General features: G+C 43.6%; 1 protein-coding gene across 5 annotated transcripts; it reads right to left on the reverse strand.

Moving 5' to 3' along the window:
• Positions 1-9,132: 9,132 nt before the first annotated feature.
• Positions 9,133-54,932, reverse strand: LOC147619438 (uncharacterized). 5 transcript variants are annotated; one of them, XM_086773104.1, is made up of 6 exons: positions 54,866-54,932; positions 10,504-10,586; positions 10,246-10,422; positions 10,028-10,126; positions 9,689-9,934; positions 9,133-9,567 (listed from the first exon to the last, which is right to left on the reverse strand). In XM_086773104.1, the coding sequence occupies exons 2-6, from the start codon at positions 10,573-10,575 to the stop codon at positions 9,271-9,273; spliced, it is 891 nt and encodes a 296-aa protein (XP_086629230.1). In that variant the 5' UTR covers positions 10,576-10,586; positions 54,866-54,932; the 3' UTR covers positions 9,133-9,270. The 5 variants fall into 5 exon arrangements, with proteins under 5 accessions (XP_086629230.1, XP_086629226.1, XP_086629229.1 ...); XM_086773100.1 differs by having other exon boundaries at positions 54,753-54,909; XM_086773103.1 differs by lacking the exon at positions 54,866-54,932 and adding an exon at positions 54,753-54,857 and having other exon boundaries at positions 10,246-10,427.
• Positions 54,933-72,089: the final 17,157 nt, after the last annotated feature.

Raw genomic sequence — 72,089 nt, forward strand, 5'->3', positions numbered from 1 at the left:
AAATGTAACCATGCCTTTGTGTTGTTTTAGTCTTCATTTGTACCTATCTTGACATTCCTTTTGTTTGTCTTTTTTATATCCATGATCTTCTTCCATTGGGTTAGGGTACTTGCCTACTCACCTAGGCCTCTAGGTGTGTAGAACCCCCTTCTTGTGGTGATGCACCAAAGATGATAGGGTCGTTATCTTGAGCTTCACTTTGGGAGGTTTTAGATGTAGCAGTAGTGGCTATATCTATCCCATACCCACTTTGGATTGCTATCCTTTCTTAGGTGTCAAGAGAAAATTTTCATTCTTGCCACTTTGGTTAGTGTTTTTTCTTGTTTGCACTTGATTTCCCTTTGCTTGCTTTGAAATTGATGCACTCCTTACTTTTTAGCCTTAGCCTCCCTCGTTGAAGCTTCTTTAGTTACTGCTCTTTTCTTGAATTGCAATTGTGTGACCACATTCAAAGGAGTTTTTGTGATTAAACTTTATTTATGTGGGCCTAACTTGGGTCGTTATCTATACTCTTATTCACATTAAATTGCAATTGTGACCACATTCAAAGGAGTTTTTGTGATTAAACTTTATTTATGTGGGCCTAACTTGGGTCGTTATCTATACTCTTATTCACATTAAATCTATCCACACTGTCAAATACCAAGAGAGAGCTCGGCCATGTGGGAGCTCCTCGAGTTCCCCCGGCCATATGGCAACTCCCTTTACACCTATTCCTATTAGTTCTCCCCATGGCCATGTTGTACACCCCACACATGTAGCCCAACCTGAGTTCTTCAAAGATAACACCCCACAATCTACCAAGAAAAGGAAAAGTAGTGAGTTGTGGTCCAAATCCCAGGTGTTGATTTTTTTGTACCTTTTCACGGATAAGTGGATCTCAATCAATAGGGGTAACTTTAAGGCCAAATATTGGGTCACTCTTGCAAACAATTTGAATACTTTATGTGGCACCAAGTTCACCCAAGAATAAGTGGGACAGTATGAAGAAAATGTACTTGAAGGAGAAAGGGTGTGAGTCAACTACCGGTGAGAGCAACCATCAAAGTGGGAGTTCTATGAGCTAACACACCCAAAGTGAGATTTTGTGTAACACACCCAAAGTGAAGGGCTTGTCTAGGGGGTTTGATGGAGAGGAGTACATTGGTCTAGATGAGGCATCAGGCTCAGGTTAAGGAGTCCCTAGGCGATGAGAAATCAGTTGAGGAGGTAGGCACGGACATGGAGACTACCTCTATTAACACCTAAACAAAAAGAGCCTGATGTGGAAGGTGTGCATGTTGCGGACTGCAAGGTGGAAAGTGCGCAATAAAGCAAAGAAGATGTCATTGGAATTTGTGGGAGAGAAGTTGGGGAGCGTGGCCTCACAAAATTTGTGAACGTGATGCACACTCACCTGTTGGCGCCGAGTGGGCTACCGAACCCTTGATGTTTTCACATGCTAGGACCATGATGGACATTTTGTTCTTTTATTTCCTTCATTTCTTTTTTCATGCATGGCTTACACCTTAGTTCATATGTATGCCAAATGTAGCTTCCTTGCAAAAGCATAGGAAATGTTTGACATCCTTCTAGTTCAAAATATGGTCTCACAAGAGGATGGTACCAATGGCAAGATATGCTAAACATAATCATGGAGAGGAAGTGCTCAATTCCTTTAACACATGCAACATGAGGATGTCTCTTTAAATGTTGTCCTGTTTTTTTTTAGCTTGAAACTTTGTGGCAGCTTATGAGCCACGTAAGTTTCCTCCTTCTGTCCACTTGTACATGCCCAAAATAATAATATGTCCAACCCAACTTTAATGTTGTGTGAACATACTAACTTATAAACCTTATAAGTCACTTTAATGATTAAATTCCCATGATGCTCATGCTGTGTAACCATCTTTCAGGTCAATCCTTGTCTGTGAATGCTTCAGACTGGTGAAGGGACCAAATGGTGACATCCCCTCCTCCTTTATAAAACAGTTGTCCGTAATTATATAAGCCTGATACCACTGGAATACTCTTCAAATGTAGCAGATGCATTGCAAATATGTAGTATTTCATAGTGTGGTCATTAAAGCCATTAGTCTAGATTGACAATCCAAAGTCAAATACGGGTAGAAGAGCCAACCGTATCGAGAAACAAACTTTAGCCATATCCCGAGTCAACAACTCCGGTAATAACCAAACATAGGCATAAGAGCCAATTGTGTCCCAAATATTCATAAATCCATAAGTAGCTTTAAGTACCTGCAAAATGAAAAATAAGCAGAATACATAGCCATAAAAGATCTTGCCATGCCATTGGACTACATAAGGGAACCACTCCTATGATCCATACGCATACCCAAGCTTAACATGCTTCACATGTCCATCTCTTCAGAGGTACTTGCGCTTTGCAGTGTGCCCTGTACATGAGTACAAGTGCTTCACTAGGGAAACCACCCTTCCATAAAGCCAAATATGCTCGCCAGAGATTCCCCTTCCACAAGACTATATTTATCAGGGCAACGACCCTTCCATGAATTCATGAAATACTCATTATGGTCACCAACCCTTCCATGAGTTCGCATACTCACTAGGGTCACCAACCTTTTCATGAGTTTAGATACTCACTCACTAGAGTCTCCAACTCTTCCATGAGTTCAGTTGCTCACTAGAATCACCAACTCTTCTATGTTGTGAGGCTTCGGCTCAAATATCATAATACAATTCAAGAAATATAGAACTTACACAAATAGAGAGAATAGAGTCTTTAATTCTATCTATTTTTCATACAATAGGTAACAAGAGGAGAGTGTAGAGTTTGAACCACCCGACCACCCCTGAGCAATCTCACTCGCACTCGCACTGGCACTCACACACGTACTCTCACTCGCACTGTCAATCTTCTTCTTCTTCAGTTTTCTTTAATTCTATCTATTTTTCATACAATAGGTAACAAGAGGAGAACTCTTGTGTAGAGTTTGAACCACCCGACCACCCCTGAGCTATCTCACTCGCACTGGCACTCACACACGTACTCTCACTCGCACTGTCAATCTTCTTCTTCTTCAGTTTTCTGTGAATTCCTCCTCTTCACGCCAAAAGCCAAAAGTAGCCCTTTCTTGAGCTTTCTTGAACCGCATGCCATATTTTGGCGATATAGCACTTTTTTTTTTAAAATGCGTGTTTGGGAAGTCTTCTTCACACGCGATCATCGTTTCGAGATAACATTTTTTTTACATTGGGAAAACAACCCTTTCTCATGGCACGCCACTCACGTCTCAGTGACCCGATGAGGATGCTCAATATCTCATCTCGAACATTCCATCCTCTTCTTTGACTTTGTATTTGTTCGTCCAAGGCTAAATCTTTGTCCTTGACCTCCGTTTCGGACCTGCAATGTCTCGACACGAAAACCTAGACACATTTTTAGCACAAAACCACTCAAAGACCACTTTGGAGTCACCAAACGGATGTGAAATAATGTGAATCACAAAATTTTTACTCGAGCAAAGTTGTTCTATGGACAAAATGAAAAAACTCTCTCATACAAAACTTCTTCTAATTCTACCTCTAACCTAATCAAAACTCACCCACGAAAATGGTAACTACCTGAAAATGACCAAAACCAAAACAATTCCTTTTAACACAAAATTTTGTCAAAGCACATTAGATGTCCTAACAAAGCATTCTACACATTTCCTACAACATGAATTTCTATTAAAAAAATATTTATACGAAATTATGAAGCATCACAATCGTCCCTTCTTTGAGAACTATGTCCTCATAGTTTAAAGGAAGGAAATTCTACATGCAAAGAATCTAAGTCTACCCACGAAGCATCTTCTTGAATCTTAAATTTGTCCTACAAAACATGAGAAGGATTAGCAACATAACTTTTCAATAAACTCACATGGAAAACATGATGCACTTTTATATTACTAGGCAATTCTAGTTCATAAGCTAATTTTCCCACCCTCTTTAAGATTTTAAAAGAACCAGCAAAATGGGGTGAGAGTCTCCTATCCTTTCCAAGAATTAAGTTACTCTTCTTATTAAGAAAGACTTTCAAAAATACCATATCACCGACTTTGAACTCACAAGGTGCATGCTTCTTGTCATAATAGAGTTTTTGTCTATGTTGAACCTTCTTAATACACTCCCTACTAATAGTCTCGACTTCCTCATCCATCCTCTCAAACATCTCTTTAGAAACCTCAACTCGGTTCTCTGGGTATGAAAAGTTCACCGATGTATAGCAGTTTTGTCCATAAACGGCATCGAAAGGTGTCATTTGGATGGACCTATGCCATGAACTATTGTAAGCAAAGTCGGCTAAAGGTAAAAATTCAATCCAATTGGTTTGCTTTTCATCGGCATACATTCTAAGAATATCCTCTAACACTGCGTTTCCTCTCTCAGTTTTCCCATTTATTTGAGGATGAAATGCAGTGCTTATCCTGAATGGCTCTAAATGTAGCTTGCCAAAAAATTATGAATCCCTATCAGACACTATACTTTGAGACATACCATGTAAATGAAAATTTTCTTTCACAAACAACTTGGCTACCTCAAGAACATCATATGTCTTCTTCATAAGACAGAAATGAGTCATCTTCGTCAAACGATCGACAACTACAAAGATAGTGTCATACCCTCCTCTTGCAGTGGACAATTTAGTATAAAATCCATTGAAATCAATTCCCACTTCCTAAAAGGAATGTCTAAAGGTTGCATTTGACCTGGCATTCTATGTTGTTCAATCTTCATTTGTTGACAATGTAAACACTCTAATATAGCGTTGGACACACCACTCTTCAAACCAAGCCAAAAGAAAGCTTTTCGGACCTTACTATACGTTTTGTTATATCCAACGTGTCTGACAATCATGAAGAATTTTGACCTTAAAAGATAATTCACTAGGCACACAAAGTCTCTCATTATAGTACAAGTTTCCCTTGACCAAATGATATTTTTCCTCAACCCTCTCACATGGAGTCTTAGCAATTCTCTCTAGGAAGCCTTCTTCACACGTGATCATCGTTCCCATGAGATTAACGTTTTTTTAACACTGAAAAAACAACCCTTTCTCATGGCACGCCAGTCGCGCCTCGTTGACCCGATGAGGATGCTTAATAGCTCATCTCAAACATTCCATCCTCCTCTTCGACTTTGTATTTGTTTGTCCGAGGCTAAATCTTTATCCTTGACCTCCGTTTAAGACCTACAATGTCTCGACATGAAAACCTCGACACATTTTTAACACAAAACCACTCAAAGATCACTTTGGAGTCACCAAACAGATGTCAAATAATACAAATCACAAAATTTTCACTCGAGCAAAGTTGCTCTATGTACAAAATGGAAAAACTCTCTCATACAAAACTTCTCCTAATTCTACCTCTAACCTAATCAAATCACACCCACGAAAATGGTAACTACTTCAAAATGACCAAAACCAAAACAATTCCTACAACAAATTTTTTTATCAGAACACGTTAGATGTCCTAACAAAGCATTCTACACATTTCCTACAACATGAATTTCTTAAAAAATAGTTTATACGAAATTATGAAACGTCACATAAGTCCTCTGCCAACGAGGCGTCATGTCCAGTCTATCACATGTGTCAGTATTCAAAGCATACAGCTTGGAGGATGACTTTAACAGATAGTTTTACAGGCATTTCGCTTGCTAATAGAAATCCATAAAAAAATCCTCGATCTATGAGATATTCATAAATTGCAAAAATCCAATGCATCCCAGATATAAAGAGCGACAAACATACTCCATCCCAGTAAAGGGAGCCATAGAGCTGTATCCCAAGAATTACTTAGCCAATATCAAATGATAACCATATAGATGCGCCAAACCATCATATATATATAAATCCTCGAGCAAAGATATAGCAAAAACTTAGTCCATAGTCGTTGAACATATCCATATGAAAAGCATATAAACCAAGCTTTCAACCATTAACATTGTTCACCTAAAATAGTTCAAGGCAAACAACACACAATTTTCCTTGGGGTATACAAGTATTAAGTGTCCAAAAATACTTGCAATAAATTGCAAAAAGCACAACTTTGCAAAACTCAAAGTATACTTAGCTTTTCTTTGTCACGTTCAAAATATCTCCTCACCATATCCATAAGATATCCTAAGATATATCTCCATATAGCTTGCCTCCTGCAAGCTTGATTTATAATCTACAATATCCATATGGAAAGAGTGCTAAACACGGGCACATAAAACCAACTCCATACTTCAAGGATAAAATCTGTGAATCCATAAATCCTTAGACCAACTGTCTACTCTACTCATGCTCTTGACACATGACTGCTTCCATAAGCTCAATAGCAAAACTATTGGTCAGTGTGGTCCCCACTTCTTATCTTTTCTCTTTCTCGTTTATGAAAGAAAACCTTCGCTTCCAAGAAAGCCTATGCCGATACCCCTGTAACCGATTGAGGACCCGAAACAGAAAAACACATCAAGTACCAAACAGAGTATGAACACAACAAGAAACCACAAAAATATAAAGACACCGCGCTGAGCCAGAACGGATGACCCCCTGTAGGAACTCTTTATTCAGTAGAAGTTTTACAAGAACTCAAGGTGAGGGTGCATATAGCACAAGATTTTCCATAAAGCATCAACAGGGCTCATGCCCAGATCTCTATCTAGAGCCAAGATAAAAACAGTACCAAAATAGCTGTCCAAAACAGTAGTCCCGAATTTGCCCGTTGCACGGCTAGGTCTGTGAAAAAGAAGAACACCAGCTGAAGTCACACGTGTGGAAGTACGGCTGCTGTACCGTGTACGGCTATTGTACGGACAACAGGCAGCCAGATGTGGAGGCAAAAGACACTGTCGACCAGCCTTGGAAGTTGGGAGAGTGGCGGAACAACTGTACGACCAGTTGCATGTGGCCTCTTCAGTGTACGACCAGCCTTGCAAGCGGAAGCTGTTGTTCGGCCAGCAGACAGCAAAACGAGAGAAAGGGAGAGTCAGCTGCCAGTTGAGCGCCTTCATAAAAGACAACCCCTCCCTTCTTTTAATAGAGTGGATCAGCCAATATTAACCCCCCTGCTTTTCCTTTTTGCCCAGCCCTCCCTCCTTTTTTAATAGAGTCGACCAACCAATACTAACGTTACCCCATGCTTTTCCTTTTTGGCCAAAAGTGGTTGAATCTGCTCAAAATGTCCCTTTTATCCCCAACTTGTTGCCCAAGCAAGCGCCCCCTTCTATCCACTTTGTACATGCCCAAAATAATAATATGTCCAGCCCAACTTTAATGTTGTGTGAACATACTTACAAACCTTATAAGTCAATTTAATGATTAAATTCCCATGATGTTCATATTGTGTAGCCATCTTTCAAGCCAATCCTTGTCTGTGAATGCTTCAGCTTCCTTCTGTGGCAAATCCTCGTTCTCACCTTGGTCATGTCCTATGCGTAGGCTTGCCCCAAAACACTGATCAAGACTGGTGAAGGGGCCAAATGGTGACAATTTATCTCCGATTGCGGTCACCTTTTTTTGGCAGAAAATCTTGTGGTTGCATAGGAGCCACATATAAGAGTGGATAAATACATTCTGAGAGTCAAGACAGAGTTTTTAGAAGAGACTTTGTTGTTAGCAACACTTTGGTTGAAATGTATGCTAAATTTGGCTCGCTTACAAAAGAATGGAAAGTGCTTGACAAACTTCTTGTTCAAGATGTCTCATGGAGAGACTAGTGGCAAGATATATTGACCACATGTATTATGAAGAAGCACAACTATTTTAAACGGATGGAACTTGAGGGTGTCACTTTGAATGCTATCACCCATGTTTGTAGCTTGATATCATGTAGCAACATAGGATCCAGGGACACAAGGGTGGAGAAATACATGTTGAGTTTACTAGAACAAGGTTGCTCTAAAGTAGGATGGCCAACGCATTGGTCGATATGTATGCTAAACTTGTGTTGCCTTTTGTAAAAAAACAAGAGGTGTTTGACAAGCTTCTAGTTGAAGGCATAGTTTTGTGCATGCCACATGTCTAGGGCTTTGGTGTTGAGATGGCCTAGTCACTAGGCCTCCAATTGAATGAATTCATGCACATGAATACGCACACACATGCTTGGGTTGCCAAGCTATCTACACTCAAAACTTGCAAACATGAGGACCTTCATGTTGGTAGCACCGTAGTTTATATGACAAACACTACCCGTGTCAAATCTAGTTACATTTTAATTAAAATTCACAAATTACTTTAACTAGGCTATAACTTATTAAAATGATTTCAAAAACAAAGACTCAAGCTTTAAAACTTCCTAGACTTGCTTCATTTTATGATTTGCTTCTTATTTACACTCAGCAAAGTAAGAGGAAACCCTACCCAAAGAGGGAGAGCTGTTTTCCTCATGTTTTTAGGTTGTATATACCTTTCACGAGGGTTTCTTTGTATTGTATCAGCCTCTACAGAGGGTTGTAGTCTGCATCATGCGAACACTTTCTTTTGACTAATGAAGGATCTTTTATGAGGGGAAGGAAACCCCTCCTATATTGAAACTCCTTTTCCATCTAGCAATAAGCCTCTACTGCTTGGTGATAGCAGTTAGTAGAAGACCCCTTCTAAGTAAAACATATGGCTAGTTAATGAATTAGGCTCAATAAAGGAGCAACAAATCAATGCCTGCTGTTAGTTAGCAACTGCCTCTATCTAGTTAAGAGAAGACCCCTTTTGCCTAAGATGTGTATATAGAACAAATGAGTGCTAACAGACTGGCTATCTAAATAAAGGAGCAGAAAATCCTTCCCACATAGGAGCACCCTGAGTAGACAGTTGCTACAAGGTAATAATGCACTTCTCATGATTGCAGATGGAGATACATTTGTGCCTCAAGCCAACATACCCAGAAGCTAACATACACCAATGATCATTTCAGTACTTGAGACCCTTTTCTTATGTGTATATCAAGGACAAATCCAAATCTTGCCACATTCAACAAGAAAAAAAAAATGTCATTCCAAAGATTCAATGAGGCATGCAAGCTTCACTAGACCTTTCTTGGGAAGACTTGGCATTACAGCCCCAATGTGGATTTTCCCCTCCACCTCCACAAATGTAGCCTCTCCCCCCAAGAGGGGCAATGGAGGAAGCATGGAATATAATTCTTGTATAAAGAGTTATTTCCAAAATATTAAAGGTTACTGTATAATTTTTAAGTTTAAGAGGGATCCAACAATAATGAAGATATAGCAACTTAATGTAGACAATCATATTGATTGAAAATGCTATGAAAATGTGGCCTATTCTTTTTGCAAAATTTCTATCTCAGAGTCGTGGCCAGTTCCACAAGATGCTTCTCCGGTGTCATCTAAGCTCTCATCATTCAATTGCCAGTATGCTGCCCGCTTCAAATCATCCTCCTGCATTTGTCTGCTGTTCGCTTCATGATCATACAGCACCGTTCTTTTGCCTCCAAATGCCGTGTTCAGTTGATCTATGTCGAAGAGCTCTTCCATTAACTTGAGACTTTCAGGGTTTTTCGAGTAAACAAACTTCACTTTTTGATAGGTTTTCAGGTCAAGGAAATGCCTCACAACCTGTCAAAAAAGGTTGCCATCCAAACTTCCACTAAAGTTAACATAAATACAAATTAATTCGTACTAATATTGATCTAAACTTAATCTAAGCACCCTCCATCCACAGGCACTGAATTGATACCTTCCAAAATGCTTCAAAGATTCTAGGTGGGTTGTACAGAATTGCATACGCAAGCCTCTCTGGATAGTGGTTTTGTAGAATACTGGTGGTTGCATGGGTAGTTTTGATGGGTACTGCAGTGGAAAAGGACCATCCCTTGAAATCTATTAGCCAGACCATTTGCTCTTGATCAGGCGGCAAGTTTAGAAGGGCATTCTCCATTAAGTATACCAAGTGCCGCATCTGACCCTCGTGAGATGAAGTATTCTGGGGCACAGATGATCAAATACATATTACACAGCCATCCAAAACATGCAAGCACAGACAAAATAGAACCATTCGGTATGTCTGTTTGATCACCTGATTTGCTGGCACCAGCACCAAAACAGTTCTCCCTTTTTTATCAAAGAAATCGGCTCTATACACCTTCCCCGTTTCGCCTTCTTCTGCTACATCTGTCTGAGAGAGGCACACCCCCACGCACCCATGCACACACACACACGTATATACAGATATAATATTCATGCAATGCAGAGATGCATGAGAATTGCATAAGTTTTACTTCTTTCTGAACTCACCCATCGAAGCTCTTCTGGTTTGAAAGCTGCCCTCCAACTGAGAGTCTCTTCCAGCATTTTCTGAGAATTCTGTAAATCCCAATTCCTAGCCCGGAGGTACCGCCTCAAACATGCCTCAGAACAAAACTTTTCAAAACGTCCCGGCAAGGGACCAAGGGATGCATTCAGCTCATGGACCTGTACTGTGAGAGGGGTTTGAGTCGCACATGAACATGTATTTTTTAATCCAAAATCCATATTCTAGCTGCCTAACATTACCTTTGATTGGTCTTCTTCCAAACTAAGGGTTTTTTCCACGCCATTGACTTCATGGCTTTTACGTCTCAGCATCCTGATGTCCACTGAATGCCAAGTTGAAGCCAATAATCAGAGAGTATGTGAATAGTTTCTTGACACATTCACAAACTACAAACGATGCCATAATCTCTCAAGATTTTTTTTCTTGGGCAGTGGGCTATACGTTATTTTATAGATGCCAGTATTCGAACTCACACTCTTCTGGGCAGCATAGTATGATAGCCACTTGGACAAAGGCCCAGCAAAACAACTACTAATGAGGATGGGACCATGACAAATTGTCATCATACTGTGCACTACAAAACAAAGAGACTAGAAAAAAATAAGCCTCTATAAGTTTCTCATAGTGTAATCGCATCAAGACTCATAACTCAAGGTCCCAAACCTAATCAATCTTACAAATGGGTTTGTAAAAGCACTCACCACTCCTCTCACCTTCAAGGATGAATGGTATGCATGCCTCCCATACCTAGTAAAAGGGCATGGGAAAGCAGGATAATAGCTTCGCTTGAAAAAAAAAAGGTCAAATGTATTTTCTGATACAAGATGGATATTATGCCAGACTTGTCCGACCAGAGCACTACTATAGCAACCATATCCTTATTTTTATATCCAGACTAATGACTATTTACCTCTAGGAAACTAGCACGAAATGCAAGAAACCTGAGACCTGGCAGAGGCACCTTGATGTGTACTCAATATTGCGATCAGAGTCAGGCTTGTCCACCAGCACAGAAGCCCTTTTTTATCACATTGAGTCTGTAGAGGAGATTGCCAGAGAGCTATGTAATCCTGCCTGTTTTTGATAGAACCACTCATCTCAAGGAAGACTATAGTGATTATAGTGTTTCATTATCTTCTTCATGTTTTCCAATAGGATTTTGAACATGCTTTATGCATGTCCTAAGAACACTACTACCATCATGTACAATCCTACTTAAGAGTACCGTCTATGTCCAAAGAGGACTCAAGATAGTTTCTTGGTCATCGTCTTATACGTTGATGACATGATGCTCACAAACCCTGATGAGGAACAGATTTCAGCTTTCACAGCTGAATTATATTCATCATTTGAGATATCAGATCTGAGCCAGTTGCATTTTTACTTGGGCATTCAGTTCTTACAGCGTGATGATGGCATAGTCATGATGCAATCAAAGTACATACAAAGACTGCTTAAGAGGTTTACTCTTGAGGAGTAAGCCTGTGTCTACACCAGTTGAGACAGGTGCCAAGCTTAGCATTCAGGATTCTAGAGAGCCTTTTGATCATACATTATATCAGCAGGCTGTTGGTTGCTTGATTTGTTTATGCCATACGAGGCCAGACATTCAGTTTGGGGTCTCTCACTTGAGCGGTTTTTGCATAGCCCAGGCTCCAGGCATTAACCAGTTGTCAAGCGGGTTTTCCGATACTTACACAAGGAACTGAACACTTCGGATTGTTCTATCCGGGGGGGGGGGGTTTGATTCACAACTGCATGACTTTACAGATTCGAATTGGGCTAGATGTTACGACACGAGAGTGTCCACTAGGGGCTTTTGCTTTCGTCTTGGTGATTCATGTATATCATGGCTCAGTAAGAAACAGTCAACACTAGCCACTTCCAACTATGAAGCGGAGTACAAGGTAGCTTTTACAGCTATATTTGAGAGTGTATAGCTTAGACGCCTTATGGTTGATTTGGGACAATCGTCCTCCACTACCATTTTCACTAACAGTCAGAGGCTAGCACAAAGCATTAATTAATTAAATCAACACTCCAAGTAGGAGTCCACTTACATGTATGCCCGCCCAAGACCGATACTCATAGTTGAATGCCTAAGAAGCACATCCAAGCCATTGCAAGCACGCACATCCGCTCAACACACGAACACGCGAACAAGGGAACAAAAAGGGGTTCACACCACCCGAACCCAAAAGATACACCATTGTATTCACAGCTTTTCCCCAATAAGCATTAGGTAATGTCATTTCACTTAGCATGCTCCACAATCACCCTCTTTTTCCTCTCGGCAATGCTATTTTGCTGAGGTGTATACCTGCATGTATAATGCCTTACAATACCATGATAAGAGAAAAAATCATAAAATTCATTTGACAAGAACTCACCTCCTCTATCTGTCTTGAGTGTCTTGATTTTGCATCCAGTTTGATTTTCAGCAAAAGCTTTGAATTTCTTGAACCATTGAAGGGCTTCAGATTTGTGCTTCAAGAAGAAGAAGACCCAATCTTCTTTGTATAATCATCAATGAAAGAAAGAAAATATCCAGCTCCTCCCAAAGTTTTGTTTTGGGAAGGTGGGGCCCCACACATCTAAATGCACAAGTGCAAAGGATACTTTGTTTTGCTAAAGCTTCTTGGAAATAGTTTCTTTTGTTGCTTACCAAAACATGCTTCACATAGCTTAAACTGATTAGCTTGTATGTAAGGCAAACTTGTATCCATACCATGTTCACTAAGGCTTGCATATGCAGAGCCTTTTATGCCACAAGTCAACATAACTAACAGTGAAGCTTTCCATAGCACATGCAGATTGGTTAAAGTGAGTAACCAATTTAAACATTCTACCCACCTTGTTTCCACTACCATTAAGATTTCCATTCATGTCTTTCACAAAGCATCCTTGGGGATCAAAAACCACTTGCATATTTTCCTCAACAATTTGCCCAACACATTAAATTCTTTGTGATGTAAAACATTACCTATGTGTTGTTGTGGAAGACCTTGTTGCACATTGATTGGAACTTGCCCAATCCCTTCAATTGGATGTGAAGAGTCATCATCTTGAAATTTCTGGAAGTTTCTCCATGTTAGAGAACCATTCACCATGGCAAGTCATGTGGTTGTTACATTCACCATGGCAAGTCAACTATGGCACCCAATGGCTCATTAACCTCATGTATTCTCGAGAAAGCTTGCTGTTTGGGTCATGATTTTTCCTTTCATCTACAGATTGCATGAAGTTGGAGCTTATGCTTTTGTTGTTGTTTGGCTCTACACTACTACTCCCAATGACCAGGTTTACCACAAAATGACATTGCATTCCGTGCTTGGGTGCCACATGAACATATCTGTACAGCAGGTGTAAGACCTGGAATGGAAACTGGTCCCTTGTGAACCCCAGTCCGAGACGAGTCAGCCAAGGTTCCACTCTAAGCGTCCATGTCACGTGTACAAGTCCCATACATCGTCTTGGTCACGTGTGCAAGTCCCACACATGAAGCACTACCAATCGGTACTGTGAGTCACCCTCTGGAATGATGCCATGTGTTCCAGGCATTAGGCTTGTAGCCAAATGCCAGGCACCGGAGGAAGCATGTAGTTGCATGTAGGATTTGCATAGAGTGTCAGGCTATACCCAACACTTGGGCTACCTAGCGAAGCCCATGGGCCATGACATTGGCCCACAAGAAGCCCATAGGCATTGTTGGCCAGCCTCTAGGAGGCAAGGGCCCAGTTGGCCAGCCCCTAGTGGGCATGGACTGGCTGTCGGCCAGGCCTAGAAGGCCTGGACAGCCAGTTGGCCAGCCCCAAGGCTGCACAGCCAGTCGGCCAGCCCTTAAAGGGCCAGTCCAGCAGGCGGCCAACACACAAGGGGCAGCCTGGACAGCAGAACCAAGGCGGCCAGCACATGAGAAAAAAGGCACCTATTTTATGAGCATTAAAACAGGTCATGGGGGTGAATTAAACAGGCTGACAGCCATTATTAACCCACCGACCAGCAGAGGACTTGCCTATAAAAGCATGGGCTAGTCAAGAGTCAAATCATCTCATATTCACGAAGTGCTGAAGGTATTCAAGGGCCAAGACAGCCAAGGGAATTCCTAATGTAAAGGTGAACTTGAAGGTCAAGAACTAGGTCATCTTTGTTAGCACATTCATCCCCAGATTCTGCTCTTTTCTGGTGCCCACTTTTGCATGGCCCTTGCTTGTGGGCTGGCCACCCCTTTTTCAAGTATTATTCTGGGATTTTTCCCAGCTTTTCTAGCATTTTCCAGTCGGCCTGTCCAGTAGCTCCAGTCCGCCTGTTTTGCAGCTCCAGTCGGCCAGCTTACATCTACTATATATAGTGGGTGCTGGCCTCTCATCATTCATTCAGACTTGTACATATTTTGCTCCCTCACTCATGAGACTTGTAGTGTCTCTTGCTTGGGACTGTTTTGCTTCAGTATATTCAGCATAGTTCTCTCCATATCTCTCTCTCTCTTGCACTCTCTGTTCAGCACATTCTAGTGCCACTCTGCTTCCGCTCTGTGCACTCTTTCATGGTATCATCGCTCCCGGTTTAGCAACCTCTTTGCTGCCCCAGATTCAGCACTGTTTTCAGCACCTCCTTCTCTGCGTTTTCCTTCAGATCTGCAGCTCTTTCATGCTGCATTTTCTGGACTGAACCTGGTCACTTTGCCTCTGCGTTTTTCTCTCAGATCTGCAGCTTCCTTTGCTGCGTTTTCTGGACTGAACCTGCTGGTTGCTGCGCCCTTCAGTTTGGCTTCATCAACAGAGCCTTCTGGTACTGTTTGACCAGTTTTCTTCTATTCCACGTGGAGTATAGGACATAGGCGGCCTGTTTCTTCAGGACAGCAGCTTCCTTTGCTGCGTTTTTCCTCTCCCGTGGGTTTGCTCCTTTTCAGAGGGGGTCTTTGGTGTTGCAGGCTTTGGTGGCACTCTTGGTACCTGTGGAGGACACTCCTACTTCAGAGTTTGTGCAATTTTTTTTTCTTGAGATTGAGCCCAAGCTTTTGTGATGGCTGCACCGACTTCTCTTCATATGTTTGCTGAGTCTGCCAAGTTGGATGGTTCCAACTACACCCTATGGAAGGTGAAGGTGAAATCGGCCTTGCGTGGCGTGGATCTTTGGGATTGGCGTGTTACACTGGCCAATGCCACCCCTCCCACCCTTGCTTCCAGTGGCGCGACTCACGCACAGATTGATATTTGGCGGTCGAATGATCGACGTGTTTTCTCCTTTCTGATGTTGAACTGTCAGGATTCTGTTCTCTCTCATGTGCATACAGCAGATGCTGCACATGAAGTTTGGAAGACTTTTGCAGATCTCTATGAGATTAAGTCTCCGGGTCGGATTTTGGCGTTGGAAAAGCAACTTATAAACTTATCAGTTTCTGCATTTCCATCTTTATCTGCTTTCATCTCGAAGATGAAAGATCTCCGGGACGAGCTTGCTCTTTGTGGCAAGGACATCTCCACAGAGGACATGGCTATTCGGCTGCTCTACAAACTTCCAGAGAGGTTTGATGCATACTTTCAATCTCTTGTTTCTTCTCCTCGTCCTGTTCCAGTTACTTGGGAGGAAGTTCTCCTCTCCGTTATGCAGATTGAGTCTCGCTTTGAGGAGCAGACTGGCACCTCTGGTGGCCCTGATGGAGCTTTGGCAGCACGAGATAAGGGAAGAATCAACAAAAGAAAGGAAACGGGGGTTCTGACAAGAACTCCAAGGATTCCGACAAGGATAAAGACATCAAATCTTCAAAGAATAAGGACATTGAATGTCATTATTGTGGCAAGAAGGGTCACAAGTCACCCCAATGTCACAAGAAGAAGCGTGATGAAGCAACAAAGAACTCTTCCTCAATGGCGGTGTCTCAACCCAAGAAGGATGATGGCATTCTTCTCTTAGCAGGTACTCGGCGTATACTTGCTCTTGTGACTTCTCAATCACAGTCTTGGATTGTTGATAGCGGTGCTACTGCTCATATGACACCCCATCGAGATTGGTTCGAGGACTTCACTGCCAGATAAGGCGAGATCACTCTGGGTGATTCTTCTTCTGTGCCAGTGCATGGACATGGCACTATCCCCATCTTCCGTTAAGAGGTACTTCTCTGACGTTCTGTATATTCCAGATTTGGCTTTTGACCTTTTGTCAGTGAGTGCTCTTACAGCTCAGGGTGCGGAGGTGATCTTTTCTCGTTATGAGATTACCATTCGTGATAAGGCGACTGGCGGCATCTTGGCTCAGGGAGTCCAAGATAGTGGTCTCTACAAGTTAACCGCTTTGCTTTCTTCTGGTGCTTCTTCTGCTCTTTGGCATGCTCGGTTTGGCCATTTGAGCTATCAGCTTCTACAGCGAGCTTCGAAGGATGGGTTGGTTGAGGGATTACCGACCATCAAGGCTTCGTCTGCTACCTGTTCCTCTTGTTTACAGGGGAAGCAACACCGAGCCGCCTTTCCGAAGGAGGCGACACACAAATCTTCGCCATCACTTGCTCTCATTCATGCAGACTTATGTGGCCCTATGAGTACCGCGTCTTTGAGTAAGGCGTTGTACATGCTCGTGATGGTGGATGATTTTACCAGATATACTTGGGTTTTCTTTTTGAAGACCAAGGATGAGACTTTTCAGCACTTCTGTGATTGGAGAGCTGAGGTGGAAAAAGAGACCGGTCACTCAGTCAAGGCTCTGAGGACCGACGGAGGGGGTGAGTTCACATCCCAGGAGTTTAAGCAATATTGCAAGACACATGGCATTCGGAGACAGCTTACTACATCATATACTCCATCACAGAATGGAGTTGCCAAGAGGAAGAATAGGACCATTATGGAGATGGCCCGTGCTATGCTTGAGCATTCTTCATTACCTCGACGTTTCTGTGCTGAGGCGGCTTCCACTGCTGTCTACATTCAGAACAGGTCTCCTACTGCTGCTCTTCCCCATAAAACTCCATATGAGGCTTTCCATGGTGAGAAGCCCTCCGTTGTTCATTTCTGGATATTTGGGTGTACGGTTATGTTCATGTGCCTAAGGAGCATCACTCCAAGTTGGACTCGAAGGCTCAGCGCATGACTTTTCTCGGATTAACCTCAAGAAGAAGTTTCTACCGCCTCATTATCTTGAGCGACTCGAGGACAAGTATCACGGATTGCGCCAAAACCTGCTACCGGTCCTCCAACTTGCAAATAAAGTCACTCACCTAGCTTTCCAGTTGCAGAAATCGGATGCGACAAACGAGGACAATTCCTCTACAGTTTGGGCACGCAAATCTTGTGGGATGTGCGCATGTTTGAACCGGAGACTTTTGATCGTGCACTCTCACTTGGGTGAAGTGTTGAGATGAAGTACAACAACAGAAAACCAAAGACCTCCTAGCCCAGAGTAGCCAAGGTAGCCACTGTCTCTGGCAAGGGCCAGAACCAAACCCAGTCAGGGTCTACCTCGGGAGCCTCTGGCTCCAAGAACTCGAACAATGGAACTCGCCTTGCTTCAGAACAAAAGGCTCTGGCCGGCAAGATAGCTGGTAAGCTCAGTTTCGAAGAGCGCGAACAATACAGGGAGGGGCAGTGTTTCATTTGTCATACAAAAGGACACACTTCTAAGGATTGCCCTAAGAAGACCCCTCCTCAGACCACCATCTCAGCCTTACCAGCTGCCGTGGTGAGCTAGCCTCCCACACCAACTGTCGCTAGTCCACCAGCCCCCACACCTTCGTTTGGCGTCATTGTCGGTCGAGAGCTCGAAGATAGGCAGAAGGACAACCAGGACCCGGAGTATGAGCGAAACGAATTGCTCAGGACTTTTGGCTACATAGGTGACTAGAGAGTCGTTGTCTTGTTTGACAGCGACAGTACAGAGGACGATGTCACGAAATAGGTCGCTAGACGAGCCCGTTTTTCATTGACCTCGATAGATAAGAAAGCGGAGGGATTTAGCACGTGCATGACAACGAGCATCAAGTTTGAAGCTTGCCGAGCTAAATTAGTCGTCCAGGGCACATAATTTATGCGCGATTTCATAGTTGTCCCTCTTGTAGGCGCAGACATAATCTTAGGAATCCAGTGGTTTCACACGTTCACCCCAGACATTGATTAGGACCAACACACATTCCAGATTACCCGAAATGTGTCAAAGGCTCCCGTGATCATTAAGTGTGAACCAGGGATACCTAGCTTTCCGGTCATTAGCCATATATAGGCTAAACGACATTCAAAAAGGCGCACAGTGTGCAGTGACCTATGTTCAGACCACCCAGACAGTGACTGGTTCCAGAAGGTCTTTCTTGGGGCACAACTTGCCTCCTAAACTTCCCCCATCTAGACCGGAGGACCATAAAATTGAGCTCCTCCCAGGTTCTGAACCCCCCAATAAGTTTCCATACCGCCTGAGCAAGGCCATTGAGACAGAGTTGGACCGTCAACTCCAAGAATTGCTACAATCCGGTTTTATACGTTCTTGTGTGTCTCCATTCGCAACCCCGATCCTTTTCATGAAAAAGAAGGTTGGATCCTCCCCGCTTTGCATAGATTATTGCGCGCTCAACAAGCTGATGATAAAGAGAAAGTTCCCTATGCCTTAGATTGATTACACCTTAGGGAGGCTGAATGGAATGAAGGTGTTTTCAAAAATTGACCTCAAAAGTGAGTACCATATCAGGTACAAATTGTGGATAGGGACATCCCCAAAACCGCATTCCGAACTGAGTGGGCCTACTGCGAGTTCGCGGTCATGCCTTTTGGTTTAACAAATGCCTCAGCTACGTTTAACCACATGATGACGTGGGTATTTATTAGGGACTTGATAGGAAAGGGTGTCTTCATCTTTTTGGATGACACATTGATGTGAAAAAAGTGATGAAATTGCTGGAAAGCAATGAGCTTTATGTTAATGAGAAAAATTTAAAATTCACCTATACGAGGTTCATTACCTCGGATGTATAATCAGTGTCGAAGGCATCCGATTGGACCCTGCAAAGGTGGGGGAAATCCTTAATTGGGAGATTCTAGAAATGGCATGTGACATTCAGTCGTTTGTGGATATTTGCCAAGCATATTCTAAAAGAGTGCACAGAGCGGAAGTAAGATGAGCACTAGAGTGTGCTGATCTGAGAAGTGCAAGAGAGAAGGAGATATGAAGCTAATAAGTTGAATATACTGCAATGAAAGCAATCCCGAGAAAGAGACAAAATAGTCTCATAAGTGAAGGATACAAAAGGTGAGAGTGTGTCAACACATGAACCACACCTCCTCAAGAACCAATGAATGGAAAAGGGAAGAGGCCAACCCACCTATATATAGGTCATATGGGGCTGGCCGACTGGAGCAACAAGACCTGACCGATTGGACAAGAGGAGCTGGCTGATTGGAAAAGCATCACCCAACCTGGGAAAAATACCAAGAAAATGGGAAAAAATAGGGTGAAAATAAGGGTGGCCAGCCCACAACCAAGGACCATAAAAGGAATCAAATGTGGGCACAATAAATGGGCAGAATACATGGGGAGAATATGGGGATGACCAAGGACCATAAAAGGGATCAAATGTGGGCACAATACATGGGCAGAATATGGGGATGAATATGCTAACACCCCCTCTCAGCACTAGATGCTAAACAAACTCCGAGAAGCCAAAGATGAGGAGCCAAGAAAGCCTAAGACACTGGCTTGGTGAACAAATCTGTTGCATTCTCTGCTAAAGGACAATACTCCAAACGCAAATCTCAAGCAAGAACCCGTTCATGAACATAGTAATACTGAATCTCAATGTGTTTTGTAGTACGAGCATGAAACACAGGGTTCTTGGCAATAGCAATGCAACTCTGATTGTCACACCAAAGAAGAGTAGATCCGGTAGGAGAAAAGTCAAGTTCTCCCAATAATCTCCGCAACCAAATTGCCTCACAGGCAGCATGTAGCATTATATGGTAGTGATGTGTGTGAACACACTTAGGACCGCCGGGACACTTTTTCCCTCACTAGGAGGTTTTTTCCCCCGTGCGTATGTACACTCTCTTATGTACTCATTTTGGGGTGTGTACTTATCTTTTGTATCTAGCACACATTTGTTCATTTAATATATATACCTAGATGAATACAGGAACATGCCCAAATTCATCTTTTAGGAACGTGCATGTTATATACTCATGGTAGTCAACCCACAAGACTATATAACTATCAACTCCATTATGCATAGTATGGACTAGATACTACGACATCCCCACTAACGTCATCAGTGCCCAATAGTGGGTGTAGAACTCTGTATCAAGATATGCTCTCACACATGCCCCACACACACACACATGAGCATATATTCACACAAAGTCCTTCGTACTGAGTTTCTGTCAAACCTCCGGAGATGCAAGTCTCTCAAGCTTCTCTATCTTGTGTGTATGCATTGTTGCAACCCTAACCCTAATTCCAACAATTGGTATCAGAGCTAGCTTCCTTGACACTTGATCTAGTAGTCTGCTTCCCTTCTCATACCTTGTTTTTCTGTCTCCGATTGAGATACCCTCTTAGAAGAAGAAGGTATATACTATAGTGTGATGTATACGAAGTATACAAAATTTTCAAGGTCCGCCACGCAATTCGGACACGTTTTGGGCACCACAAGGTTTCTGCAGACGTTTTGTAGAGGCGTCATTTTGGATTGGTTCTGCTCGATTTTGGGTGTTTGGGCTATGCAACAGCAAAGATTTAGTGTGCAGCAGCATCTACAGTGTCTTCAACAACATCGACCATCATACTTTCGCCAGTAACACTCTATTCTCTACTCTATGTTATTTTTCATACACTTTGCAAAAGTGATTCAGTCAGTTGGCAACCATCTGGGGTTGCATTCAGTGAATACTGAGTACTTGCAGTGTGTTGAAAGATTTTGCATTTGGTAGACAGTCATGGCTGGCAGTAGTGATGTATTCAACATGTTGTCTCCTGAGGACAAACTTAATGAGACTAACTACCCATTGTGGTCCTATATAATGAGGCATGTATTGGTTGCTAAAGGCCTTTGGAATGTGGTCAGTGGTAGTGAAACTCGTCCTGTTTCACAATTACCACGACCACCAGATGCTGCAAGTACATCTACAGTAGAATCTGATATAGATGTGGCTCCTCCACATGCACCACCAGTACCTCCCACTGCTGCTCAAACGAGATGGGATGGAAGAGATGCACAGGCACATGCAGTGCTTGCACTTTCTGTGAAGCAAAGCATTATTCCTCATATTCGGTCATGTAAGACTTCAAAACAGGCATGGGATGCACTTGCTGCATTATACAAGGTGCGCAATGAAGCACGTGTTGCATATCTGCGCAAACACTTGGAGTCTGAGCACATAAATGAGAGAGACTCAATGGACAACTTCGTGACCAAGATCAAAGATTTTAAAGAGCAGCTTGCTAGTGTGGATGAGATATATCATGATAGTTCTCAATGAATTGCCGGATTCTTATCAGAGTTTTGCCTCTACCCTTAGACTCATGATGAAGGAAAATCCAAATGCCCTTACATTTGATGAGCTGATTTCGGTACTCTTGCAAGAGCAGTCTAGGCAAAACAGATCCGTATGCGAGTTAGTGACCAAGCTTTTGTTGCCAGTCAGAAAGACAAAGGTAAAGCTTCTTCGCATGGTGGCTATAAGCCAAAATCAGAATCCTCAAGTAAGGATGCAGAGAAAGAAGGTGATAAGCCTGAAAAGAAGGGCAAGTGTCACTATTGCAAGAAACCAGGGCACTACATAAATGAGTGCAAGAAAAGGCTGGAGAAGGAGAAAAAGAAAGAATCGGGCATGGCTATGGCTGATGCACTTGCACCAAGTGCAGAGAAGAAGGAATCTGCAAGTTTTGCTCAAGATGATTGGGCATGGACTGCACATTGCAGTTATGACCCTTCTGTTCGTGATGTATGCATGTCAGTGGCAGAATCGGATGCTTGGTACTTTGACAGTGGTGCTAGTAAGCACCTTACTTCACAAAAAAATTTGTTCTCATCTCTGGAATATGTCCCAAGTGCAAGAACCGTCACATGTGCAAATGGTTCCTCATATCCTGTCAAAGGAGTTGGTAGAGTTGTGCTCACTGCTGCAAATGGGGGAGCATTTACTCTTTCTAAAGTTTTATGTGCCAAGCATTAAGAAGAACTTGCTGTCAGTTTCAGCCTTAGCCTTGTCAGGCTTGATGGTGAATTTTGTGGATGACAGATATACAAGTCAGGATAGAAATGATGGTTATTCTATCATTGTCTCAGGTACCTTGTTTCATGGCCTATACAAGATCGATGTATTTGAGAAGTTGCAGCATGATGCTTGCTTAGTCTCTACAACTTGTGCTATGAGTGATGCAGAAAGCAGCAAAATTATGGCATGCACGATTTAGCCATCTAAATTATGGCAGTTTATTACGCCTTCAAAGGCATGATATGGTGTCTGAGTTGCCAACTCTTGAGACCCCTGCTAGACATGTATGTGAGGGGTGTATTCTTGGTAAAATGCATCGGGCATCATTTCCAAAGGATGGATCTGTGAGAGCTGTTAAGAACTTACAACTTATATCGAGTGATGTATGTGGTCCTATGAGGACACCATCTATTGGGGGATATCTCTACTTTGTCACTTTTATTGATGATTACTCCAGATATAGATGGGACCTAGGTGTATCCATTAAAGCAGAAGTCAGAGGTTTTTATGTGCTTTAGGCACTTTGTCTCCATGGCTGAAAACGCATGTGAATGTAAAGTTGGCACCCTTCGTTCAGATCAAGGAGGGGAGTATATGTCCATGGAATTTCATGCATATATGGCTGAAAAAGGCATAAGGCATCAATGTACAGTGCCATACACACCTCAGCAAAATGGTGTGGCTAAGAGGAAGAACAGGTCTCTCATGGAGATGGCACGATGTAAGGTGAAAGCCCAAGATTTACCTCATAGTTTTTGGTTAGAGGCAACTATGTGCGCAAACTATGTGTTGAACAAATGCCTTACTAAGGCCTTGCAATCTAAAACTCCTTATAAAGCTTGGCATGGTAGAAAGCCTTCTGTGGCTCATTTGCGTGTTTTTGGTTGTCTTGCTTATGCTCTTGTGCCTGAGCAACAACACAGTAAGCTTAATGATACGGCAGTTAAATGCATATTTGTGGGATACAGTTCAAAAAGCAAGGGATATAGACTCTACCATCTGGCCTCAAAGCGGATTTTGGTAAGTAGAGATGTTGTTTTTGTCGAAAACTCAGTTCAGCCCATGCTTTCATGCAAAAAACAACATAATGTATGCTCACAGGACATGTTTGATTTGCTCCTACCTTTGTTTAATGGAGGGCAGCCATATGTAGAGCAATTGAATGCTCAACCAAGTGCTGAAATTCAGCCTTTGCAAGTGCAAAATCAACCTGCAAAACAGCCTTTTGATGAGGCAATTATTGAGGATGTAGTGAATGAGGAGAGAGCAACCATAAAAGAATCTAGGCATATACTAAAATGGCTTGTGCATACATTGAGGGATAGCAAGTTGGCAGCTCCTTTACCTAGCAGAACTCGTGCAAGTTCTCATCATGCAGATTATTCTCATGTGGATCATGTTCTCATTTCTACTTTATGTAATGAGGAGGAACCTGTTTCCGTTGAGGAAGCACAGGATGATGATCATTGGATGCATGCTATGCAGGATGTGTATAACTCTATACTCAAGAATGACACCTGGTATTTGACAGATCTACCTCATGGCAAGAAGGCCATTGGTACTAAGTGGGTTTACAAGTTAAAACGCAAAGCAGATGGCAGCATTTCAAGGCCAGACTTGTTGCAAAGGGGTATGCCCAGCAAAAGGGCATTGATTATGATGAGACCTTTGCACCCACATCTCGTATGACTACCATTAGATGTCTCATTGCTTTGGCAGCACATCATGGGTGGAATGTACATCAGTTGGACATTAAGACTACATTCTTGAATGGTGATTTATATGAGGAGGTGTATGTATTGCAGCCTCTTGGTTTTGCTGTGAAAGAAGAAGAGTCTAAAGTATGCAGGTTGAAAAAGGCTCTTTATGGCATTAAGCAGGCTCCTAGAGCATGGTACGAGAAGATTCATGCATACTTGGTTGCAAATGATGCAACAGTCCAACAGAGAGTACCCTCTATGTAAAGAGGAGTAAGGACACATTTTTGGTCATCGTTATATACGTTGATGACATGCTGCTCACGAGACCTGATATAGATCAGATTTCAGCCTTTAAGGTTGATTTGTAGTCATCGTATGAGATGTCAGATTTGGGACCCTTGCATTACTATTTGGAGATTCAGTTTATGCAGCGCAATCATGGCATTGTTATACTGCAGTCTAAATATATAAAGAAGCTATTGAAGAGGTTTAATCTTGAAGACTGTAAACCTGTGGCTACACCTATGGAGACAGGTACTCGACTTAGTCTTCAAGATGCAGGAGACTCTTTTGATGCTAGTTTGTATCAGCAGGCTGTTGGATCCCTTCTTTATGTGTGCAACACGAAGCCAGATATACATTATGTGGTCTCACAATTGAGCAGATTTATGCATAGCCCAGGTATGAAGCATTGACAGACTGTTAAGCGGGTATTTTGGATTATTTTATCCAAAGGGGAGTGAGTCACAGCTGCATGCTTTCAGTGATTCAGATTAGGCGGGATGTTATGACACGTGAGTGTCCACTAGTGGGTTTTGCTTTCGCCTTGGTGATTCATGTATATCATGGCTCAACAAGAAGCAGCCTACAATGGCCACTTCCAGCTGTGAAGCTGAGTACAGGGCAGCTTTTATAGCTACAGTTGAGTGTGTGTGGCTCAGACGTCTTATGGCTGATTTGGGTGTTGGACAGTCATCTAGCACTACGATTTTCACTCACAGCCAAAACGCATTAGCAGTTGCAAGAAACCCAGTGTTTCATGCTCGCACTAAGCACATTGAGGTGCATTACCACTATGTCAAGGAAAGACTCTCTGCAGCAGAGATCAGCTTAGTCTATGTGCCTACACATGACAACATGGCAGATTTATTCATGAAGGCTCTTCCTCGTGAAAAGTTCGAAGCTTTTCGTAAAGCTTTGGGCTTACTGCCTTTTCAGGATTGATCAGCCATACCCTGTACATGTTCACATCATCACTCCAGGGGAGATTTGTAGCATTATATGGTAGTGATGTGTGTGAACACACTTAGGACCGCCGGGGTACTTTTTCCCTCACTAGAAGGTTTTTTCCCCCGTGCGTATGTACACTCTCTTATCTACTCATTTTGGGGTCTGTACTTATCTTTTGTATCTGGCACACATTTATTCATTCTAATCTAGTGAGTTTGTGTACTCTCAAGCTTCTCTATCTTGTGTGTGTGCATTGTTGCAACCCTAACCCTAATTCCAACATAGCATAACAAACCACACGATACTCTCCCTCTATAGAGGAAAGCGCCATAGTAAGCTGCTTTTTATTGCTCCATGTAATGGCTACGGACCCAAGTGAAAAAACAAAACCAGTGGTCGAACGCTGAGTATCTAGATCCCCAGCCCAATATGAATCAAACCATCCAAGAAGAGTGCACCCTTAAAACTAAGACTCGCCGGTTTTTGCGCTCGCTGGGTTTTTGCGCTCGCTGAAGCTTACGCTCCCCCCTCCTGCTCGCGCTGCCTGCACGCCCTCCCCCCCTTCCCGCCCACGCGTCTTCCCCCCCCCCCCCCCCCCCCCCCCCCCCCCGCGGCCTGCCCTCGCGTATGTTCCCCTTCCCCCGCCTCGTTGGCTTGCGTGCCCCAGCGCTGTAGCGCCCGCCGCCCCCCTGCTCCTCTCCTTCGCGCCCCCCCTCCCTTCTTCAGCGCCCCGCCCCCCCCTCCGCCAGCCATCGCCCTCTCTTCCCCCCCACCCCCCCCCCCCGCGGTCCTTTTTTTGTCTTCGCCTTACCCCCCCCCTTTTTTCTGTTTTTTCCGTCCCCTGGGGTTTTTTTTTTTGCCTTCCGCCTTCTCCGCCCTTTGTGTGCAGCTCGGTTCTTGCAGGACTCTCCGCATTTGCTCCGTCTTCGACATAGCTTCAGACTCTGATGGAGGCTCCTCCCGCCCCACCTCAGAGGGACTCTGCTGCAGCCCCCTCGCCCGCCCCTGAGGATACCCCCCTCAGGCTTTCTCTTTCGCCAAAAGAGGAAGCGAGCCTCGCCGCAGAGGTGGAACGCCTCCAGGCACATTCCACCATCTACCGTATAGTCGGCACTCGCCCCAGCAGAGGGGAGATCCGGGATCTTCTCCAGGCCCGCCTTCTTGCAGATGTGGGCAAGATCCTGGACGTTCAGCTATTGGGCCGTGGACACTACCAGATCGAGTTCGAGACAGCCCAGAGCGTGGCCAAGGTCCTAGCCATGAGTCCCCTTGACATCAAGGGCACTCGGGCATTCTTCAGACCTTGGCAGCATGGCTTTGACCCAGTAGCGGCCGAGCAGGGAGAGCGCCTTTTCCATGTTACAGTTTGCTTCCTTGGACTCCGCCGTGAGTACCTTCCGCTCCTTTCTAGGCTAGGAGCATTGGTAGGTTCGGTGCTTGAGACTGGCCCCACAGCAGCTTCAGTGGTGGCCAGAGCAGCTGGGCTACCTTCGGTCAGAGTTTTGGTTCCGGACATCTCCTCCCTTCCGAAGATCATTCAGCTACCTAGGATAGGGAGGGGATGGATTGATCAGAGAGTGGGGCTCCCGAACCAGTGCTTTATCTGCAGGCAGATCGGCCACCTGGCCAAGGCCTGCCCTCGCAGGAGACCCCGACCTTCACCGCAGCAGCATGCCCCCGATGGCCCGCCCACAGATGCGGCCAGGCAGCCTCCGGGACACCTGCTCAGCCCACAGAGACCTCGGAGTGGCAGCCTGGACAGGGGCGCCGTCGAGGGAGACAGCCCCAGCAGCACGCCCAGAGACCGATGCAGCAGCAGCCACAGTCTCAGCATTTTTGGATTCCCATGTGAGGAACAGCTTTGCTCCCCTACAGGAGGAGACCCCATCGCCGACTGAGGACCAGGAGATGCCAACACCCCCCCCCTTCGCCCCCACCCCCCCCTCCCGCCTCGCTTCCACCTTCGCCTCCTCCCGTCCCCGCTCCGGTTTTGGCAGCGGCTCCTTCTCCCCCCCCCCCCCCCCCCCCCCCCCCCCCCCCGCTCGCCTCAGCTCCCCGGGAGGCCCTGGCAGTTCCCTGGCGCTCACCTGCAGTCCGGCGGACACTGAGCACCGACCTTGCTCGAGCACCGCAAAGGAGACTTACCATGCCGATTCGGGCTTCATGGATATCCTCTATCCGCAGTCGGCTAAGTCGTCTCGACACTAGACAGCGCTCGGAGGCTTTTGATTATTCCTTCACACGGCTTTTTGGAGCGGAGGGCCCCCATGAGCCAGCACCCATCAGAGTTCATGTAGTGATACCTCCGGCCCGAGGGGAGGAGGCACTTGATTCAGCGGTGGCCTTCTCATTCCCTCTCTGTGGCCCTAGCGACCGGGAGTGGACTATGGATCTCGCTCTTAGCACTTTGAAGACTCAGGCAGTTGAGTTTTCTCACCATGTGAGCGATCTGGAGGTGACAGACGTGATAGGCCGACTATGGGAGTTGGCTCATTTTTTCTTTGATCCCGGGAGTGTGGATGCCTCCGGGATTCGACATTTGGTGGTTCGCATAGTGGCAGACTTAGCACGCGACCCTGGATATGTATGCATACACGAGGTTGCTTTGTCTGAGCGGGAGGCAGTCGCCATGGGACACAGCCACTGGCGCCTGGTCCGAGATTCTTGCAGCACACCGGGTGGGCAGATTCGCAGCCGCTCGGATGGGGACTATTCTCAATCCAAGCCGCTTGCGAAGGCCCGCCGTACGGCTGAGACAGCCTCCACCTCAGCAGGCCATCCATGAGGATCATCTCATGGAATGTACAGGGCCTTGGCGGCGCACACTATATACGTTATCGTGGTTGCTTGAGGCAGGAGCTTCAGAGATGCCTGGTTGGGGGCAGTATTGATATTTTGATGATGCAGGAGCACCATTTGGGCGAGAGCAGGATCCGGAGATACGGTTCGGTGATGCTTGGTAGATGGGAAACCTTTTGGTCTGCAGGGTTTGGCCCCTTGGGTGGGCAGGGAGGAGTATGTATGGTCATTGCGGATGTATGGCGGCATGCCATTGTGGATCGCGGGATCATTGTGCCTGGTAGAGCACAGTATGTCATTTTGAGGATGCATGATGAGCTCTTTGGCGTGCTCAATGTCTATGCGCCCAACCATGCTAGTGCCAGAGCAGAGTTCTGGACCCAGGTTACGGATGCATTGCCAGAGGCCGCACATTGGTGTGTCAGGGGAGACTTCAACATGCTTGAGGACCCGGCCGATAGGGTGGGAGGCAGTCATGTTACAGTGCACGGCACGGAGCTTGCAGCTTGGGAGCGATTTTGCATGACACTGAGGATCACTGATGCATGGTAGCATGAGGCTTTCTCCCGCTCTCAGGACAGTCTTAGTTTCTCTCGGTTAGATCGCCGGCAGGGAGGGACTAATCTATCACGGATTGATCGCTTCTATGTGGGCGACAGGTTAGGGGAGCGAGGGGGCTCCGTTGGCATTCTCGCTGGCACCTCTTTTTCAGACCATGCGCCAGTTATTTTGACACTTGAGGAGAGGACACGGGAGACCAGCTTGCAGTTGAGGATCCCAGAGAGGGTACTTACAGATCCTAGTCTTGCTGAGGACATTGAGAGGATATGGCATGATAGCCAGAGCTCTGACCAGGATACAGCAGGCCAGTGTGCCAGGGACTCATCGAGCTCAGCTCTTTTTTGCACACTGCAGCCTTGACACGGTTGGGAGAGACACGTGAGCGGGAGCGTCGGTTGAGACGTAGCCTTGTTTCGCTTCAGCGCCTTCAGGAGCAGCAGCCTACATGTGAGTGGGTGGCGTCCCAGCTGAGCCAGGCACGCCAAGAGGTTAGAGAGGCAGAGGAGCAGAGACATGAGTTCTACTATCGTCGCCAGGCCTCTCAATGACGCAGCTTGGTGATAGAGTGACTGGGGAGTTTTTTGAGATCACTGGACCTCGCCATGCTCGAGCAGGAGTCCGCCAGCTCAGGAGTCAGGACGGATCGGTAGCCACTGAGCCCAGGGAGATCAGAGCCATTGCCACTGAGTTCTATAGAGACCTGCTTTCAGCGGAGCCAGCCACTGAGGCTCGGGATGCTTGCAGACAGACTGTGTGGGCCCATGTGCAAAGGAGGGTCACAGATCGTATGCGTACAGTTCTGGGTGAGCCTCTTTCAGAGGTTGAGCTTGCTGAGGCCTTGAGGGTCCTTCCGCGCCATAGTTGCCCTGGGGAGGACGGATTGACGCCTGCCTTTTTTATGCGCTATTGGGACCTTTTGAAGCCAGGCCTCCGCAGGGGCTTTCAGTATGTTTTGGACACTGGGCCGATGCCACAGAGCTTTTCAGAGGGCTTGATCTTTCTTATCCCCAAGGGGGAGGGAGTATCAGATGATATTCGGCATTGGAGACCTATTACGATCCTCAATACTGTCTACAAGGTCTTAGCAAAGGCCTTGAGTTTGAGGATCCAGACCTTCCTGGGGGAGTTGATTCATGCTACCCAGACAGGATTCGTCAAGGAGCGTAGTATCCTTGACAACATTTTCACCTTCTAGGAGGCGACGGCCCGAGCTAGATTTCTCAGTGAGGACCTGGTCGTGATGCTTCTCGATTTTGAGAAGGCATACGATCGAGTCGATTGGAGTTTCTTAGAGGGCACTATGCTTCGCCTGGGCTTTGAGCCAGTTTGGATTCGAGGAGTGGCGGCTCTATATTCCACAGCTCGTAGCCAGGTTCTGATGGCAGGAGGACGGGGGCCGAGTTTTGAGTTGACCAGATCAATCCGTCAGGGGTGTCCTCTCGCCCCGTTTCTTTTTCTCTTCTTTGCTGAGGCTATAAGCATGTATCTGACGGCAGAGCAGGTTGGTTTGAGAGGACTCCAGCTCCCAGTCCGGGGGGAGGACTTGCTCGATGCTGAGTTTGCTGATGACACGGGTTTATTTTTTGCATGGCCAAGAGGCCAATCTTCAGAGGGCAGAGCAGTCGCTTCAGGTTTTTAGTACAACTTCGGGAGCATTGATCAATTGGCGCAAGACAATGGCCTTTTGGATCAGTAGCGCTCCCACTCCGGCATGGAGCCCAGACCCGGGTTTTAGATGGATTCCTCCTGGCACAGCAGTGCAATATTTGGGATGCCAGATTGGACTAGATTTGTCACCTGAGCAGCAGATTGCCCCGCTTCTTCTGAGCATTCGGAAGAAGCTTTTGTATTGGAGTACAGCTCGGCTATCCTTGGCTGGGAGGGTGGTAGTGGCAAATCAGGTGCTTTTAGCGATCATGTGGTACATCACGTCTTGCTGGATCTTCTCGAGCTCTTGCATCAGCCAGGTACAGAGGCTGATCAGGAACTTTCTTTGGTCTGGGCGGGATGGTCAGCCAGCCCAGGCTAAGGTCGCTTGGGCAGTTATTACACTTCCGCTAGCCCAGGGGGGGCTTGGGCATTATAGATCCAGTTGATCAGAGTAGAGCCTTATTGGGGAAGCTTATTGTTCGGGGGCTGCTTCCAGGCGCTGAGCCTTGGAAAGAGCTTCTTTTGCAGCGGCTGCAGGCTCGGGCTCCCCCAGCAGGGGACACTTGGGCACCAGAGATACGATGGATCTTCATAGAGATGAAGAGGACAGGCCTCAGTAGAGGATGGGAGGACAGATTTGCCTTGAGCATCCTGCGAGCTTGGGAGTTGCTGAGACCGGGACTCTCTCAGAGACCTCCTCCTTGTGATGAGGAGCGGGCCAGACAGCCGCTCATCTGGAGCCCAGCGGTTCGCACAGATCAGGGGCATATGCTGGGTTCTCGGCCTCGTCTAGCCTGGGGACCATTGGCGGCAGGCCCAGCACGTAGTTTTGGAGACTGGCAGGCCTTCTGCAGTCTCCCAGAGGAGATCCAGGTGGAGAGGCTGAGTCACTTCAGAGGGGGGCTGATTATGAGGGATGACATTCAGGAGGCACTCACAGAGGAGTGGTTCACGCCTCTCGAGCCAGTGGCCCCACGGTGGATGGGAGCCTTTACACAGTTGGAGATCCTGATTGCTGTCAGAGCTTGCACTGAGGATGGTAGATGCCTCTACTATGAGATCCAGGATGAGGGCAGACTTCAAAGAGTGGAGGTGGAGTCGCCTTTGGTTGCAGAGTGCATTTTTCAGAGGATACGGGTAGTGGCCGCCGCTTCTCGGAAGTGGCATATTGACCCAGACCCTGCAGATGTGGACTCTGATTGGCGCATATGGGCATATGCAGCACGCCCCTTGGCCCGGCTCAGTGGGACCCTGGCGAGTACGAGTGGCATGATCCTTATGCATCCTCGAGGCCACAGAGATCACCTTTTTCCAATATACTGTTCGGTTGGGGCGACATATTTTGACGGCGAGGAGGATGGTCTCTCCAGCTGCATCAGAGCATTGGCGGCTACAGGGACTCTCACAGGAGTTCCTGGAGGATTTTTGGACCAGGCTCTAGGCTAGTCGACAGGCACGCAGGATCTCGACTTTCCAGTGTGGCTGGTCGCCCACAAGGGCTCTGCAGTTGGCACCTGGCTTGTCTACAGCGGTCTTCCGGCGGCCTGCGTCCGATGCGGCCACCCTATGGAGACACAGAGACATTGCCTATGGGACTGTCCTCAAGTGCAGCAGATTTGGCTGCGGATGCTGCGCATTCTAGCCCCCCTCTCTCCAGAGGGTATGTATACGTGGGGTGTTGCTGCTTGGTCGACTTCGTCAGGGCCTGCTATGGGCTATGAGACGGAGCAGGACAGCCAGGCCATCAGATTCATTAGGGGCCAGCCTCGCCTGGTTCCTTCACCGAATTTCTCGTCCGCCGGCTGGACACAGGAGAGGGATCTACGATGGGAGCTCCTCAGCAGCCTCACCATCTGGTTCACCTGGAGAGCCCGGTGTTTCAAGGCCTTTTGAGGGGAGACTGGAACCACCAGCAGAGACTGTTCGGGGGATTTGGCAGGAGTTGATCCACACCCTGCGAGGACAGTATGACCGCACCCGGGGCGACTCGGATGAGGCGATCTTGCGGCGCCAGGCCTTTCACACCACTTGGCGCAGCAGCCCCTTGAATACCCTACACGTGGATCCCCCCCGCTGGCACTACAGGCCACCTGTTTGGCTTTTCCCCCCTCCTATTGTATGATATAGCCCCTCAGTTCTTTGTACTGATATTTGTACTTTTCTGCACCTAGGGAGTCTCTCCCTAGCTGCCTTGCTTGGATCTCTGCTCTGTTTTCTTATGAGCAGGAGAGGATCTTTTGTAGCCCTACGGGCGTTTTTATATAACTAATGAAAGGATCTTTTCTCGAAAAAAAAAAAAGAAGAGTGCACCCTTGGCCATAGAAGATGCCAAAGTCCAAAGTACCACACAAGTACCGAAGAACCCTGAGAGCACACCGCCAATGCTGCTAACAGGGTTTGGATGTGAAAGAACTCAATAAGCTGGCTGCAAAACAAATGTCTAATCGGGAGTAGGTCAACCATACCAAACAACCGACGGGAACCCGATACTCTCCTTGATTAATCCCTGGAAAAGCATCAAGAAGAGAAAGCTTCTCACTAGTATCCATAGGAGAAGATACTAGTCTACACCCAGTCATCTGAAACATGTCAGGAATCTCCCCGGTGTACTTATGCTAAGAGAAAAAAATACCCTGAGGAGTCTGCCAAATCTCACAGCCAAGAAAATAATGCAAAAGGCCAAGATCCCGTATCTCAAACTCTGTCTCCAAAGCGTCCATGACTGAACGGATCCTCACAGAATAAGAACATGTAAAGATGAGGTCATCAACATAAGGCCACAATGATAACAACTAACCCCCTCTCAAGGAGGATATAAAGGTCCAAATCTACATGAGAACGGCGCAAGCCAAGCTTTTGAAAGAACTCATCAATCCACTGGTACCAAGCCCGTGGAGACAGCTTCAGACCATACAAGCTTTCTTCAACCGATACACCTGGTCGAGTCTGCCTGGAACCTCAAATCCCGGTGGTTGATCAACATACACTTCCTGTGTAAGCTCTCCATTCAGGAAAGCCGACTTGATGTCCATCTGGAATACGGGCCATCTATGATGTCCTACAAGAGCAAGAACGGTTAAAATGGTAGTTATCCGAGCCGTCGGAGCGAAGGTCTCATTGAAGCCGACTCCAGGGCGCTGAGCATAGCCCTTGGCAACCAGCCTCACCTTGTGCTTGTCCAAGCTGCCATCAGCTCGGTACTTCGTTTTGAAGATCCATCGCACACCAATCACCTTACGCTACTATGGCCTAGGTAGTAGGCACCAAAATCCAAGTGCCATTCCGTTCAATAGCATACAGCTCTGCTTGCATAACACGACGCCAAGGCTCATGTGAAAGAGCCTCGTCCACAGAAGTGGGATCAGAAGGACCATGAATAATAGAGGACATAAGAGCATAGTTAACAAACATGTTGCCCTCATGAATTTGTTTCCATGTAACTCTAGAAGATCACCTAAGAGAACCAGGCGAAGGAGCAGAAGGAAGCTCACGCAACCTAGAATCATGAACTGTCTGAAAATACCATCCAGGCACCGGTCTGCTCGAGCTCGCTGGAGGAGCAGAGTCATCATTATCATCTGACTGAGAATCCACAGCTGGAGGTGTAACAGAAGCACGGGGAGGAGGAGGCAGAGAAGGAGGAGAAGGCAGAGGAAGAAGAAGCTCACCACCCCCCTCAAAAGATGCAGGAGCCTCATCGAACATCATATCACGACTCAACAATTTTTCCGGCCTGTTCATCATACAGACGATATGCCTTGGACACAGAACTATATCCGAGAAAAGTCATACGCTGAGACTTCGAGTCCAACTTGGAGCGATGCTCCTCAGACACATGTACATACGCCGAACAACCAAATACCCACAAATGAACAACAAAGGAATTCTCACCATGGAAAGCCTCATATGGGGTTTTATCTAGAAGAGTAGCAGTAGGAGACCTGTTTTGAATATAGACAGCAGTAGAAGCCGCCTCAACCCAGAAACGTCGAGGTAAAGAGGAGTGCTAAAGCATAGCACGGGCCATCTCCATGATAGTCCTATTCTTCCTCTTTATTGCAACTCCATTCTGTGATGGAGTATATGCTGCAGTAAGCTGTCTCCGAATGCCATGATCCAGCAATATTGATGAAACTCCTAGGATGTAAACTCACCCCCTCTGTCTGTCTTGAGAACCTTGACCGAAGAGCCGGTCTCTTTTTCCACCTCAACCCTCCAATTACAAAAGTGCTGAAAAGCCTCATCCTTGGACTTCAAAAAGAAAACCCAAGTAAATCTAGAGAAGTCATCCACCGCATGTACGACGCCTTACTCAAAGACATGGTATTCATAGGACCACATAAGTCTACATGAACAAGAGCAAGTGATGTCGAAGATCTCTGTGTCACCTCCTTCGGAAAGGCGGCTCGGTGTTGCTTCCCTTGTAAACAAGAGGAACAAACAGAAGTTGGAGCCTTGATGGTTGGTAAACCCTCAACCAACCCATCCTTTGAAGCTCGCTGTAGAAGTTAATAGCGCAAATGGCCAAACCGAGCATGCCAAAGAGTTAAAGAAGAAGCAGTAGAGAGCAAAGTGGTCAACTTGTACAAGCCACCTTGGACTCCCTGAGCCATGATGCTACCAGTCTCCTTATCACGAATAGTAATATCGTGACAACAGAAGATCACCTCCGCACCCTGAGCTGTAAGAGCACTCACCGACAAAAGGTTAAATGCCAAATCTGGAATGTACAGAACGTCAGAGAAGTACCTCTTGTCCTTGGAGGAGCCGAAGATGGGGATGGTGCCACGTCCATGAACTAGCACAGAAGAAGAATCACCCAAAGTGATATTGCGTGTCCCAGCAGTAAAGTCCTCGAGCCAATCCCGATGAAGTGTCATGTGAGCAGTAGCAACGCTATCCACAATACAAGACCGAGACTGAGAAGTCACAAGAGCCAGTACATGAGACGAGCACCAGCTAATAAAAGAATACCAACATCCTTCTTGGTCTGGGACACCGCTGTAGAGGTAGAGTCTGTTGCTTTTTCATCCCGCTTCTTCTTGTAGCATTGGGGCTGTTTAGCTAATAAGCTAAATATACTGCAATGAAAGCAATCCCGAGCAAGAGACGGAATAGTCTCATAAGTGGAGGATACAAAAGGTGAGAGTGTGTCAACACATGAACCACCTCAAGAACCAATGAATGGAAAAGGGAAGAGGCCAGCCCACCTATATATAGGTCATATGGGGCTGGCCGACTGGAGCAACAAGACCTGGCCGATTGGACAAGAGGAGCTGGCCGACTGGAAAAGCATCACCCGACCTGGGAAAAATACCAGGAAAATAGGGAAAAATCGGGTGAAAATAAGGGTGGCCAGCCCACAACCAAGGGCCATAAAAGGGATCAAATGTGGGCACAATACATGGGCAAAATATGGGGATGAATATGCTAACATATTCCACACACATCGACAAGTTTTCCAACGTCTCGACAGCTCTTAGTGATCTTCTTAAAGGCGTCAAGACTCAGAGGCAAAGGATTAAGATGATTCCCCGGGTTTTGTAGGCTTTCAAGGACCTTAAGGTTGCATTATCTGAGGCTCCTTGTTTAGCGTTAGCCTCCTCAGATGACCCATTTCAGGTGATCACCGATGCGAGCAACATCGCTATTGGAGCAGCCTTGCCAACAGAATGGGCATCCAATAGCTTACATATCCCGTAAGCTGATCCCTACAAAGAACTACTCAGTTTATGACTGGGAACTCCTCGCAGTGATATAGGCCCTGAAGCATTGGAAAGGGTCCGAAGCTTCGAAATGATCTTCTTTAGAATGGGAAAGGGTCCGTCGAAATGATAACTTTGGGCATCACTTGTCCACTTGTTCCAAGCTTTGCTTCATTATCCTGAGATATACCCAATCTCTTGCCGAGAAGATCACATCTCTTTTGTCCTTGTTGGCCTGTTGAGTGTAGGCCGCTTGTGCTTTAGCCAGCTTGTCTTTCATAGACTCCAAAATCTCCTGGTAAGATTTTGTCAATCTGTTAGCTTCAGGCATCGAGGACGACGCCTTGGTCAAAAAGGACTGGAACGGTCTTCCAATTGCTACCTTGTATGGAGTCTAGCCAATATTTGAAGAAAAAGAGTCATTCAGCATAGCTTGAACTAAAGGCAAATACTGTTCCCACTTACCTTGCTTGTCGTGAACATAACACTTCAGCACGTTGACTGCTAATTGATTGTAAATCTCCGTCTAGTTGTTCGTCTGCGGGTGGAATGCATTGGAAAAATTCAACTTAGTTCCAAAGTTAGCAAATAATGCCCTCCAAAAATGACTAGTAAACTCGGCATATCCATCTGACACAATGGTCCTAGGTATGGGGTACCAATGCTGAATAAACAACCTAGAAACACCTTCAGTAGTCACGTTAGTCCTACATAGAATAAGCATAACAAATTTGCTAAAACGATCAATAATCGTCAAATACTGCATATTACGCTTACCCGGACTGGGAGGTAGGTTCGTCTCACAAAATTCATCGAAATGTCCTGAAAAGGTCCTTTGGGAATAGGTTAAGGTTGTAACAACCCTATCTTCTTCCCATGAGGAGCTTTCACTTTTTGACAAACCAAACATTGTTGCACATGAGTGAACACGTCTTGCCTCATTCTCGGCTAGTAAAATTGCCGCTTTGACTTCTCTAGAGTCGAGTTCATGCCCCTGTGATCACCAGTAACGGCATCATGGGCATTGTGGAGAAGAGTTGCCTGGGATTGTTTCAACACGCAAAGTCGACCTTTGTAGAAAAGCCAACCATCTCGTATGAAGCAATGGCATGGTCCCTGTCCCACTGAGTACTGAATTCCACGGAATCCGCATACTTGTGCTTCATTTCATCTAGTCCTGTACCAGCAAGTTCCATCCGTGTGGATTGGATGTGGGACATGGTTCCTTTCTTGCTCAAGGCATCGGCCACTGGATTGACCTTGCCCGGAAGATACTTGATCATTCCACCAAACTACTGGAAAATCTGGCTCCAGCGGTGTTGACGGTCACTCCAAGTCGCGCTTGGCATCGCCTGAAGCCAATGCAAAGCTTGGTGATCTGTGCAAACTTCAAAGTCGCGCCCATAAAGAAAAAAAAAATTTTTTTCTTTATGGGCGCGACTTTGAAGTTTGCACAGATCACCAAGCTTTGCATTGGCTTCAGGCGATGCCAAGCGCGACTTGGAGTGACCGTCAACACCGCTGGAGCCAGATTTTCCAGTAGTTTGGTGGAATGATCAAGTATCTTCCGGGCAAGGTCAATCCAGTGGCCGATGCCTTGAGCAAGAAAGGAACCATGTCCCACATCCAATCCACACGGATGGAACTTGCTGGTACAGGACTAGATGAAATGAAGCACAAGTATGCGGATTCCGTGGAATTCAGTACTCAGTGGGACAGGGACCATGCCATTGCTTCATACGAGATGGTTGGCTTTTCTACAAAGGTCGACTTTGCGTGTTGAAACAATCCCAGGCAACTCTTCTCCGCAATGCCCATGATGCCGTTACTGGTGATCACAGGGGCATGAACTCGACTCTAGAGAAGTCAAAGCGGCAATTTTACTAGCCGAGAATGAGGCAAGACGTGTTCACTCATGTGCAACAATGTTTGGTTTGTCAAAAAGTGAAAGCTCCTCATGGGAAGAAGATAGGGTTGTTACAACCTTAACCTATTCCCAAAGGACCTTTTCAGGACATTTCGATGAATTTTGTGAGACGAACCTACCTCCCAGTCCGGGTAAGCGTAATATGCAGTATTTGACGATTATTGATCGTTTTAGCAAATTTGTTATGCTTATTCTATGTAGGACTAACGTGACTACTGAAGGTGTTTCTAGGTTGTTTATTCAGCATTGGTACCCCATACCTAGGACCATTGTGTCAGATGGATATGCCGAGTTTACTAGTCATTTTTGGAGGGCATTATTTGCTAACTTTGGAACTAAGTTGAATTTTTCCAATGCATTCCACCCGCAGACGAACAACTAGACGGAGATTTACAATCAATTAGCAGTCAACGTGCTGAAGTGTTATGTTCACGACAAGCAAGGTAAGTGGGAACAGTATTTGCCTTTAGTTCAAGCTATGCTGAATGACTCTTTTTCTTCAAATATTGGCTAGACTCCATACAAGGTAGCAATTGGAAGACCGTTCCAGTCCTTTTTGACCAAGGCGTCGTCCTCGATGCCTGAAGCTAACAGATTGACAAAATCTTACCAGGAGATTTTGGAGTCTATGAAAGACAAGCTGGCTAAAGCACAAGCGGCCTACACTCAACAGGCCAACAAGGACAAAAGAGATGTGATCTTCTCGGCAAGAGATTGGGTATATCTCAGGATAATGAAGCAAAGCTTGGAACAAGTGGACAAGTGATGCCCAAAGTTATCATTTCGAAGCTTCGGACCCTTTCCCATTCTAAAGAAGATCAATGAGGTTTCCATGAAGCTGAAGCTACCTCCCAATTGGACCATGCATGATGTGTTTCATGTCAGTTGGTTGAAGCCTTATATTGGACCTCCTCTCTCTGATGTCCACAATGAACAGGAACCAAACATAGTGGACAAAGCTAAAGTTATGGTTCTAGAACAGATCCTCTTGCATCGTTTCAAACATGGCTCCGACCGAAAAGAAAGACAATTTCTCACGAAGTTTCAAGACTAAGGGACACATGAAGCAGTGTGGCTTGACAAGAACTTCTTCGAAGATTATCCAGCCTTATTGACGGACTATTTGGAGGCTTTGCGGCTTCCGTCAAGTTAAGCAAAAGGAGATGTCACGTGCATCCCGCACTTGGATGCCACGTGGACATATCTTTGTAGCAGGTGCAGAACCAAGAGTGGAAATTGGTCCCTTGTGAGCCCCAATCCGGGACAAGTCAACCACGGTTCCACTCTAAGCGTCTAGACTCCAAGGTCAGGTGTACAAGTCCTATACATGGTCTTGGTCAGGTGTGCAAGTCTTGCACATCAAGCAGTGCCACTCCGGACTGTGAGTCACCCTCTGGAATGGTGACGGGTGTTCCGGGCATCAGGCTTGTAGCCAAATGCCAAGCACCTGAGGAAGCATGTAGTTGCATGTAGGATTTGCAGTGTGTCAGGAGGGCCCAGTCAGCTAGCCCCTAGTGGGCATGGACTGGCTGTTGGCCAGGCCTAGAAGGCCTGGACAGCCAATCAGCCAGCCCTTAAAGGGGCAGTCACCAGCACGTGGTCAACACACAAGAGGCAGCCTGAACAGTAGAACCAAGGCGGCCAGCACATGGGCAAAAAGGCGCCTATTTTATGAGCATTAAAACAGGTCGTGGGGGTGAATTAAACAGGCTGACAGCCATTATTAACCCACTGACCAGCAGAGGACTTGCCTATAAAAGCATGGGCTAGTCAAGAGTCAAATCATCTCATATTCACAAATTGCTGAAGGTATTCAAGGGCTAGGACAGCCAAGGGAATTCCTAATGCAAAGGTGAACTTGAAGGTCAAGAACCAGGTCATCTTCAGGCTGAAGGTTTATAGCCAAGGAAGATCTCCAAGAAGTTAGTCTTTTTCATCATTCAATAAATCAAATACACCAGTCCTTGGTGGAGGCCCTGCAAAGGGAATTTGGGACCCAATCAGGAGTACTGTGTCTTTATGCTGATGACATTTTGCTTATTGCACATTCTCCAAAGGCTCTCCAGAGGCATCTTGACACATTACAGGACTTTTGTGCACAACGGGATCTCACAGTAAACCTTGGGAAAACCAAGGTTATGGTCTTCAACACATTCCCTCTTTTCACATCTCGACTGAGTTTCACCTACATGGGCAGCCTAGTGGAGATTGCATACTCATATGTGTACTTGGGAGTCACTTTTACAGGACCGGTCTTCTCGATGAGCCATGCTGCAGAGGCTAGACTGATGTGAGGGTATGCTTCTCTTGCTCTCATGGAGAGACAGTGCTTCCAGCCTTCCAGGCCCACTTCCAAGAGCCAAGGACCAAATGTGGCTATATTTGACACCTTAATCACTCCGGCATTGATGTATGAAGCACCCTTCTGGGCACCTGATCTTACAACGGCCAAATGGCCGAGGATAGAGAGGCCTCAGGTCATAATGCTCTCCTGTATGATACGCAGCAAACTATCAGTCCCACATGATATTATCCTAGCAGAGTTTGCTGCAGCACCCATGGTAGTAGAGGCACTCTTAAAGACAGTCACATACATTCACAGGATCAGTGCCATGGCCCCCTGGAGACTCCCGAGGCTCGCCCTAAAGTCCTCCCAGCAGCTAGCAGCACATGGGCACAAGTCATGGTATAGCCGAGTATGCAACTGGTTCATAAGGCAGGGACTCAGGATGGATCGCCTCCCCCCACTCCAGTATGACCCGGACTCCCCATACATCAGACTCTCTCAGGATGATAGGAATCGGGTGATCAGATATGATTTATTGAGACTATACATACTGGATACCTCGATGACAACTTTTATGAGGCTTACAGAGGATGGTTTCATACTGAGGGCCAAATATCTTGACATACACATGTCACATGCCATGCAGATTGCAATGGGCCAATTGCAAGTGTCATAGCACCACTTGAGGATAGAGACAGGGAGAGCCATGCAGATACCTCGTGAGGAGAGGATATGCACTATGTGCTAGCAGGAGGTCGAGTCAGAGGAGCACTTCACATGCAGGTGCACCGTATCTTATGAGATTTGAGGGAGGTTCCACCACCTCTTCACAGAGGGGTTTGGACCCTTATCCAGGATCATGGATTACCCAGATCAACGGTGCCTAGACCTCTTCCTACTAGAGCTTCATCGCCACAGAGCCTCATTGATTAGGGAGTCAAGACCCCATGGGAGACATCCACCCCAGCCCCAAGCGACCATCACTCAGTTCTTCTCACCACGAGGGGATGCCCCACCAGCCATGGATGACATACCCACAGCCTCATCGAGCCACACGTTTAGACCCCACTCCGGTGTGACTCTAGACCGGGCCACGGCACTACAGCGAGCCAGACTCCTTGGACCTCGCCAGAGCAACATAGACATCAGCCCCAGCTTGAGGAGATCTTGGAGAGAGACATAGCCTCCTTCCCCACGGATCTGCAAAGCCTTCTATGTGACATGCAGGGGATTGATCGTAGTAAAACAACCTTAGGCTAATACTAAACTTCACTTAATGATACTTAGGAGATAGACAATGGTGTCAATGCAATGCAGCTATATTAAATGAATGTGTTTACAATGAGATCTAAACAGATCTATGATGCTGTCCTAAAGAATATCCTTCTCGGGATGAGAGAGAGATGCTGAATGCTGATGACGAATGACCAATCCTTTCTCCAACGCTGAGGTCCACCCTTAGATGCCGGCTTTCCTCTATGTAGGAGGTAGGAAGATGAACTGTATGCTGCTGAATATGCTGATGATGAACTGCTGAATGAAGATGCTGATCTGTTGTCTTCCCTTTGCTCCCTAGGAAGGAAACGCTCAGAATATGCTAGAACTATCAGATGATTTATGACTGAAATGATGCGATGCCCTTTTATATGGGTAAATGCTACTGGTCGGGTACTTGTGTACTGCAGTTGGCTGCTGCTAATATGCCCATGATTGAGATATATGCTGAGTCGGCTGAACCTTCTGCTGTCGGCGGCTAGTGTCTAGGACCTCAGAACTGCCATAAATGCCAACAAATGCTGTCGGCTGGTTGACTAGACCCTGTCAGCTGCTAACCACAATCCATGACCATGATGCTTACATGCCCTACCCTAGATAATACTTGATGATCCTGTATGCTATCTGCTAAATGCTTATGAATCCCATGTCACTGGTACACCTAATGGAAGTGCACGTGACATTCCCCTATGCTAAACTATTGCTGGGTGGTACACCTGGCAACCTTTTGACTCCCCTGTTGATCCTCTTCTAGTGAAACCACTGCCCCCTTCTGACTTCTTCTGCCAGGACCGAGGTCAACTGCAGGAGTTGAATTCTTTGAGCCAAAGACTTCTTCACTACGGGAACTGAATGGCAAATGCTGATAAATCTGCTTGGAAATACCTGAGTCACTACTGACCTATCTGTGGAATCCTTTCAGACACCATCTCCGTCGTTCCTGAACCTCTGAACTTCTTGAGGCGATGTTGGAGCAAACTTCCGCCTTCTTATGTGGAAGAGAACCCCTTGCTGCCAGTTGAAGGCCAAAACTCCATTTACTCCTTTGATGATGGATATCATTCTTCCCAAGAAAACTCATGGGTAAAACCTGTATGCCTTGCACATGCAAGATGCTAGACTGACTGCTAGGATGACTACTATGCTGATGCAAGCCTTGTGCAACCCTATATGCTGTGCAAGAATGCAAATGGATGGGTTACTGATGCATGCCTAAGGGGAAAACCCTAAGGATGGCCTGCAAGATCTTGAAAACTAGATTTAACGGAACGGAAGTGACTAACATGATGGTTTACTGAATGACTTGAGGGATGAACATGAACTAAGGCTGCTTATCCTCTAAAGCTCTGATACCAAAGTGACATGCGGGGGATTAATCGTAGTAAAACAACCTTAGACTAATACTAAACTTCACTTAATGATACTTAAGAGATAGACAATGGTGTCAATGCAATGCACTACAGCTATATTAAATGAATGTGTTTACAATGAGATCTAAACAGATCTATGATGCTGTCCTAAAGAATATCCTTCTCGGGATGAGAGAGATGCTAAATGCTGATGACGAATGACTGATCCTTTCTCCAATGCTGAGGTCCACCCTTAGATGCCGGCTTTCCTCTATGTAGGAGGTAGGAAGATGAATTGTATGCTGTTGAATATGCTGATGATGAATTGCTGAATGAAGATGTTGATCTGATGTCTTCCCTTTGCTCCCTAGGAAGGAAACGCTAAGAATATGTTGAAACTATTAGATGATTTATGACTGAAATGATGTGATGCCCTTTTATATGGGTAAATGCTACTGGTCGGGTACTTGTACTGCAGTCGGCTGCTGCTAATATATATACCTAGATGAATCCAGGAACATGCCCAAATTCACCTTTTAGGAACGTGCATGTTATATACTCATGGTAGTCAATCCACAAGACTATACAACTATCAACTCCATTATGCATAGTATGGACTAGATACTACGACATCCCCACTAACCCCATCAGTGCCCAATAGTGGGTGTAGAACTCTGTATCAAGATATGCCCTCACATACGCACTCCACACACACTTTTTTTTTTTTTTTGTAATGATTATTTCGATTACTAGTGGGAAACCTCAGAATGAGGAAAACCCACAAAAAGCATCATATACAAGAAATGCCAGAGTTCATAGTGAACAGGGGCATGATCAAAATATATCCGTGAAAAGGCTATACAATGATGGGTCAATCTCATGTAGAGAGAGACAATCATAAAGGGATTGATGTAAAGATTCTTTGAAATAGTGAAAGGCTTGAATGGGCGGCTCACCAAAAACAGCCCGATTCCTAGAGTACCAAATCGTCCACATGGCCCAGTAACGAAGCCAATCAAAAAAAGCCCTATACTGTCTGAGAGCAGGAGAAAAAATACCAAACAACCAAAAATGTTTCCCAAAAGAAGCAGAAGGGAAACGAGCTCGAAGAAGAGCCGTTATATGATCCAGCAAAAGTTTAGTTGCATTACAATTCCACATCAGATGGAGAATTGTTTCATCATGCGCTCCACAAACACAACAATCTGAAGATGTCACATGGTGCCTTGCCAGGAAAGAGCCAACTGGCAGAACAGCCAATAGACATCGCCATAGAAAAAGCCGACATTTTAACGGCATCTTACTGCTCCATATCATCCTGAGCCTTTTCTTCCACCAAGCCAAAGGCTTATGCATTCTCCAAGCATCATTTGCATAATCATGAACCCAAATTTCAGGAAGGAGAAAGCCATAGACTGTATGCACCGAGAGCTGTAGCAGAGACAAAGGACCACGAGTAAGTATGGGCCTATGCAAGCTCCAATCGTGCAACCTATCCGACTCTTCAAGAGCGGGAAGAGGCTCAAAAGGGGCCAACAAACTCTCAATCTTTTCCCATAGGGGACGGTAATGATGACTTAGGCCAAATTTAGGACAAGCATCTATAAAAGACAGAACATGGCCACTATCATCTAGCACGTCTTCAATGAAATAGACACCCTTTTTGGCAAGGAAATAAGCTTTTCTAGGCTCTTGCACAGCCAAAGGTCGCTCAAAAACTCTACTCCAATGAATGCTTTCCAAACGCAGTGAATTACAGTTAGTATTCACTCGAGGAGTCCAGCTGAGAAACTGTGTAAGCTTTTTCCATGCCAAAATTAACTTTGTGGAGAAAGGACAACCAGCAATCTTGCCTTCAAAATGGCCAAACACAGCATCCCAATGCGTGATGGTCCAGTTGCCAAACGATTTAGTGGACATCTCAACACACATATCTGCCAACATAATCGCCCAAGGCTGCCTCTGAGATACAAATTCCAACAGCAAGGTGGACTTTCGTGCCAATGCATGAAAGTGTATATTAAGGATATTCAAGCCTCCATGCTGTTTGGGACTACATAGCTTCTTGAGCGAGAGAAGGTTAAGGCCCCTCTTAGCATGTTTGGTTTTCCAAAAAATGCTCATGGCTGAAGACATAAAACGATCAATGTCCACTTTTCTCCACATTATTAGTGGCAAAAAGAATTGAATATATGCCATGACAATAGCCTGTACAATCCTTAAACGAACATGCAATGGCCATGTAGAAAGCTTCCAGTAATTAAGTTTCTGATTCAACCGTTGCATCACCCATTGAGTCATTTGCTGATTAGAAATATGCCATCCCAATGGGTAGCCCAAGTGTCTGACTACATGCATTTGTGAAGGAATTTCACCTGGCCAAATTAAACTATGCCAAGACCGAGCATCAAGAGCCAAAAGTTTAGATTTCTGAAAGTTAACATAAAGGCCAGCAGCTTGCCCAAACAGCTCTAGTGCCTCCATTAATCTTTGCACATCCGATTGCGTATTGCGGGGCATACAAAAAGAATCATCAGCATACGCCTGTGCTAAAAATTGTTTGCCATTAGGCAATTGCAATCCATGAAGCACATCGGAAGCTGTCAAATGATCTAGATATGTAAGCAAAGGATGAGTAGCCACAGCATATAGCAACGCACTCAGAGGGCAACCCTGTCTTACAGATCTTTCTAATTTCCAAGGGTCGGTAATCCGAGAGCCAAGTATCAAAGAAGCATCACTATCACTGTAGAGGAAGTACACAACACGTTGCAACTTTAAACCAAAGCCCAACTGGGCCATAGTCATGGCAACAAAGTCCCAGGAAACTGTATCAAAGGCTTTTTCAATATCAATCTGAAGCACAAGTACATCCTGTTTAGTATACTTGGCATATTCCATACCAATATATGCATTAGCCAGATTGTCATTAATCTGCCTACGAGGAATGAAACCATATTGAGCAGGATGTAATCCATCATGCAGAAAACCTTTAATTCTGTTCGCCAGCATTTTAGTAACCAATTTATAAATAACTGGCATAAGAGTGATAGGACGCCAATGCGAAAAGGATTCACAAAGATGTCTTTTAGGAAAAAGCTTGAGTAATCCTTGCTTCCAAGACATTGGCAAACAGTCATCTTGCCATGCTTTATTGATCATGAATAAGATCACCTCTTCCAGAAAAGGCCAGAAGGCAATAAAAAATTCCAAAGTCAAACCATCCCAGCCAGGTGATTTGCATTTACCCATCGAACGCAAGGCTTCCTTTAATTCCTCTTCTGAAAAAGGTTCCTCTAATACCATTGCATCGGCGGGCGAGATAATAGGTTGCACATATTGCAAAAGTTTACAACGGGCCTCTAAAACCTCTGGAGAAACTTCCGAGTTCGAGGCAAAAAGAGAAGAGAAATAGCATTTAGCCAAGTCAGCCAACTCTTGCATAGAATCAGACCATTGGCCATCTGACTTTTTAACTCTGCGAATATTCTCTTTCTCCCTGGACTGATGCAAACTTTTGAAAAATTGTTTAGAAGAGCAACCTTTATCCAGCAATGCCCTTTGACGAGAGCGAACCATCCACTTTTGTAATTTACGCTGCTCGTTTAGCATAATAACATTCTTTGCCTGCAATAAATTATCTTGCTCACACTGTAGGAGAAGCCTTTGTTGAGCAGTAGCAGTGAGGCATTCACATGTTTGTTTTGCCTGCAAGACTGCTTCACGAATATCATGCATATAAGACCGCCCATAGTCAATAATCACAGCTTGCATGCGATGAACAAAATGGAACCACGCAATATCAATGTCCTCATAAATCTGATGGTAAAGTGGTACCAAAGCATGGAGAACCATTTCTTTAAAATGATCATGTTGCAAATAGCTATGATTTAAGATGAGCAGTCGAGCCCGGGAAGCCAAAAATTCATCACATGGCATATCAAAATATAGTCCCAGCCATAAGGGGGCATGATCTGAAAGACAAAGTGTCCGATCTATCCACATTTTACAGATATAATCATCAAATTGATCCGCATGGAGTAAATACCATCTATCCAATCGGGTCCAAATATGTTTAAAAGCATTATGATTAAAAGTGAACCCTGCATCATGTGGACATACATGGCACCATAAATCCAAAAGACTATGATTAGATATAAGATCCTCCCATGCTGATCTTTCTGTCCCAAGCATATGTATGCGGCCAGTGGAACTATACTCTGGAGAAGGAACATTATTAAAGTCACCACATATAAAAGCATTATGTAACCAAGGATAATCATCAATCTCTTTCCAAATTTGAGCACGATGTAAAGAGCGCTGAGGAGCATAAACTGTGGCAAATTCAAAAATTTGGCCATATAGACAACATTGAACCACCATCCATCGTCCATTCATATCATTATGTACCACTATAGGCTGTAGCTCATGCCGAATTAGCATTGCAGTCCCTGAGAAGTTTCGAGAACCGGCATAAAAAATGTCATATCCAGCAAAATGACCATCCTGACCCGTCATTGCATGCTGATTATGCTCTTGCAAGCAAACTATATGTGGATGCATCTTATATACATAATGCCAAAACTGCCTCCATTTATTATGATCACAGAGGCCTCTAGTATTGTAAGAAAAACATTTTATTGGAGCATTAAACATGATATATATACAGATTATGTACAATGCAGAAAAAACATAAGATCAAGTGTCTGACATGTCTTCTGTGGGATCAGACCCCGAAGGCTGACCCTCATGCATTAAAATATCCGCATATTTAGGGGCCGAGTCCATGCCCGATGGACCACCTCTGACAATGTCCGACCACAACTTTGAGACCGAAGAAGAAAGAAACGGTGAATTTGAAGTACTAGCATGATTAGTGGCTGTCCAGTTTCTTGTTAAAAGAGACTGACGACGAGGTACGACAGTCTTTTTTAAAGTTTGCAAATCATGCTGCTCTTTTCCTTTTTCCTACGCACTCCACACACACACACACACACACACAAGAGCATATATTCACACAAAGCCCTTCGTACTGAGTTTCTATCAAACCTCCGTAGATGCAAGGCAGACTCAGTAATGAAGCCTAGCACTAAGGGAAGTAGCAAATAGAAAGAATTAGTGCAGCAAATAAGTAGTTGATAGGGCAAATGCACCGCTAAAGATAGAAAGAATAAGCACAATATCAACTGGCCGCAACTCGGACGAAAACTTCACAATGTGAAATCTGCATGTCCGCTAATATGGCTGAATTATATACCTAGATGAATCCAAGAACATGCCCAAATTCACCTTTTAGGAACGGGCATGTTATATACTCATGGTAGTCAATCCACAAGACTATACAACTATCAACTCCATTATGCATAGTATGGACTAGATACTACGACATCCCCACTAACGTCATCAGTGCCCAATAGTGGGTGTAGAACTCTGTATCAAGATATGCTCTCACACGCGCACTCTCCACACACACACACACATAAGAGCATGCTGGCAGCTGCTAATGTGCCCACGACTGAGATACATGTTGAGTCGGCTGAACCTTCTGCTGTCAGTTGGTGTTTGGGACCTCACGACTGCCATAAATGCCAACAAATGTTGTCGGCTGGTTGACTAGAACCTGTCGGCTTCTCTCTCTCTCTCTACCCCTCTCAACACTCGCCCTATCTCTCTCTCAAGTTAACACTCGCCCTCTCTTTGCAGTCCATGACCATGATGCTTACATACCCTAAGTGCTCATGAAGACCTATGTGCTGATGTTGGTGCTGAAACAGTCCCATACATGCTGCACATGATGAGATAAATTCTATAAATGCCCTGGATAATACTTGATGATCATGTATGCTATCTACTAAATGCTTACGAATGCCATGTCATTGGTACACCTAATGGGTGTGCATGTGACATTCTACACGCTAACCCCATGCTCGATATCCTTGATGGCCCCTCACCCTACCGGGGGGTTAGGTTGTATGATGATGACGGTCCTACTTTGTATCATATGGCTCGGATTTGACATTCCCAACTCCATAGTTGTTTCCGTACACCATATTGTACGGAATACCGTATGGTACGATACCGCACGTACTCATACGGATTTTCCCCCCCAAAAAAAAAATCAACCTTTTTTTTTTCAAAAAACTCCCCAAAAAAATTTTTTGGGGGGGTAATGGTCTTGTTTTTTCTTGTCTATGGCTGTTTGAGCTTCCTTTGTACTATGATGCTTCCCTCCTTTTTAAAATACTCCATATCTTGAATTGGAAATTCCTAAGTTTATAATTTATTTTTTAAAATACCCTATTTTATCGTACGATGAGAAAAAAATATATATCATACCGTATTTTCCTGTATGGTATCGTATTGTACCAATCGTACGGTGTACCTGACAACTATGCCCAACTCATAGCTCTAGTCTTTGTTTTCTTTTGTACCATGATGAGATCACATGGACACTATTGTATCAATTTTGGTCTCATAGACCCACTGGGTCTTTTGGAGATGTTTAATATAAGTTTCTTTATTCTCTCTCTCTCTCTCTCTCACCGACTTCTTCCAGACCAGCGCTTGGAGGGCCGATCCACCCACCATACCCAAACCACAGGCTACTGCAAGAGCTCGGTTGAGAGGTGTGACACTCGACAGAGCCACTAAGTTATGCAGAGCTCGACGCCCCAAACCCCACGGCCCTCGCACACGCCACCACAGGAGGATCCAAGCCATCATCTCCCATCATCGCAAGACCTTCTCGCGCCAGCTCAGTTTGACCACCTTGAGCACCATGTCACAACGGCCCATGAGGGGTGATATGTGAGCTCTCTGCTCATGTACCTAGATCAGATTTTATAGTTCTAGATTTTTGTTATCTTTCTTTATTACTATTTTGTACCCAAGATGACGTACCTCATGGATATGATGTAACCTTTTGGTCTCATAGGTCATTTTGGCCTCTTGAAGACATTAATACAACTCTCTCTCTCTCTCTCTCTCTCTCTCTTTTCCGCTACATTGTGCAAGTCAAGAACCAAGGTGCTGAATCTTCGTTATCGAAGTATAATCCTATCTGTAAGCTTCTGAATGTTACACAAAAATTGCAGCTTCCATGTTTCCTTTGATAGCTACGATAACCTTGTCTCTTTCTAGGAGACCATCCTCTACCTCTTTGGCTTGAATATGAACTGTTTTGATGTCTTAAAGAAGGCTGATTTGTTTGGTCATTTGCTGAAATATTTGACTGAGAATTCCATATTGTATGGACTGGTTGGAACCTTCCTCTTCCTCTATATAATGACCTACCACCTCTATTGAAGCCTTTACCTCTTCCATTCATAACCAATGCTTGCTTATCTTTGTTTGAAGGAGATGTTTGGTTTAGTAAGGAGTCCTCTTGAATGATGAGGTTCTTCAGCTCTTGATACTTTGGAAATTTCTCTCTAACATTGATGGAAGTTTTGAAAGACTTCTACTCAGGTCCAAGTCCACCTGAAGTGTATTGAACAAGGTCATCATCACTTAGCTTCTCTCCTAAAGTTGCAAGTTGATCTACAACATCCTTCTACCTTTGAAAAAAACTGTATTGTTTTCTCATTTACCCTCTTGAAGTCCTTTGAAAGACTGTCCCTTAGACTAATCTTCCTTGCCTTTGTATCTGGTTCAAACTTCAAACATCTTCTTGAAGCTGTCCCATATACAAGCTGAGGACTTGTAGCATCCCTGAGCTCTCCAAGTAGTTCATTAGAAAGGTTTATAGCAATGTAGTTTATGCATTTCCTAGCCTTCTTATCTCATTCTTTTCTATCTCTTTCTCCACCTTGTGATCTTTCATCCACACAAGCAACAACATTGTAGCATCCAACCGGTACAATCGTGTAACACACAGCAAGGCCTTCTTTATACCTTTATGTTTGCATGAGTTTAAGAAATCCACTTTTACTCTTGAACAAGGAGATAGAGCTGTAGAGATAGAAGATGGAGTAACACAACTGAAATTCAAGTACAAGATGTGGCTGAGAATGAAGACATCAAATCACAGCCCTGTGACCTGATGTACACTCCTAGAAAGCAAATGAATATGACGATTTGGCTACCCACATATATATCTGCACCAATTCTCCCAGTCAGCAGTACAATCATGTAACACACAGCAAGGCCTTCTTTATACCTTTATGTTTGCATGAGTTTAAGAAATCCACTTTAACTCTTGAACAAGGGGATAGAACTGTAAAGATAGAAGATGGAGTAACACAACTGAAATTCAAGTACAAGATGTGGCTGAGAATGAAGACATCAAATCACAGCTGATGTACACTCCTAGAAAGCAAATGAATATGACGATTTGGCTACCCACATGTATATCTGCACCAATTCTCCCAGTCGGCTAGTAGTATTACTATCGGCTACCTCTACCCGATTGCCAAGTCACTACCGCCACATCATCATTGCCACATGGCAGTGCCACGTGTCACTTGCACTATCCGACTTTGCATGTTGGCTGCTATTTGATGTCCAGCTATGCCTTGCATACTCGTAGGTGTGTCACATTCTCCCCTACTTGCATCACAACTATCCTCAAGTGCATGGCCTCTTCATAAGCTCTCAACAACGGGCGAGACTCGTAAGTGAATTGATCCTCATAAAACCAAACTGCCAGCTAGATTGGGTAGCCCTTGAACTTGACGAGATACGGGAGTTTCTTTCGACAAGAACCCTACTTGTGCTAGTGCAAAACAACCTACTCCAATACTAAGACCTCTTGTAGTCCATCAACCAACTCGGGTTAATCCTCATCCGGTGGAGCCCATGATACTCTACAAGGTTGCTCGAACAAAACAAATGATGCATCTTCCAATGGCTCAGTAACTCCAGCTTAAAAACTACATCACCGAGCTTCTTGATAATCCTGAATGAGCCTTTCTTCTTCGGATCCATCGAGATTCCATCCTCAGAGATGACATGTTCCAAAAAAGAAATCTGACCATGAAAAGCTCTGTCTTTTGAGCATGAAGCCGCAAATTATGGGCATCAATCAACCACAAGGCCGTCTCCACATGCTTCCCATGCTCATCTTTAGTCTTGCTTAAGACCAAAATATCATCCAAGACAATGATGAATATCCTCTTTGGCTCATAAACTTGGACAAGGTCGGCTTCTTCTTCATTGCTTGCAAGATGTGTTGTGGATGCTTTCTTTTTGAAGCTACAATCCTTTTCTTCATGGTTCATTTATCCACAAAAGTTACATCTCTTCATGGTCAGGTTTACCACAAAAGTTGCACTTTTTACCTTTACCTTTGGGTGGCCCTTTGTAAGCTTACTTGGAGAAGAAAGCTTGGTCTCCGCCTCTTCCTTTGATCTTCTTGGAGGAAAGTGATGCCTTCAAGTGTCGGAGATGGGAGGTTTTTAAGAGTAGTGACTATGTGTCCATACTCCTTATCCAGCATGCTCTTTAAGAGCAGTGCTATTGCATCATCGTCATCCACCGGTCCAAAAATGGCTGAGTTGAATCATGAACCTCTTCATGTGGTTCACGTGGGCAGCAAATGACTTTTGAGAGTTTAGCTTGAGCTCAAAGAACTCAATCTTCAATGCAATTTTAGAGTCTTCCCTTCGCTCCACCAAACAATTCCTCTAGTTTGTCCCATGCTTCTAGAGATGTCTCTAGGTTAGTGATGTGATGTATGTAGTTATCACGAAGTGCTAATGCAATAATAGCCAATGCTTTGTCATCCTTATGGGGGACGAAACGTGTTTCTCTCATCGAAACCCCGAAACGGCTGGCTGAAACATTTCAACCACCAGGGAAAACTTTTTGGGCTGCCATTTCCCACTACACTAGGCATTTCAAAGTTTTTTTCACCCAAATCAACATGAGTGTATAAGAAAAATTACACACATAAACTGATAATCCTTTTATTCCCCTTCTATTTTCTTAAACCTTAATATTCATGTCATAATGTGATCACATGTGTGTGCAAACAACCATGAACTTTCAGCCCCTCCTTTCCCTCAGTCCTCTTTGCTGATGTGGCATTTTCTTTTTTCCGTTTCCGCCCTCCTGAAAATTTATGTTTCCGTATTCATATCTCTTTCCATTGCTGTTTCTATTTCCAGTTTCTCTCAACTATGCTTACAACAAAGGTTTAAGGCTTAATGACACTCCTTAATCAACATTAGAGCAATGCTCCCCCTTAATGAGATAGGCTGAAAAAAGAGCAACTTCGAGGATGCAGTTGGATGCCCAAATGAGAGGGGTTGGGCAAACAAATAATAAAATATGAAATAGCAACTCCCTAATGCTTAGTTTGAACCTTCATAGATCCAAAAAAACCCAAGATGATTAGCACTAATCCTAAATTAATGATTGTATTTGATCTCACCAACCAATGGATATAATGCTTTAAGACTTGATGTGAGGACTACTCTTGGACCCAATTGATGATCCCCAAAGGGGATAAGCAAGAGCACTTCTTCGTTGATCCATGGCCATTAAATAGGTTCCAAATATATGCATATGAGCTGATAAGCCCACGAGTTAAAGAAATTCCTTTGCCTTCATTCTCTCCACAATTCTTTCCCAAATTATCTCCTAGAATATAGGGTCAAAAGCGGCTACCCTTGGCATCTGCTTTGTGGTGTTGATCATGGTTATTACCAAGATTCTTTTACAAATGACCTTTAATATTTTGAACCTTTGCTCACTCTTTAATTGATGGTGGATGATTCTTTGCTTCTTCCAATAGAGCATTGGTCTACAAGTGGTTTGGAGAGGTGGAATCAAGTCTGCAGCTAGCATTTTTGCTAATGTGTAGGAGTCTACAACAAGAATTGGACTGACATTTAGGGAGATCACCTTTGGGTCATCTTTTGGGAATAGGTTACAATTGTAAATCTTCATCATTATTACAAGTGATGAGAATATGATACTTGTGAATCCTTGCGTGTTGGAAGTCTACCGCTGTTCATTATTTCTCACACATGCATTGCAATGAGGATTCCTATGGATCACTTCATGTTTCATCACATAGTTGTGTGTAGAGATGGCCGAAGAAATGCATCTCAAAAGGGAGCTTTGGATATGCATGGTATGTAACACACGACGTGTACACAAACGAACATGCAATGCTCCATCGTTAAACATACTAAGAGGTTCAAGGACCCTATCATTGTCATCAAAGAGGGCTTTGGTCCTCCACATAGAGTCATCAAGTATGAGGAATGGAAGTATGTGGCTCCCTTCTTGCATGAGATTTGCAGGCATGGGCGCAGCAGCGACTCTTGATAAAGCGCAATTGCGTATGAGAAGAAACCATCCAAACACTTGTTACTTTTTTCTTTCCGGGATTGGTTAACACAGATTGCGCGAGACATACAACAACCACAAGACCACCCAAATAGAGCTCCAATTGAAGCCCATCCACAGATGTCTTCAGCCATCTCAAGACTCTCTGCATCCTGTTTTTGTGGAGCCACATTCATGGACCATAACCCAAAGGAGTTGACAGAGAGTTCAGAGTAGGCACCAACCACAGTGATCAAAAAGAGGGCAAATAATGAGAGACACAGGGTCTACATGGATCAAGACCTCACAACATTGCAAATCAAACTAGAAGGGATGTCTCAAACAAGTGCAGGAAGGTTAGTATTATGCATGGCATTATCATGTGAGTGTGCATGTATGTAGTAAGACAGGACCATGTCTGTCTCAGAGAGACCCCCTCTCTTAAATATGGGATTATCAAGCGTAATTAACAGCATAGGTTTCCTGATTAGACTGATGAGCAAATGCATATAAGAGCCGAATTGAACAGTAAAGAAGGGAGCTTACCGTGTGATTTTGTTAAGTAGAGATTCAATTGCTTTGTGCCATCATGTAAGAACTACAAGAGATTAAAAATAAAAATCCCAGGTTGATTAGAGTCATCTCAGAGATAAACGTACGAAGTTCAGTCCGAGACAGTCTTATTGCGTGGAAAGTAGAGCCATTTTGGTCCGTCGAAGCAAAAGTGTTTAAAAGTTGATGTTTGAAAAGGCCTCCTTCACACACTCTGTTTTTGTAATAATTAATTAGTCAGAGGGTGAGAGGGGACTTGAACCTTAGTATAGGTGTAAGCTGAAAACCTTAGAAAGGTCTTTTTTTTCTGGTTTTGACATGTGGTAGTGGGAGGGCCAAAGGTGGTGGGATCTTGCCGGAGTTTTCCTCCAGAGAGTTCATTTCGCCGCCTCTCTCTCGCGTATGATGCCAACACCAGGCTCTTCTCTCTCTCTCTTGCTCAGCCTCTCTCTCTTGCTCAGCCTCTCTCTCGCGTGGCGTATCGTCCCGCAGAGTAGGCTCTCTCTCTCTCTCTCTCTCTCTCTCTCTCTCTCTCTCTCTCTCTCTCTCTCTCTCTCTCTCTCTCTCTCTCTCTCTCTCTCTCTCTCTCTCTCTCTCTCTAAATATAGGTAGACCTTTGTGAACATCCATCGGATGTACTCCTTGTTTTTTGTGAATATCTTCACATACACACACACACACCCCGCCCGCTCCCTCCCCCGCACCTCCTCTACAAAGAAGTAGAGAGATTCTACTTTTGTAATGCCGGACAGACGGTCCCAACTAGGCCCCGTTGTGCAACTCGCCTCACACATTGGTCCCACTTAAGCTAAGACGCCAGATCATATCCACCTATGACACCACCCTCTCTCTCTCTCTCTCTCCCCCCCCATTGCACTTAATTTGGCTTCCATATTTGCCAATGATCCAAATTTTCAACTGTAAAAGTTTATAATATCTTTGGCAAGAATTTCCAACCTTTGGATGACAATTTTGTGCCAAAAAAAAAAGACCAAGTTCAATTGAAGATTCATAATTTTTGTCAAGTGCTCTAGTATGGCTCGCTTACCTTGGAGTTACACATTTTATCCATCATGGATATGAGGCTGGACATTGGCAATTTTTCCCATCCATGGTTCATAGGTATAAGCAAAATATGACATACAATCTACCTACTCCTCTGCAAGTTTCATCGGTTTTTCAAAAGATATATGTTACCAAACACCATGGTACATAAACCTTTATTGCAAATGCAATAAGCACTTCCACTTTCAACATGCATCTCCTAAGGTAATATTTCCACAATTTAAATAGGTAATGAGAGAATATAATATGTGGCAAGAGAATAGTAGCTGACACCTAAAGTGTGAGCATGATTGTCTTCACACAAGGATGCTCCAAAGTTTGGTTCAATCAAAAAGGATCTCTTCCCTTGTCCTAGAAAATATCGCATAGTTGGTTCAAGGCCAAAATAATGTGCAAATGTGCATTTGATGCTAAAAGCACCCACTTACACAAACTCAACTTTCTAGTCACCCCTCACGTGAAGGTTTTTGGGTGGCAAAAAAGTTTACACATTACCTACTTTAAGGGCCATGCCTAATGCTCGTTCTTTGCAAGAGCTAGTCAATCATAAAAAGGCTACAATATTCCTACAAAAGTTGCAAGGTGTAAGTACCCCCAATGCTCGTTCTTTGCAAGAGCTAGTCAATCATAAAAAGGCTACAATATTCCTACAAAAGTTGCAAGGTGTAAGTACCCCCAATGTCTCATGAATCATCCCCTAGCTTTCATTTCCTCTATGAGATGCAAAAGAGCATAGATGCTCCTCAAAGTATTTAGTAGTTATATTAACCTTACATATATGAAATGGCTTAAATGGTGATGTTATATATGGCATAATGAGCAACCCATCACTCTAACTACACTTTATTGGGACATGTGAGCTAGAGAAAACCTTGTGAGGCGGCCCTTTATGGCCAAAACACAACGGAGAATAAAGAGATTAAAGATTCATTCTCTTATTATGATTTTTCCCTTATGTAACACCTCTGTAATTCCACAAATAACGTAGGCACCCTCCTCAAAGAGTGATTACATTCTTAAAAGGTCCCTCGTCAATATGCTACATTAATCATCCTTCATTGTGATTGGGACTAAATATCACTCCATTCAAGTGATTGTAATTAGGATAGGTCACAAATTAAGATCTACAAAGGCATATAGTCACACATTAAGATGCTAAGGCGGCACACCCTTCACACTATATGTAAATTTAAACTTTAATGAGTTGGTATGCTAAAAAGGATCCTTATCAATATGTTACAAGACTATGTGGGGTTTAACCTAAGCTTGCTTACTTGGTATGAAGATTGAAGAGCCCATGTGTTCGTAGTACATTTATGAATTGTTGCCCATTCGCATGACCCCTTGAGAAATAATTTTGTACATGCACCAAGTTTGGAGTTTCTATACCCTCATATGTGGAAACCCTCAAATATTATGATTATTTAAAACATATACGCAGGTTTTAACAAGTAAAAACCCTCTCAAGCATTGTATATACATCATTTGTGCAAGCTCAAAAGACCTATATTGTGCACTCATGTTATACATGCATATAAGGTGAGTGAATCTTCCTTGTGGAAAAAATGAAACACCATTAGTGAGAATTTCGAAGACCTCTCTCTCTCTCTCTCTCTCTCTCTCTCTCTCTCTCTCTCTCTCTCTCTCTCTCTCTCTCTCTCTCTCTATCCAACCACACACCCCATCACCTTTTTGGTTCATTGAAAATTTCCATGGCCATTGCTCTTGGTCCCCTTCTTTGATTTTACAACTATATTGTATAAGATTTTCGTGGACATCTTTAATTCTACAATCATATCGATAAGATTTTCATGGATATCCCTCTTGTTCCCTTCTTTAATTTTATAACTATATGGTATAAGATTTTCTTTATAGTTGCATCAACGTGAATGGTACACTATTTTTTACTCATTGGTTTTTTCTAAAAAATGGCATGGTCTTTTTTTTCCCCACTTTACTAAAACCCCTTTTTTGACCTAACCATTATTATATGATGCACGCACTAGTTTTTGCTCAATATGTTGTCTCAATCAACTTTATTTTTTACCTTCAACTCTAACCCTTTTTTACAATCATGGTGACATCCCTATTTCTTTTCACACTTCACTCTCAAAGCTTAAAAAGTGACATTTCAAACTATCTTGAAAGCTACTTTACAAAAAGAAAAATGTTTTAACAATCACCTCTTTGTTTTTTTCATCTTACACCATCTGAAAACTTATTACATCAAGCCAATTTGACACTAAAAATTTCACAAGCCTTGGGTTTACATAACCAAATAGCCTACCTTTGCTTTAAAAAATGTGCAAGGCGTGACCTTTGATTAGTGTTGATTGGATTAATAGTTACAAAGTTTAAGAGAGTACATGTTTTGATATTCAATGAAACCTAATTACTAATTTGCAAAGATAAGATTTATTTATACGAGTCTATTAACATTTTTTGTTACTTATGGTATATCCATCTCACCAACTACATCTCAATTAGCAAAATCAACAAAATCAACAATTGAGTTTGGTACTTAGCGATAGTACCAATCAATAAAACAGTAGGCAAAGGTACATTTGGCTTTTTTGGATGAGCCATGTTTGTAGGTATCACAATTGCTTAGGGTGCTAGGGCTAGTGTGGCCATGATGACAACTTGGGGTGATGGTGGTTGTGTAGGAATGTGAGTTACTTGAAGATTTTTAGGAAGTGTTTTGGGAGGTGTTTTAATGATGCATTGCTAAGGGTGCACGGGATATACTTGCCTCTCTGTAGTATTAGATCTGCAAAATGAAGCTCGAGTTGTCTATCCCCTGAAGAAGCTTAACTTAGAGACTCTAATTGAGGTTGAATCTATGGATGTATTTTTAACTGGTGTTAAGGATCTTAGAGAGAAATTGATCAATATTGGTGAAATCATTCATGACAGTTGCTTGTCTCTATAGTTCTCAATGGCCTACCTAAATCATATCAGGGAATTGCTACCACTCTTCGCCTCCTTACAAAGAGGAATGCAGATTTGTATACCTTTGATGAGTTGGTAGCTCTCCTATTATAGGAAGATCACTCTCATTCGAATTGGAACAACATGCTTACTTTCGATTAGGCTTTTGTTGCCTCCCACTATGGCAAATGGAAATCTAGGGATCCTTCTCAATATATATAAGGTAAAAAGCATATGTAGTAGAAATACAAAACATGAGGCCTTGTAATTAATTATTAACTGTGAATTATACACCATTCTTTTGGATTTTCTTGATTATTTTATATTAGGATGCAATGGAAGCTCAATCTATTTTTACCATTTGTCTTTTTGATTGCCTACTTGGTATGATGTGGCATGGGCATGGATGGTATGATGTGGTGATAGAGCTAGGTTTGAATATTGAGGATACGTAAAGAAAATTTAAAAAAACAACGGTAGATAAGTGAACCATATATTTAATTTAGAAAATTTGACTAAATATGTGATGATTATAATATATATACACAAAACTAATCTGTAATATAGGAATCATGTTCCAACTAACATGCTACTTCTGTAACACTCATCCTCTACAGTAAAACTATGCATGTATGCTTATTTTCACATCAAGAGAGACTTTAGAGTTTCAAAAATTCATTGAAGAATAGTACATACTCCTTTTCTCATTTAAACAACACTCATCATCTACAAAAAGAATCGTACATGCAATTCTTTTCATAGATGATGGTCTAGCCCACATGCTACTTCCATAACACTCATCATCTCAATAGTCATGGCCTAACCCACATGTTAATTCCATAACATTGATCATTTAAAAAAAGAATTGTACATGCAAGCTTATTTCCACTATATAAGAGAAACTTTTAGGCTTTCAAAAGATTCATTACACTCAAAAATTGTTCCAAAATAGTTTTCTATTGCATGCTCCTTGCCATATAAATATACATATTCTAACCTACATGCTACTTCTCATAATTCTCATTATCAAACAAACAAACTGTAAACTCAATACATGATGACATTTATGTGCTTTTTTATATCATGGCAAAAAGCTACATTCATACATACATTTCAAAGATTATGAATTATATTTAAAAGTAGCATATATTATACAAAGATGTTAAGAAAATAGGATCACCCATAAAAACCATGATCATCAATAAAGCTAGCATCAAAGATAATCCCAAATGTAAATGAGTGCAATGCCATGTAACTAGTTCGAATTCTTTGTCAAAAATAACATTATAAAAATTCAAGATAATATTTTTAAAAAATATGTAGTGAAAGGATTAAAGTAAGTGATAATGCATACCGTCATCCTCTTCATGTTGATTATGGTTTGTAAAGGCCTTGAGATCATGAGATGATGGAAGTCATCCACATTAACTTTTTCACTCAAGTTGAAGTTTTGATTATAAAACTTAACTCTCCTTACAAGTTTACTTACCTATTAAAAAAGCTGATCAATACTAAAATTGCTACCTTCTCTAGTATTTGGTGGTTATGTGTTTGTCGAGTTTGTCTTCCTTTCTTTGATTGCTCATTGTACTTCTTAACCATCTTTCTTGGAGGCATATTTGTTGGATCTCGGAATGGAGAGCCGAACTCATACACACAAAATGCTCAATGATAAGAACACAAGGGTGCAGAGTGTGAGAGAGAATGGTAAGCTCAAAGGAGAGAGATGAAAGCTCTCTACAAGTACAAAGAGAAAGTATGAATGAGCAAGAAACCCTAGATAGTGTGTGGACAAGGTTACTTATACACTAGATACAACCCCAAGGTGTGAGCCATTCACACCTGGATGGCCATTGGGATAAAAGTGCCCATGGCATAAGTACATGACCTCACAAACCACCCCCTTGTAGAACAAAGGTTTATAGACATTACATGTTAGTCTCTAAAAGGGAAGAGGCCCAAAGTTGGAAGGCCTCAAACTTTTCACGAGATAAAGCTTTAGTGAAAAGATCTGCCACATTATCATGTGCACTGCAATAGATCTGACTGATCTCTCCTGCATGGAGTCTCTCTCTAACATAGTGATAATGCACTTCAATGTGCTTAGCCCTAGTATAAAAGATAGGATTCTTCACAACTACCATTACACTCTAACTATCAATGAGAATAGGAGTTGGATGTTAAAAGAGACACAACAATCTTCCATCAATCTCACCATACACATTCAACTATCACAATGAATGCTACTATGTAAACATGCATGTGTTTAACTTTAGGTTTTTGATTGAATCAAGCCTCATAACGATGATAGTCTTAAAAGCGTTAGTGGTGCACCTTTCAGCACGTAGCACAATGAATTACTTCTATCCAAACTTATGTGAAAGCTATTGACCTTTAACCATGCATTTAACTATCTGTATGGAATCCTATTGTGTCTTTTAGCAACACCATTTTACTATGGTGTATAAGGAATTGTAGAGACTAATGCTTAATACCTTTTTGTGCCAAAAAAACTTTGAATGCTTTGGACATAAATTCCCCCCCTTTGTCTGAACAAAGAGTTTAAGACCATATTAGGGAGTTTTGGGAAAATCCCCATACTTTGCGAATTTTAAATGGTGGCACTTTTGAATCTACTTATTAGAGCACCTTGAGTATACCAACTCCAAATTTGTCAGAGATTGTATATCTAGAGCCTACACATCAAGATCTTTCCAATGATATGTCACATGAGGTGGTTTTGACAAAATATTGATAGGGTTCACCCTGCTCCCATTTGTGAATCTTTGCAAAGTGGAAATTGGGAATTTCCCAAACTCTTTAATATTTTCTTGTTTAAATTTTTAAGCCAGTTTTATTTTCAAACATAGAAACAAAGTGGTGAAAATGAGAAAATACCTTTGATTTTGCTTTCATAGGGTAGGACAACCAGCCAAATTTGTAGTAATAATCAATGAATGTAACAAAATATAAATATCCTCCCAAAGAAGTAGTCCGCATTAGACAACTAGCCAAATTTTTCTTTAATAGGGTAAGACAATTAGTCAAATTTGTAGTAATAATCAATGAATGTAACAAAACATAAATTTCCTCCCAAAGAAGTAGCCCGCACATTAGACCACACACATCATTGTGTATGAGCTACAGTTTGTGATTGTCTCTATCTAGTGAGCAAGTTTGTTGCATCCTTTATAAACATATCTTGGTGGTGGATCAAGGTGAGGAAGATCCTCTAACATCCCATCAAACCACCAATAGAAGTATGGTCAAGCCTAGCATGCTACAACTAGACATATTTCATTCATTAGAAGTGTTGTTAGACAAGAAACATCACACTTTTCATGCATGCCAAATTTGTGTAAACCACTTGTGGTTTAATGATCCAGTAAGCACAGCGTGTTTTTCATGTTCTCTATTACACACGAAATGCATTTATCATCTGCAAATGTAACATTAAGACCACTTCTTACTAGAGTGGGCACAAAAATAATTTTTTATGAATTCGTATAATAAAAAGTACATTTTCAAGACAAAGATCCTTACCACTAAACGTAGTGAGAACTTTTTCACCAATACCTTTGATAGGGTAAGAGGCATTGTTGGCACACATAATAGTGTGACCACATAGCGCATTCTCCATATGTTTGACCCAACTTCTTCGAGAAGTTATATGCTTAGAAGCACCACTATCAAGAAACCAATTTTTAGTGATAATTGCATTGAGACAAGCACCATATCAAGAAATCGATGATTGCACTGAGACATGCATGTTCAAGATTATAACTGCAAATAGCCACAAGTGAGAAATGGACAATGACATGAGTTGAGTCCTTTTTCTTTGAACTCTTATTGTCAAAGGCAAAGCTGCTCCAGAACCCTTGTTAGATTCCTTCTTTTTTTTTTCTTTGTTTTGAAGTTTAAAGCAAATTTTAATTGCATGGACAAGTATTTTGCAATATCGACAAGAAACCTTCTTTGGCTGTATGGAATCACCTTTAGCCTCACAACTTTTGTTGGAATTGGTCTTCCACTAAAATTTCTTACCCTTATCCTTGGCCAGCTAGAGCTTGATCGTTGCTAGAACTCTCAGAGACATTCTTTCTATATTGTTTCTCATATAATAGTAAGCTAACAAGCTCTTGGGCAGGTAAGAGGGGCTGCATTGCCTATCAAAGAAAACCAAAGAGAAGTGTTGAAACCTAGATCAAATTTAGGTAGTGAGTTAAGGGTGATAGTCTTATTTTTTAAAGGAATGGCTTCATCAATATTGAGAAGTTATCCTCTCAAGTCTTGTAACTTTATTAAGTGTTCATTTCATAGACCCCTTTTCTTGTACATTTTCATTATTATCAAGTTGCCTTCTGAGATACGCAATGCTTTCATCATTTTTAGCCTGATACATAACTTTTAGGGTGTGGGCCAAGAAAGCATGAATGTTCTATATAAGAGCAAACGTGTGGAACAATAGACCTTCTAATCGACACAAGGCAATCAATGCCAAAGGTTGAGCATCATGAGAATCCCATCTTCATTGTTCAGTAGTAATTTGAGAAACTTGTTGTTGGACTTGTTGGCTCTGATCCCTTTGAGGAGTAGCTGAAGTAATTGTGGCATGGCTGGGTTGACATGCCCTCATAAGCTCTTTGCAAAAAAGGACTTTTCTAACTCCAAGGAGTAATTTAACCCATCTTATTTATCCACTTTGGAAAGAATACCAAACAAATAATTTGTAGGGCTGTTGGCTATACTTAACATTTGGACCACATGAGTTGGTTTGAATGTATGGTCACGTTAAGGGTCACAAAGTATGAGTTATGATTGATGATAGTGCCATGCACAATTTCTTGAACTATACTTTAGTCAAGAAATTAAAGTTGCCGGAAAGTTCAAGTAACCATAAGTAGGTGGTTTCTTTGATTAACGGTTATGATAAAGATGCATGGGATGCATTAGTTCGTGTGATGTCCCATTAGTCATTCAAGGTCATGAGATGCATTTAGATTTTTAGGTTATGCATATCGCTCAAGCAAATGTTATTCTAGGTTGTGAGTGGTTATATAACATTGGTCCATCTTTGTCTGGAAGTTATTTGCATAATTCTTTTGAGTTTGAAGTAGATTGTAAGGAAGTGTGTTTGCAAGGTGAACATGATGTACCCTCCTCACCTCTTATATGCTTTATGGAACTCAATCGCCTTGTACAAGCTAATGAAGTAGAAAAAATATTTTTGTGTTAAATGATTCTTAATGATGCCATTTCTTTTTTCGCATGTGAAAACATGTCATTTGAGTGAGCACAGTGTTTACATGTCTTCTTTTCAATCAAAGCATGTTAACAATAAAAAGGTTAATGAATCCTTAAAGCAATTGTTACAACAATTTAAAGATATGTTTCTAAATAAATTACCAGAAGGACTACCTCACGATGTTGAGCATCCAATCAAAGTAATACGTGGCTCATAGCCAGTCAATAAGCCACCTTATTGGCTTAGTTTTAAAGAAGCACAAGAAGTAGAATGATAGTTAATGAAATACCTTAAAAGTGGATTCATTCAACCAAGCACTTTGCCTTGGGCGTCACCGATTCTATTGGTGAAGAAAAAAGATGGGTCTATGTGACTATGCGTAGACTACCGTGGTTTGAATACAATCATGATTAAGAATAAGCACCCTTTGCCCACGAATAGATGAGTTGTTTGATCAATTCCAAGGAGCAAAGTACTTTGCGAAAATCAATTTATGATCTGGATATCATCAAGTTAGAACCCCATCAAGGATCCTTACCTCCTGGAGCACAAAACTTGGGTGACATCAGTTTAAAGTTTGCAATTGTTTACTCTCCAATTCTTTCTGAATTTAGTGCTTTCTATTGTGAAGATCTTGCTTTTTATTACTTTGTTTTCTTATAATTTTACGAATATTTTTATAAGTTGTTAAAATTAGTGTGTGCCAATGAACCAAATCTACCTCTTTATTTGTAACTTTCTCTTTGACAAAGTGATAATGGATGCTTCGTCTTTGGATACAAAATTAGAATTTTGACAAGATATATGATGAAAATATTACTATCACAAAACACTTTAGTAGTCATTTGGAACACCAATATCTGCAAGCATCCTTCTTAACTATAAAATTTCACAAGTTACATTTTTTTACTCCTCTCTGCATTCAGCTTCAGTAGATGAAAGTGCAATTGTGGGTTGCTTCTTGCTTAACTAGCGATGATCATGCCACTTCCAAGTAAACATCAATAGCATGAGGTAGAACTCCATATTTAGATTACTTACCCAATTAGCATTTATGTATGTAAAAACTACCAACTAATAAGTTTTTGTTAGTGTAGGCACACGTTGACACAAAACTCATAAAGAAAGATAAATATGGTTTTGTGATTGTGACATAGATCAAACATCTAACATAATTGCATGTATAAGTTTGCATATAAACCAACTTTTAATGATAATGTTTAACAAGCTTTAATTTAGCTTCCATGGGAGCAAGTCGTAGGTTTACATGAATGCATTTTAACCTCCTTAAGATATCACGATAATATTTTATTATGAAATAATATTATTATTTTTTTCATCTTAGCGACTTTAGAAAGTTTCCATGGGAGTAGGTGGTAGGTTTACATGAATGCATTTTGAACCTCCTTAAGATATCATGATAATATTTTATTATGAAAGAATAATATTATTTTTTGCATCTTAGCGATGTTAGAAAGTTTCCATGGGAGTAGGTGGTAGGTTTACATGAATGCATTTTGAACCTCCTTAAGATATCATGATAATATTTTATTATGAAAGAATAATCTTATTTTTTGCATCTTAGAGCGACTTTAGAAAGTTTGAATACAATCAAGAAATGCTTAGCATTAGAATATATGAGATAAAAGAACTTGGGGAACTTTATTATTATCTTTGCATTAATATGACTAATGAGTTTAAGATCATCAACATACAAAATAATGAAAGTAATGTGGTTACCTTCATGCTCAATATATACCTTTATTATTATCTTTGCATTAATATGACTAATGAGTTTAAGATCATCAACATACAAAATAATGAAAGTAATGTGGTTACCTTCATGCTCAATATATAGAGAGTAATATGTGGTTACCTTGCTCATGCAATGTAAAGAGTAGGATTTATACTAGTGTTATGAAAACCATCTGTGAGAAACTTATTGATTTTGTTGTAACATGCCCTTGAAGCTTGTTGGAGATCATATAGTGATTTTTTAAGTGTTCATACTACCTTTTTTGGAGAGGTGGCATCAACATAACCAAGAGGTTATTGTATGTATTCGATCACTTGCAATTCTTTATTCAAGAAAACATCTTCTTGGGTTGATGGTAAGTCAAACAAGCCTTAACCTTTAATTTCATATTGAGATTCATATCCTATAATGACTCTTACAGTATCCTTTTTGGCTTGATGGTGTTTGAAGTGAATCAATTCCCTAACCTTCAATTTCATATTGAGAATCATTTCCTATAATGACTTTTACATTCTTTTGTGAATGAATTTGAACCAACAAGGGTGGTGACTCATATGATTTAAAGCTTTCTAAATCAACATGCTAATCATCTTGCAGATCTTGTTGAATATGCATGTATATACAAATATTTTTGAGAAATATAAGCATTATCATTGGTGGGATAGTTTGAAGCTGAAGCTACATAATTGGAGATTTGGGCATTGTTATCTAGTTTATTTGTAATTTAGAGTCTTATTGGGTAGCATGACCCATTTGACTAAATTTCTTCTTGCATTCTCTTTCTTCCTAATGGCCAAGACTTGCATAAAAGTTGTATACACCTAGTTTTCTTTGTCCATAGACTCTTCATTTAGATTGTCTATAGGTGCCTTTCCCTTTTTAATGAATGTAAATTTGTAGGTTAATTTTCTAGAGTTTCATCTCGATTTGTGTTCCTTGACTTGAAAATGCCTCTACCTCTGTAATTTCTAGCTCTGAGCTTTTTCTCCACTTACCATTGGAAGTGCCAATTCATACTTTCTTGAGTTAGGTGTCTACTTCTATTAGTGACCTTTTTCTTCTTGAATTAGGAGTGATGTTAAGTTATCAAGTGAAGGAAGCCTTTACCTCACAACAATAGAAGTGTGAGGTAGCATGTTAATCCAAGTGCAAATCCCCGGCGCAGTGGCACCAAAGATGTTAATGGATTAACATGCTACCTCTCACAAGCACAAGAGAGGAAGAAGAGAGTGCATGCAAGGGTCAAATCCGATGATTTTCACTTGGCCAACCCTATTAGGGCTAATTCCCCGATGTGAGGCCACTAGGGGCACTAGGGGTTCACTCTACACTCTCTTTGTGTCACCCAAAGAGAGATCCAAGCAAGCTAGGTAGGAGAAAGAGGGAAGGAGATATGGAGAGCTCAACCTCTACCTCATACCAATCGTATGCAAACAAGACAAGGTGGAGAGAAATGAGAAGGGAGTGAAGGAGAGAAGAGAGAGCAACACCAATCCTATTCACATACACTAACAATCACAAGCAAGCAAGCCATTATAAGCTCAAAATAGAGAGAGAGACGGAGAGAAGGCAAGACTCAATTGAGACAAATGGGATTGTCCCTTTTCATATTTCATAAAATTTCTTATATACATGAGCTTATATTTACAATGTCTGGCCTCCCAATTACAAATGGGGGCCCAACACTAGTCTTCCTAGTTTAACTAGCTCTATGTACATCAATTCCTTATGACCAACATTACACAAGACATAAGCTCGGTCATCCCATGTCTCATTTACAATTGGCGCTTAGCGTGGTGACAAAAGATGAATTACAAAGGAGGTATAGTAGCCACACAAAAGGTCATGTTAACCAAAGTTTTTAACATACCCCCCTCCCGATTGCATGTTCGTCCTTAGAACTGGTCGAAGAAGTTATTTGTAGTAGATAGAGTAAGTGCATCCACATGACTTGTTCATAGTAGCTGAACAACTGCTTGAGTGTAGGCCCTTTGTTGATGTCAAAGGAGAGACCTTGGGCTCCCTCGAAGTAATGGTCCCATGTTGGGAAGGACTCTAGCAAGGTGATGATGAGGTTGAAGAATCGGATTGTGGCAATCACTGTTGGGTCGGGGACCTTGTCATAGCGGCGGATGAAATCGTGAAGCGCTTGACCATGGATTCTTCAGTACATGGATGTTGTGGGTGATGGGGGCGCAAACCATGGAAAGTTGAATTGCAACTTCGGGTTCTTCTGTTGCTCATCGTGGATCGTATGCCAGGCCCACCGTCTTCAAATGGGAAGATAATCCAGGTTGATCCTCAGTGCATGGGGCATGTTACAATAGATGTCCTAGATGAAGGGTTTACTGAGGAAGGGCCATCGCAAGCGGCTGCTCACCCATGAGATCGAACGTTATGGGACGAGCAACGTCTGGTGATATCCACCCGTAGGTTTTGGGTGGGTGATCATGCCGCTAAGTGATGTGCTTGGAGTCGAGGTATGGGAGAAGGACATTGAGGTTGAGGCGGTCGGTGATGTGGGTGATGGGTTGATGTTGGAGTTGTCAACCAAGTAGGATGGCGATGGCCTGCTCGGACTCCATGCGGTCCATAAGATCACGCCAATTCAAAGGGTTGACTTCCTTGTGCTCAAACGGTGGTGGTGGCGGGATCTCCCCTTCTTCAAGTGGTGGGTGGTGGAGACGCCGACAAGAGTGGAGGGGGTGTCGATGATGAAGGTTGGGTGGTGGTGAGGCTCACGTCGAGAAAAGGTGGGGGTCTAGCGGAGGTGGAGGGGATATCTCGGAATGCTGTGTGCATTCCTAAGTTGAGAGATAGTGAAATTGGCGAGGGGGGTGTGGGGGTGGAGTGGGAAAGTGAAGGGGGGGAGAAGAAAGTGGGGCACCAAAAAGGGGAAGAGTGGAGGTGCTTGAGGGGGGTGGTGGGGGTTATGTGTGAGGAGATGCAGACAAGGAGCCTGATGGTGGAGGAAGGGGTGCTTGGGGGTGGAGGAGGTGAGTTGCCCTGCCCAGCAGTGCCATCATTGTTGTTGTTTGGAGTTGCAGCGGTAGCTTGAGGATCATGAGCATAGAGGAAATGGATTGCGGCGGTAGCCTTAGCTTCGTTGTACTCTCATGGAAAGGCAATGTGGGTGTCGTCGAACTAGCATATGCCAATGGCCTCCATGACTTCGATCTGGATGAAGCAGCAGTGGTAGAGAATGAGTAAGCTAGGTGCCGAGTAGGGTGGTACAGGATCATTGAGGAGGGAGAGGTAGGCGTCGTGTCCAACATGCCAGCCATCTATGCAGAGTACTACAATGCGTGGCTCGAGAGGAGGGGGAGATAGGGGTAGGGGCAAATGATATCTGGTAAAGATAAATCAATGAGATCCGATTGGGCTATGGTAGGGAAGCCATATCAAAGTAGTAAGCTCCAGGTTGTGAGGGTGGCTTGAAGAGGGTGGAAGGGGATTTGAAAGAGATCATGAGGGTGTTGGAAGGTGAGCAGCCCCTGGAAGAAAATATGGGGATGAGAGTTAGGCTATCTATGGGGAGGTTGGATAGAGCATATGTATACTGTTGGCGAGAGAGGGACTCTTCCATATAGATATCATGTTGGAGAAGGTTAAGGAGGATGGCTCAGAACTGTAGATCAAGGTGTTGATAAGGGGTTTGAGGGGGGAATGCCAAAATAGGGAGCTTAGTGTGGCAGTCTCCATGAGTGCATCCACCTTGTGGTCGACCAAGCTTGACGAAGGAGCCGATGGAGTGGATGGAGGCTAGGTGGCCCGGGCCTCAGCATCTCCGATCTGCTCTTACAAGCAATAGATGGTGGCCTCTGTTAAATCGCGATGCTTTGCAAAATCCGTGGTGGTGCAGGCTAGAGTATCCTCTACTGTCTAAGCCTGGCTCATGGCCTCATGATGTAGTTCTTCAATGATTGCGAGCTCTTTGTGGGCTGTCGTTAGTCGCCACATGAGCTTAGTTGACCTGTTGCTGGAGCTCAGTAATTTTGTTGATAACTGTGCCCAACTGCTATGTTTGTTGGTCGAACTTTTTTTGCAGCTCCATGAATTGTACATTGGTCTGGTATAACCCCTCAAACATTGCTCTCTCCTAGGCTTTGGCGAATAACATTTCCCTCTATGAAAGTTGTGCCACTTCTTGATGTCGGGAGATGCAGTCTATCATCTGTGGATGAGCTCCTATGACATGTTGGGCAAAGTTAGGCACATCTCTGCGGGCCACATGGATACTCTTTGCATAATTTTGGCTGGAGCTGAAGTTGCCTGCGTGAGCCCAATGGAGAGTGTTGACTATATTCTGGGTGTCACTGGAGGATGGCCTGTCATGGGTGGAGTCTCATATAAACTCCTGTTAAGAAAATCTTACCTCTAGCACTCCTCTTCCTCTTCTACGACCTTCTTAGCGGCTTCTGCAGAGCAGCAGCGGTGGCAACAAGCTCTTCCTAGGTGGGCCTAGGGCTTGGGGGTGATTGAGGCTATTCTGTGGGTGTGGGTTCATGGTATGGCCTCTTTATTGGTGGGGAAATAGGAGAGGTTGATGGAGGGTATAACGAAGAAACAGTGGCATCTACTCCACTCAATTGGATTGCACATGGCAGCTCTTCCCATCCCACTGCGTCGTAGAGGACCCTGGTGAGTAATGTTGTTGCCGCCAACTTGCCTTGGGGGTTGGAGAGCAGACTGCATGGACCTCCCAGAAGAGGTAGTCGGCCCAATAATGTTGTTGCCGCCAACTTGCCTTGGGGGTTGGAGAGCAGACTGCATGGAGCTCCCAAAAGAGGTAGTCGGCCCAATTAACCTATTGCCCCTGGTGCACATGAGCCAAGGTTGTTAAATTGTACCTTCTGAACCTGTCAGTCCATCTTTTTGTGAGGAGAAACTACAGAGCGCATGTTAGCATCACAAGGTCGTCCTCCTGGGCAATGTTGTCCCACTCAAATCCATCTTTGTTAGCATTCCCCTGTATAGGCCACGGCGGGTGAGCTTAAGGGTGTTGACTGGGTGTACATATGGTTGCTCCATATGAGGGAGTGCAAGTGCCTCTTGCATAAGCCCTACGCTAAGCTGGACTGGATGCTTGCGGCCCTTGATATCCAAGATAACACCTGTGTGCTGATTTGCATCATAAGATTCAGTGAAGTATAAAGCATTATACAAGTCTGGCCCCCAGGGCTCTAGGTTGGGTAGTTGGCCCAATCCAAGATGCTCTAATTTCTATACCACTATTGGGTCAACTGGCGACAACTCCATAGCAGGGACTGGTGTAGTAAAGGAGCTTGTGCTCAACTTTACGATGATTCTTCATCAGGGAATGGACAGTGTGTCCATTGACCTACTTCATTAGAGCTTTGCCCAGGTGGGAGAGCTGGTTGGGGTGCTTTGCGTACTCCTCGAAGTGGTCGTTGTGGTAGGCCTCTTCCTCCTCAGGGAAGTATGGTGGAGCACCTCTAGGGAGGAGTTGGAAGCTTCTGACATCCTGAATGCTGGCTTTGAGAGTAAGGGCTTGGGGAAAAAATTTGCAAGAGTTTGGCTAGGCTGAGAGTGAAAGGTGAGGAAATGGAAGCAGGGGGCCCATATTTATAACCCTGTGAAGAAGACACGGCTGTGGTAAGTTCAAGGAATGGGTGTGTAAAGCGTACATGCGTGGAAACTCAGACTGTAAAAGAACAGGCGTGGAAAGAGGATCGAACGATCATGGCAAGCTAAGCGAATGACCACGGGCTCAGGACTGGTTGGAATAGCCAGGGGCTTTTGAATAGGGAGTCAGCATGGTCGTGGCAATGTGCGGGAGAGGGAACGGCTGTTCCAAACTGGGAACATCCATGGCAAGTAAGACTTTGAGAAGGAAACGACCGTGCAAAACTTGGAACGGCCATGGGCTTTGTGGTTAAGGGAGGAATGTCCGTGTGGCACTTAGAATTCCGAGAAAGGAACAGCCATGGTGGCAAGGTTTTTTTTTTGGCACCTGTAATAACAGGTTTTGTACACAGAGGCTATGCTGCCAACACCCCATTGCGGGTTTTGTACTAACTGCATGCCCAGTTTGCCAAAGAAAGGAGTTTATGCCAATTAGGTAATGGCGAAGTAGGGGGTGGCACTTCTTGAAGAGATTCCAATGTGGGTGGTAAGGGAGCACTTGGGGCAAAGGGAGTTGAAGGGAGTTTTGCGGCCTGTTGAGCCTCTGAGGAATTGCTAACGTTGAAGGTATATCTATAAGGAAGTTCATCAGGAGTAGCTTGGGGGTGATTGTGTCAAATAGAACTTTTTGATTCCCTTTATCTTGAGTAATCTTGACTGCAGATGTTGCCTTGGTGGGTACCCATTG

Source organism: Cibotium barometz, chromosome 33, assembly GCF_041138505.1.
Source record: "Cibotium barometz isolate CiBa-2024 chromosome 33, ASM4113850v1, whole genome shotgun sequence".
Classification (NCBI taxonomy): Eukaryota; Viridiplantae; Streptophyta; class Polypodiopsida; order Cyatheales; family Cibotiaceae; genus Cibotium; species Cibotium barometz.

Bases quoted from the DNA above. Each gene is read 5' to 3' on its own strand.
- LOC147619438 (XM_086773104.1), bottom strand. From the start codon at position 10,575: ATGCTGAGACGTAAAAGCCATGAAGTCAATGGCGTGGAAAAAACCCTT. The intron at 10,423-10,503 runs GTAATGTTAGGC...CTCACAGTACAG, and splicing joins TGGAAGAAGACCAATCAAAG to GTCCATGAGCTGAATGCATC. The intron at 9,935-10,027 runs GTGATCAAACAG...TCTGTGCCCCAG, and splicing joins TGCTGGTGCCAGCAAATCAG to AATACTTCATCTCACGAGGG.